This window comes from Magnolia sinica, chromosome 6 (genome assembly GCF_029962835.1).
Source record: "Magnolia sinica isolate HGM2019 chromosome 6, MsV1, whole genome shotgun sequence".
Classification (NCBI taxonomy): Eukaryota; Viridiplantae; Streptophyta; class Magnoliopsida; order Magnoliales; family Magnoliaceae; genus Magnolia; species Magnolia sinica.
Window position 1 is genome coordinate 1,659,851 of NC_080578.1, and position 72,089 is coordinate 1,731,939.

Below are 72,089 nucleotides of genomic sequence, written 5' to 3' on the forward strand. Positions count from 1 at the left end.
ATGAAAATTTTACGGTGAGGATTCAATCACCCTTGTTTCCTGTGGTGCAGTCCACGTAAGATTTGGGCATACTTCATTTTTGGTATAATGCCCTAAAATGTGCTTTGAAAATGGTTGGACAGTGTGGATTAAAGGCGCATACATCACTGTTTGCACAACCGTTGCATATATTTTTTTTGACCATCCAAATTGTGGGCCATCGTTCGCAGGCAGTGGGTCTTGCCTCGGCCCAGATCTGGCACATTTACAACATCACACTGCTAAAACCGGCAATTCCAGAGATTAGGAATTTTGTAGACTTCTGGAAAGTCAGGGCTGTTTGTTGCTTCCCGTGTCCTTTTCTTGTTGGAAAAAAAAAAATAAAATAAAAAATCCTAAAAGAAAGCATAGTACATATGGATACTAGAAGACGCAAGCTGGCAGAGTATGGGTATCCATCCATATTCACAAAGTTGGCTGTACACGTGGCATTCATGTACGTGCATCCAAACAGTGGGCCCCATTCTATGTGTGGCATAGGAATTAAGGGGATTCGATATGGACCGTTTGTTTGATAGACATTTGCATGCAAGCAAACGTGTGTTGATCACATGCTGTCCGGATTGAGGTAGACAACTTTTCCTTGGTTTGTCAAAACCAACTTATACCCAACAACTTATGAAAATGAGAAAAATGAGGTTAGTGTGCTATTTTTGTATTGTATTGTTGTATTATTTAAGTAATATGCCAAACTCTCTTTTGTGTATGGAATTAGAAAATGAGTATATTATATATTCCAATATAATTTCGAAGTAAGGATAAAATCTCTGCTCAGAAAATAAGATAGACTATACATACTAAATACATACAAAAACATAATATTCTATGTACATGTATCATATGTGTTGAACGTTTACTTGCACAAATATTTATATTTAAGTAACCACATTGGTCAGGTATGCCACCATCAATATTCAAATGTTTCTCATGCATTATTTTTGTTAATTAGTGTGCACATGCACCATTATATTAAGTGTGTCACAAATCCAAGCGGCCTCATGATTGGACGGTTTGATGGGCGTAAAGTGGCTGTGTGACACGGAGCTGACGAACTGATAATTCTGCTCTGGTTGTAGTTTCGTAATTTTGATTTCTATTAGTTATTAGAGCTTTGGCGAGCATGCCTATGGGGACCTAGAGGCACACGTGTCAATGTGACATGCGTGTGCTGCTGTATCTTAGCTTTTCATCAGGTGGGCAACACTGTTTAAGTCTTCTTAACCAAATATCTGCCCGATTCGTCAGTTGGACCGTAAAATGGCGTGTGTCGGCCTCTACGGTCCAGTGCCCACATGTAGAAATGAGTGGATCGCATCAACCGTCTATCCTCCGGGCAATGAATGGCTTATTGTAGCACGATTCCACTGCAACGATGATCATGACCACTGATTTGTGGATTGGAATGTGAGCCAGTCAAAATTTTCTCTTCAATGGTCATCGTTCAGCTGTAAACTTGGATGGTCAGAATCTAACCATCTAGCATAAGGGTTTTGTGGTGGTCCGTAAACGTGCATCCCTATTCCCATTTTCCTATGTAGTCTGACCCAGTTGAGTTCTGGATTGGACTTTTGTTTGGTTCACACCACGAGCTGACGTAAATGATGGACGAATTGGATTTCGAACATATCACGGTGGGCCCACAAAAGCTTTTCTTTTGCATGCCTACCAAAGATACCTGCGTCCATTGCGTTGCAATTTACCAAAAAAGGGTCTCGTATTCGCAAACGGATTGGCTACTCCCCCTGCCACCAGCCAATGGCTTATGGACGGTGCTCTGTGGCCTCCATCATGATGTATGTGTTTTATCCATGCCGTTCATCTATTTTTCTAGATCATTTTATGGTACGAGAGCTAAAATGAGGTATATAACGATCTCAAGTGGACCACATTACAGGAAACAGTGTTGAATGAACATCGACCATTAAAAACCTTTTGGGGGCCCATAAAAGTTTTGGATCAAGATGATCTATGTTTTTTCACTTAATCTGCGTTTGTATGACCTAATCAACAGATTGGATGTCAAATAAACATTATAGTGGGGAGGGTTTTAATGGTGGATATCCAATCATAATTGTTTTCCTGTCGTCGGGTCCACTTGAGATTTATATAAGCTCATTTTTAGAATAAATCTCTAAAATAACATGTAAACATGTATGAACAGAATGGATAAAACACATATTATGATGGAGCTCATAGAGCACCGACCACCAGCCACCCGGCTAGTGGCACGGGGAGTAGCCAATCCGATTCCCTGTATTCAAACTCGGGGAATTTTTATTCTTTCAAATGGATACTTTTTACCTTAACTTTAATACTTTTCTTTTAATGATGATTTTAAATTTTGTATTTCTCAATCAAATAATGATAGATAGAAAGAATATAAACTAAAAACTATGTGTGTCAATCTTATTGATTTGGATTTGAAATTCATTACAACTACAAATAAATAAAATAAACATTGAATAAACGAACGATAAAAATATGTTATCTTTCAGGTAAGGAGTCAGTTGATCAAAATATGTGATCTTTCAGGTAAGAAGTCAGTTGATTGGAAATCTAATGACGGTGTATTATGAATGTTTATACTACTCAATATATTCCTTATGGTATGCTAAGAGAAGATATTCTCATTTTACCGCTAAGGTCTTAGTGGATTGTGGCTAACAATGGAGTGTATGTACTAGCATACTAACAAATTTAAAAAAAATGTCACTTTTGAGTGTATTATAATTATGACATTGGATAATAGATATCTAAACTAAGCTAAACTTGAGACATTTTGCGACATAGTTTGATAGAAATAAAAAATAAAAAATTAAGATAAACAATATCATGCTATGTATATTGATTATGTTTAGCGTGGGCTTCAAACTATTCACCATGTGCTACTTATATAACTAGGGAGGTAGCAACCACTCATTGGATTTCTCTTTGGATTCAGGATCCATAATAATTAAGGTGTAGAGTCATTTTTTTAATTTTCCGAAATTAGCTAAAGAAATCTTCAAGAGTTTAGAGTAGTAAACCGTTTCAAATATCCTTGCCATCATGACTGCAATGATAAGCGGATTGAATCTAGATTCCTAGCCTTTCAATTTCCTTGGTTTCAGAGGGGAAATCCGTTTCTTGAACTTTTATAATTGCCATGAAAGAACATCTATTTAAAAAAAAAAAAAAAAAAAGTTTGCAGTTAAAATTGTGTAAGATGGCTTTGTTCAGTATATTTTAGATTTTTAAAGATAATTTTATTGACCATATTTAGATTGTGATAAGATTCTACTCTCAACAAATTTTTATAGATTTACCGATAACATTGCTTTGATCACATGGGCCACTCATGTTAGGCTAATGCGTGGTTCCTCACAGCGTCTCATTTTATACATATACAGTGTTCTTTATTAGTTCTTCATGAATGCAGACAAGTGGCCGCATTTTATTGGTCCACGTGGATCGCCTTGGCGGTGGTGAACATACTCGCATCCGGCACAGTGCAATTGAATGCGTTGGAGCTTTTGCAACTCGATCTGGATATTTTTCGACCACGTAAACCGTTTAAATGAATGGCCTGGATCACCGCACGTCTCTCAACACTCAACGGTACGGGTCCGTTCGCGTTCCCCTGCGAGGAAACATCAGCCAGCCAGCTGATATTGCAGACAGATCTTTGAGGTTGCGGATTCCGTTAGCTCGGGGTAACACCCAGTTCCGTCTGGCGTTACTTTGAGACCCTCTTTTATGCATGTGTTGTATATACACACTGTCCATCCGTTTGTCCTACTCATTTTAGCACTCAAAAATAAAGAAGAAGATCCAAAATCGCGTGGATCACACGCAAGTAAAAGTGGTGATTTACCATTAAAATTTGTTGTAGGCCATAAAAGCTTTGAATTGAGCTGATATTTGTGTTTTCCCTTCATCTATGTCTGTGCAAACTTATCAACAGTTTGGATGGAAAATAAACATTACGGTGGGCCTTACGATGTATTTAATGGTAGGCGTTCAATCACTACGGTTTCAAATAGAGTGGTCCAGTAAGATTAGATCTGCTATATTTAATATCCATGCCCTAAAATTATCTTGGTAAAAAAACGATGGACGGCGTGGATATACAAAACATACATCAATGTGGGCCCACGGTTAGGGCCTGACTGAACTCGGTTTTACCCGGAACTGACCGAATCCGCTCTAATGGCGCGTAGGTTAAAGTTGAGGCTCGCTCTTGGGTGCATGTTAGCAACTCTCCGTCCTTACTGCGCACTAGTACGCACCCGCCCACGTGGTGATGACCGTCATTCATGAATCTCCTCGCTCCACGTGTCGACATCCCAAATGCTAGCACCTTGTTCTTGTCGGCTCTGGAGATCTAGTACGTCCTGGATCTGGTGACGGGGTCGAGGTGGGCCCATGTTGGGAACCGCTGTTACACCGGGAGAGGTGTTGAAATAAATAACGGAAATCTGCTCTTAAGTACACACGCTCCAGATGCTCGATACTAGCACGTGAAGATGACTAACGCGTGCGAGATATCCATGCCACACGTCACGCAATTTCCTCTCTTTAGGTGCCACGTCCTTTGAATTAACCGATCTGATGTTCGAGCAGGCCGCCACATCAATCAGAATCTGTACTCGTGGTCAATTTTCCTCAACCGTTCCTTTTATTTTGTCCAAATATTAAAAATCTGATCTCTATAGCATCATCAATCCATGGTATGGCCGTACTATGGCATGATGAACGGTTCAGATCTTTTCCACGTATTTATTACTTACACGTGTGATGCGAGCGAGTGCACTAAACTTTTCAAACAACGAAGAAAAATGTCAGTGTCAGCCAGCGTGCGCCTAGGGAACCGGATCAGTCTGACATCATGCAGTGGGACCTACTGCAGCTGTCCATGTCAGAGGATCACATGGCTAGGAGTGCCGTAGGCGCACTCGATTCGCCACGTCACCGTCGGTGGGCCCCACGTCACAGTGGGTCGCCCGTGGCATGATTTTACTGGGCAATGGTGACATCACCATGACGAACGCTCAGGTGGAATGTGCCGCGGCCTGGTATGGAAGATCACGTGGCAGGTGCGCCCATCGTCCTTGATGAACCGGAATCGCAGCTGCATATAACACCCAGGCTATGTGGGCCCCACCAGGTCGTATATCCACTCCGTCCATCAGGTGGATAACCTTATCCAACCCGTACATATAAAAGACTATTCTGTGGAAAAAGTGCAGATGGCCATACCAACCACTGAAATATAAAATTACTTCTAGAATCTCATAGTTTACGCGGTTTAGCCTGCATGAGTTTTTGATTAGGCTTTTTTCTACGTATTCACTTAAGTACGTCTGATTAACGGGTTTGATGAAAGATACATACCCAGTCGACTTCCACAAGCAAACTAGCCTGTTTGATCCGTGTGGGAATAATCAATGGGCGGGTAGTTCCGACGGGCTTCGGGTTTGACCCGTAATGGGCTGAGTTTGGGTGGTATACCAGGCCCGAAATCAGAAGCACAATTGTAAATTAGACTCTCAGGAGTTTCAACTCCCGGTTAAGGGTTCGAGTACCCATAGGTGGTGACATTGCACCGGCGTGAGTGTGTGGGGGTGTGTGTGCGTGTGTAAAAATAAAAAATAAAAAATCGAGCCAGTTACAGACTTAGTTCCCTAGAAGCCCATACACGCAGCCCGGCCCGGTAGGTCTTTTCTTAACCTAATTTTCTCCTTTTTCTTTCATTCTTTCGTTCTTTCTCCCTCTTTTACACACCAGACACATTAAAATATTTTATCCACAAAGATATTCAGGGCTTGGGCTCAGGCGGACTTTGGTTGGGCTTTATGTAAATGTCCTGGGCTGAACTCAGGCTGGATATTTCAACAGGTCATGAGCTCAGGCTAAATTTGGGCTTAGGTACAGAGTTGCAGACCAGGGTTGGACAAGAGCACCCTAACCCAGCCCATTGACAGCCCTTATTGCGTAGGATGGAATTAGCATTGTTATTGAACAAAGATTGCATGTCCGAACTTACATTTTGAATTAAAATCTTCATGCTGCATTAACCAAAATGCATGATTGTAGATTATGAAATTGTAATTATTAGATTAGATTTATAATTGATGTCAATCACTTGTGTGTGCAGATGAGTGCTCACCTGCTCACATGTTTACAAGAGCACTCATACACACCTTTGCCCACTTGTCTTAGGTACAAAATTTGAACACTCAACGTGATGCGATACCCCTTGAAATCACGCAAGCTTAACTTTTAGCCCAATACAAAACTCTGATGAGTTATAGCAAAAGGAAATAGTTTCCTTCCTTAATTTGCATTTCTCTTTGCTATCGCCCGCTAAAGTTTTACATGCCCATGTGCACCTTTTTATGTGAGCACCTTTGCACGTGTCATGGGCATAGAATCTGAACGGTCCACGTGATGCAGCACCCCTTGAAACTTATGGACTCAATTTTCAGTGAGATCTGAAACTCTAGTGGACCATGGAAGATGGAATATATATACTTGAATGTTATGTATAAAGAGTACATATGAATGGACAGCATGGAGAAAACAAATGCATTTCCAAACACAGAATAGATTTCATATTAGACCAAATGCAATTCGGTACCACCTAAGCCCACATACAGAACAGGGCAGTATTGTTTGGCATCCCGCCATAGTGCTTTTGAGTAATTTATTCATTTTCAATTATATTAACTTTAAACATTTATGATATGTCCATAACTTTAAACATTTAAATGTTGGCCATGCCACGTAAAACAGTCGGGACACCCACCTTTGAGATCCTTTTGGACGTGAAATAGGTTGCGAGGCCTTCGCTATCCTCCGCAGTGGGATGTTGGCGGGTGCCGCTTCGGTGCATCCACTGAGGTGGGTGGGACCCTTGACTGTGGGGCTCACAGTGATGTATGTGTCTTCAATCCACACTGTCCAGCCATTTTGACAGCTCATTTTAGGGAATGATTCCAAAAATGAAGCGGACCCTAATCTTAGGTGGACTACATCACAGGCAACAGTTGTAATTGAATCCCCACCGTTAAAAAATTCATGAATTCCACTGAAATGTTTATTTGTCATCTAGCCTTTTGATAAGGTTGCAAAGACATAAATGAAGACACCACACAAATATCAACTTCATCCGAAGCTTTTGTGGCCCCCAAGAAGATTTTAATGGTTAATTACCACTGTTTCCTTACTATGGTCCATCCGAGATTTGAATCTACTTCATTTTTTGGACCATACCTGAAAATGAGCTTTCAATAACGAGGAATAACGTGGATGTAGTCACATGCATCATAGTGGGCCCCACAGTGAGGGACCCCACCCACCTCAATTGATTAAGGGATCCACCAAAATTGTGCCCCTGTGGTTAGAGTTGGGCAGAATCTAACCCAATCCAGCAAATCCGACCCGATTTGGTGGATCTGACCTGATCCGAACTGAACCAAAGGCCTGGATCGGTGCAGATCGAGTAGGACCACTCAGATTCGATCGTACATCGGATCATAGTCAATCCGAACCGATTCGATCCGAAATCCGAACGAACCCTTACCACTCTTTCTCTACCCGAAGGAGGCGCCACACCCACCCATCTCTCCTCCTTTCTCTCCCGATTTCCCTCCTCTCCTTCCCTCTCTCCTCCTTTTTCTCCTTCTCTCTCTCCCGGTTTCCCGCATCTCCTTCTTTCTCTCTTCCTTTCTCTCCCTCTCTCTCCCTGGACTCAACTTGATCCGACTTGATTCGGTTTCCCAGACTGAGTCGGACACAGTTCAGGTCAGGCCAGCAAAGATTCGAATTGGATCGACTCAGCCCTGCTGGACTCAGTCCCGGATTGGATCGAGTTCGAGTCAAGTTCTTGAAAAATCGGATCGAGTCGAGTTGGACCCAATTCGGTCCAACTCAACTCGATGCCCGCCTCTACTTGTGGTGGCATGGTCAGATTTGATTGATGGTGTTGTATGCTGTCACAAATGGGCTTGGGCCTTCTCGTAGGACTTATTTGTTTTCTAATTTATAATATAAATTCAGTATAAATAATAAATAATTATTACTTAGATTTGTATTTATCTTTAATGTAGTAAGATAACATAAGTAGGTTGTCATTGGATACCAACAGCTTAGTGTAAAACTTTATACTAATGGTATGTGTTAACTACGAGCAAACTAATCAGAGTCATAGTTCCAAAATTAGATTGATTGACCAACCCTACGTTATCTTTACATCATCTACGTACAATCTTCATTTTAAACAGGAACGGTGGTTTTTTTTTTTAATTAAACAAGTCCTCTCCTCGTAGTTAGATCATCTAATAAGCTCAACTTTTTTCACAATACATGAAAAGTTTAATTCAAATACACTTATTATATGTCACCTATGCAATTTTCAAATAAATTTTTAGTATCTGCATGTCGTCCATAACTCCTCTAGAGTATCAAAGTTCTCATTTGTCAATTTTTTGCCCGATGAGATTTAATTAGAGGGCAAGATGCTGTTAGAGATTAGGTTTACACAAGTATATAATCATTCAAATAAAAAGTATGGGCTTAGTTTTTACAAACTTGTCATCCAATCAAATCCTCTCACGGTATGCTTGTAATTTGCTAAGCACATGTCTGGAGATGACCCAATCGAAATCCATTTACGATAGTTTTATAGGAAGCTCCTTAGCCAAGCATGCCTGTTTGGTAGATGCATGAAAATGAATTTATCTCATTTTAATGAAGAATAATTTTGTATTAATCTCTAATTGATAATAAGTTTATGTTAATTGTAATTATGTTGCAGAGATACCTGTTTTTATTAGGAATTACTGACATCGTCTCCACGTGTATAACCGGTTTGCTCTCCATGCTGCCACCCTGAGAGTGTCATTAGAGCAAGAAAGTGAAGATGCCATTCTGAAAATGAGATGGAGAAAAAAGCAGGAAAAGGAAAGGAACGAAAGAGAATGGGATGAAGGGACGGTGGTGGTGGGTTCTCTCGGGATGATGGGCTGGGCCGGGCTTTAGTTCCTGAATCGACTGCTATATAAGGAGTACGACGAGAAAAGGGCTCTCGTTTAGATCCTCTTCAGCCTCATTTTTCCTTTTCCCTGCTACCTCTTCCAAATCATACCCCTTCTTTCCAAAGGGTACGTCCAAATCTCTCTCTCTCTCTCTCTCTCTCTCTCTCGTTGTAGATTTTTCTGCTGTTTTGATTTTTCTATGGTTTGGATGTTGCAAGCATTCGAAGTAGTGAGAAATCTAGGGTTTTATTAGCATTTAGGGTTTCTGTATTTGTTTTGAATCAAGGCGTTTCTGTTTATGGTTCGATCGAGAAAGTGGTTTTGGAATGCAAGCTTTCGGGAATTTGATTCGCTCTGTTAGCGTTTGTTTTTCTCACGCACACGTTAGGAATAAAAGGTCTTTGATGCTCTGGTAGCATGTCGTGGTCCATACACGTGCACTCAGAAACATACCCTTAAAATAATCTGCCAAATATCAGGCCTCAGTTTCAACATGCTGATAAAAATACAAACGAACAAACAAAAAACATGAGACTGATGTCCTATCCATATGATTGGTGGACATCCAACGGATTGTTTAATGAAGGTTGTAGTACATGCATATGAACTATCACTCCATAAGAGTGAAATAACCCCTCCATACTATTCATTCATTCACTATCCACTCGGGCTGGTCGTGCGTAATTAATTTGATATGTGTACCTTTTCAATGGCCAGGATTTCGATTGGGGCGCATGACCAAACTGAGATCAGGAGTTTACCACATTGAGTCTGACTATCCAAATTAAGTATGAGACTAGTTTGGATAGAAGTCCCTTGTGATGGACCCCATAGCCTGTAATACTACGTACTATCATCCCGACTTCACACTCGTGCATGGTCATCCGCACCGCATATTGCGTTGCATCCTCGACATCTGATATTTGGCTCCCTATGTCTCCGCATTGCATAATCGATCTGTATTGCATACTCTGATATTGTATGATTTATAGAGTTGTCAGTATTTCCGACATTGTATGATTTATGGACCTGCATTGTATACTTGACACTTACTTTGTGCACACACTTATACTACCCTCTAAGCTTTCTATAAGCTTATGTACGATAGATGTGTGCAAGTGGCGTTAGGTCGCAGCAGCGTTGAGCTTGGAGCATGCAACCATCTTCTGGAGCTTTGATTATTGATATATGTATTTCCCTTTTAGTACTGTATTCAAATGTTTATATTAGTAGATATGTGATGATGATGATGTTGCCTTTGTGATTTGGGTAAACTTGTGGTTATGCTTCTTATGAGATAAATGTACGTTAGAAAATCCTCCTTATAGGATCCTAGGATCGGAATCTGGCGTATGCACATTGGGAGCTGAGAATGGGGTACTACGGAGGTTGTCGGTGCTGGATTCGGCGATCGAAAATTTTACGAGCTCGATTTCTGAGTTTGGGGCGTGACAGTTTGAGTCAGTCTTTGAGTCAACCTGACCCAACTGAACATGGAGACAATTTAAGTTTTTGGTGTGATGGTGGGTCGAGCTAAGTTGCCCGGAATGGTAGGCTAGTAAAAGTTTAATATGGGTAATGAGTTTTGAACTAGCATCTCAATGATGATTAATTTCACTATTTTTTGTATCGTTTAACTATTATTACCCATTTTAAATAATTATAATTATTTTAAATATATCTAATTTAATTATTAAAAAACGAGTTGGCCATGTGAGGATTTCAATGGAGTCTTTGAGTCGACCTGATCTGCTGGAGATGGCGTAGAGCTTTTGGGTTGTTGGAATTTGTTATAACCATCTGATCAATGAACCTGACAATCAACACTCCATATGGATTGCACTAGGAAAGGTCTGATCATCAATCCATTTCCATGTCTCTCATTAGCCACTTTAGATAATGCCAGACCAAGAAGATATACTCTGTTCCACAATACACAGTGTTCCAAGTCATTGTTAATATCAACTGGACTGAGTTGGGACTCGCTTGAGTCAGGGATTAATCAGAGTAACTCACCCAAGTCAGGGGTGACTAGGAATTACTGAACTGGATCAAGCACTACCGGGTCTAAGTCAACTTGGACAAGTCGCATCAGATTCGTTTGGGCCCTTTTTTTTTTTTTTGTTATTATTATTATTTTTTTAACATTGGAGAATTTTATTCAACAAGGTCAAAGCCAAAGAATACAAAGAGAAAAAAGAAAAATTACAGCTCTTTCCAACTAGCAGTGAAAAGAGCAATAGCCTTTCCTGCAATTGTCCATTCCATCACATGAAATTTAGCCTGATTAAAAACCTCCAGAATTCACCCCGCCTGATTCTTAAAACAACGATTATTCCCTTCAAGCCATAGGAACCAAATCCTCTTTTCCAAAATCACCTCCATGCCACATTAAAAAGAACTGATCAATAGATCTCTACCACACCCATGCCACTCTGAACAGATTGAAGAAATATTTCCACATTCTCCTAGCAAACAAATAATGAATAAATATATAGTCCACTGATTTCTCATCCTGATAATACATTAAACAAACATTTGGAAGGATCATCTTCCTCTTAGCATCGGTAGAAATTCATTTGCAACACTATTTTTTCTAGTTTGCAATACAACAACTGATCTCACCCAAATGAGGATTTCACATACAAAGGCACACTTCCTTGAAAAAGGTATTTGAAAGAGTACTACTATACTAAGATATATGAACGCCATTCCGGCAGCTGTCAAAACTATATAAATATGAAATAAGAACACGTGTAGTGCATTTGAGCCATGTATTCGGTTGGAAGAACTTTCTGGACCATCTAGATCATCTGAGCACAACATGTTAAAACCAGGAAACCATTTCTCCTCACGCACTTTCCCACTACCATTTCCCACATATACATTTCAAGCTTCTGGTTTACTACTATAACAGAAATAAAGTGAGAGATTTCAGCATTCGTTTCACTATCATTTTCCACTCCCATTTGTCACTCTGGTAACAATGACTACAGCCCTCTGGTGAGATTATGGTGCTGTTCAAGGACTATGGAAGCTCCTCTGGTGAGATTTACAGCCTTGAGATGCTGTGAATGCTTCTTTTGGAGGGAACAGCGGGTGGAGAAATCTCTTCCAGATGAATCAACTTTGCATCATAGTTGCATCTATAGGATGGGATCTTGAAAAGCTTCCGAGTAATAGACGTTGAGATTGCAAGACAAGATTTTATAAGAGTGACACGCCCTCTGAAAGATAGAAAACTAGATTTCCATGAAACCAAATTTTTCCAAAAATTTCAACAACAGAATCACCAAAAGAATGCTGTCTCAGGAGTATATCTATTGTTCGTTTCATATTTCAAATCAGCCTTCTCTGAAAACTTCAAATTGAGACCACTGGTAGATGCCATTCCGTTCAGAGGAATTCATGAAGTCCAGGCGTACCTCCTAGAGAAGGAATTATCCTCGTTTATCAAAATTAGCAAGTACTATGATCATCCATCAAATCATAGAGCTGTCCCATCCATTTGGGGTTTGCTTGATCCATTCATAATTTACAAAATTTATCCTTCAATGCATCTTTTTTCTCCACAAGGATAGATTCAAGCATGTGTTGCAAATTACCATATATCCAACAGCACAAGCAACTAGACAAATGATTAATGTGAGGTGGAAATATTAGATTAGTAACTGAATATGAGAAGAGGTAATTACTGCAGCAATTTGGAACTAACCTGGTGCTTTCAGCAGACACAGGAAGAACAGTGAAAAGACCATTGAGCTTCTCTACAGCTTCACCACTGTTTAACGAGGCAGCCCAGCTAAATTTACGCTAGCTATGCATATGCCACTGCTTGGCTATGCAGACCAGCTAAATTTATGCTAGCTGTATATCCATCCTGGAGACGTATACATACAAAATAAAATAAATTTTAATATGCAACAAGCTTTGTATGAAAACAGAATTGATATTTCCACCCCTTAAAATTAATTGCCCCCAGTGGAACACTCAGAGAAAACACTCAAGGACCAAATTACCGCTGTTACCATGGTATCAATTTTAGAGGGTGAAAACAACATTACCCCAAAAAGAAATATGCTTTATAAATATAAAAGGCCAAGTCAAACCTTAGAGATTGTGTCTGTTGCCCGCTGGTTTCACAGTGATATTGTTTCCTATTAAAGAAAATCAGTTTAGAAATCCACAAAGTGTGTAGGCAGAAAACACTGGAGGGAAGATGGAATACTCGCAACCTGAGAAATGGATGGTTCAGCCACATAAAAATTCAGGCCGGGTGAGGTTGATCACACCATTTGTATACAATGCATGATTGGTGCCATCCATTAGCCTCCTTGTCAATGGCCCAAGATTCATGATTGATAAGCTTTGGATTTCATAGCGAATTGCTTCTAATTGTGCAATAGTGTCTTGAGGTTCTTTATGAACCTAAAACATAAAGAAGAATATGATACTGATTGTTTATGCTTCTTAGGATGAAATTGTGAAGAAATAGAGGAATCAACAGCTTTACACAGCATAGTCAGGCTTCGAGGTTTCAACTTTCAAGTTTGGACAAGTGGAGCCCATGGTCCAGTTAGCGCAGATCATTAATCCATTCTCCTCACCATGGAGGCATGGATGGACTATGAGCCAAAAATATCTTTGATTGGACAATCCTAACCTTTTTAATTTGTGGCCTACAGAAGAGAGAGAAAATAATGGTGGTTCACTTTTAACTGAAAAAAGTTTATATTGATAAATAAGAGTGCCAGTAATTGCTGCTCAGGGTATTCCAAACTGGGAGTTTTTTGGGGTCTGATCCATCTATGGTGGGACACAACAGACCAATCGTCTGCACCCCGACTACTAATTTTGATAATCCTGCATTGAACTAAAAACTGAAAACTCCAACCCGATTTTAATGGGTCCCAGTCTAATTTTTCAGACCTGTTTACATATTTTAGTCGAACATTATGTGAATCACATTTACCACAAATGATCCATGTGAAGTAATTATATGCATGTTGTCCTAACTTGAGCAGTGGGGGATTAAACCTGACTATCATCTGATACACTTTATTTTTATCTCCAAAGTAGGCGAGTTGGGCTCGAACCGAAGACATCGATGCCAAAACATGCTCCATCTGCCATTGGGCAGCAGGCTTCAACCCTTCTATCATTCTTCTAAGCTTTGAATGAAGGAAATAGGTGAAAAGGTGGGAAATTTTTAAGAAAAAATAACAAAACAGGGTTTTTTTTTATGCCTTACTAGCCAATACGACTATTCAATATTTAGTATGCCAATTTGACTCCCTATCCCATATTCGCCATGGTGGATATGGATATGATACAGCTGTATAACCATGGCCCATTTGAGTTCCACCAATTGGATAGCTAGAGTTGCACAGTTAGTGTCGGTTAGTGTGATTTTTGAGTTATGCTGAATCACAATAGAAGCATTAGATAGGATGGATTGCCATACATTTTAGCATGAGTCCACTGGATGAGTCACCATCAACTTAAAAATGGTGGTGAACTATCACCATATACTTTCCATAATTCATAGCTTCATCCCCCATTTTTTGAAGATTGTTTACCTGGATGCAGACAATATTGGAGCTGAAATGAAATACCTGGCTGGCTAGCTTGAGACTGCTGCAGAACGTTTTCCAACTGCCCCTGTGCCATCTGAACATACCCAATCACTCTCCCTTCCGTTCTAGGTATGATTGGTAGATCCTTGGGCCCTGAAAAAAAAAGGTCCAACTTAGAAAGATCCCTATAAGCAGAAATTTCTTTTCCCTTTGGAAATCTGAAAAAGAAGATTTCATGAACAACATTAAGCTTAGCAGAAGTCAATGATTTTTTTTTTTTACAAAACTCTTAATATAACTAGGCGTTATTGCTCACAATTATCATTTTTATACAAAATCAAACTCGCTTTGACAGAAGTGGGAATTGGTTTTCACAATTCAATCTTAATCCTTAATAGAATATTTGTGAAATGAGCATGCCATATACCTGCGGAACTTCCAAGTACAATAAAACAAAAACAGTCTCATATTAGTCATCTCAAACCAGCTAATCAAAACCTTCCTGACAAATTCAATTACTACAGTTGTATGAAGCGTGAAGTGAAATGTCAACAAATTCAGGTGTGGGAGCAGGAAAGCATCAGTTTCAAAATGTTAACAAGTATAACAACTAGGAAGTAGGAGAGGAAGTGCAATTGCGGAAGCAGCATCTGGTTAGAAGGATCATGCAACTGAGAATTTAACATAAAGATTGAAAACAAATCTCAATGCACCAAGCTAAAAGTGCATGCTTCAATCAATAGAAGGGGTTCTTCAAATACTCCTTATTTTCCCATCTTTTAGAAAACAGTAAATTGTTTAACATAAACTCCTTAAAGAAATATGTAATATCCATCTGATAGATTTTCTGTCTGTTCTGTATGCCAAATGATATAAAGTCTAGCTACTCATGAAAAAACTTCAAATTAATTAATAACTTTTTCTTGTACCCAACAACAATCAGTCTACCTTCCAAGTTATAAACCTTACCACTTGCCTTATGCTTGGTATGAAATCCTCACTTGGCACATTGTTTTCTTTCATTCAGGAGGAAATTAACCTCTCATGTATCGTATCTCTTGACGGAACAAATTTCTTTGGCTTTAACCCATTTCTTGTCATCAATTGCATCTATCTTTAAGTTATCAGATCACAATTAACAAACTAGACAAAAATTCACCAACTGTTGATAAGAAACATCACTAGCATTAGGAACCGCAAAGTTCTACCGACCATGCCATCATAACTAGGAATCTTTAGGATGGCATAAAGTTCACAGAATGAGTGAAAGAGAAGCAAAAGACAGGGGCAACTAGCGCTATCAACGGGTTGGGTCCTAGAGTTCGTGGAACTGGCCTAATCGGAGTTGGGTCCTTTTGGGTTTGGGTAGGGCTATCAACACGTTGGGTCCTAGAGTTCTTGGACCTGGCCTAAATGGAGTTGGGTCCTTTTGGGTCTGGGTCTTGTTTTTTAGGTCCTGGACAAGGACACAATTGGGTTTCAGGTACCACTGGGGCTTTGGACCTTGGTTTCGAGTGAGGTTCAGGTTGCACCCACTTCAAATAAGAACATCCACATGGTCAGCCCACTTGAACGGATGGAATAGACAATGCACTTGTGTGATTGTTTGAAACCTTTGAGATGATATGGCTCGGCAAACATCATTTCGTTGCTAGAATAATTTTATATATAATATTACCATTAAAATTAACTAGACCTGACCTGATTTTAATTTGGTCCAAGATGGTGGAACCAGACCTCATTAGACCCAGTTTTTCTACCAAGTCTAAATGACATAAGCCAAACCCAACCGGATTATTAAACGGGTCTAAGAACTTGGACCTGGACCCATTAACATTGGGTCAGGTCCATTGCGTACCCGCAGGTCTGGGTTCTTGTTGACAGACCTAAAGGCAAGTGACAAAAAAAAGTAAATAATAATAATAATAATAAATCAGTTAGCACAGTTTCTTCTACAAGCTCTACATCTCCAATATCGATCCCCAGTTGCTTCATTTCTTTAATTTGTATAGACAAACCAAAATATGCACATATAAAACCAACATGGACTCCTCAGGAAATGTAAAATTGTGGATTCTAGTAGTAGTTATATAACATTGAGATAGAGACAACTTTCAAAATAGCTTGTGGCCAATGATCCACATTTCCTTTAGGGCTTGTTTGGATCAAGTTACTTTACATCAGCTACTTATAACTCAAGTAGCTTATCTTGGTTTTTGCTTATTCACAATGCTTGTTAAACATACTTGTTAGTAAACAAGTAAAAAAAATATGTTTGGTTTCCAACATTACATTAATATTTATCCCTCAAGTTTGTTTGGTTCTCCCTTAACATCCACCGTCGATCATGTGAGGCCAACCTTTGATGTGGACCATTCATTATGTCGGGCCCACCTTGGCTGTATTTTCAATGTGACCTATCCATCGTGTTGGGCCTAGCTTCAGTGTGGACCATCCACCTTCAATGTGGGCTATCCATCAATCGGGGCCTACCTTGGATATGGGTAGTCCATCATGTTGGACATTGGATGTGGGTCCTCCATCATGCATGGTCCATCTTTAATGTGGACGGTCTATCATGCAAGGCCCAACTATGAAGTGGGCCATCCATTATGTGGGGCCGGCCCTGGATGTGGGTCATTCATCATTAGGGGCCAACCTTCGATGTAAATTGTCCTCATGTGGGGTCCACCTTGATATGGGTCATCTATTATGTGGGCCCTACCATCATTGTTATTGTTCATCATCCTTCAATAACCACCACCCATCATGTGGAACCAACCTTTGATGTGGACCGTCTATGGTGTGGGCCCCACCTTTGATGTAGGCCATCCATCATGTGGGTCCCACCTTGGATGTGGCCATTCATCAGTAGGAGCAGACCTATGATGTGAAATGTCCATAATGTGGGACCCACCTTGATATGCGCCATCCATCATGTGGGCCCACCATTAGTCTGAATTGTCTATCGTGTGAGGCCCACCTTCAATGTCCACTACCCATCATGTGGAGCCCATGACTGTCCATCATGTGGGCCCCACATTTGAAGTGGTTCACCCATCAGACAGTGTCCACTTTGGATGTGGACCATCTATCATTAGGGTCCCACTTTTGACATGGGTCATCTATTATGTGGGCACATTAATATTGGTCATCCATCATGCGAGGCTCACCTTTGATATGGACCATCCATTGTGTGGGCCCCACATTTCATGTGGACCGTCTATCATGTGGTCCTTTGATATGGACGAGAGAGAGAGAGAGAGAGAGAGATAGAGAGAGAGAAGTATAAAAGTTAAAAGTTACAAAGCATAATTTTTTTTTTTTTTTTTACGAAGTATCTTTCATCGTAATGGAGCTTATCAAATAAAACTTAAGTTAAAAGAAATAATTTATTGAGAGGTATCTAGTGAATTAAAAAAAGAAAAAGAAAAGGCACAGCTAAAAAAGACCTATATCGGTAATGCCGTAACTGCCGTAATGTAACGGTAATGGTGGGGTCATTACGGCCACCATTACTCTTACGACATACCTTTCATTAAACCAATCAATCCAAACCTCAAAATGACTATGGAAATTCAAGTTTAGATATGATTCCAACAAATCTTACAGAGAACAAAAGGTAAAATAATTCAACTGAAAAATGAAAACCCTATAATTGAAATAAAATATTTCATATTCCCAAAAAAATAATAAATGAAAAAAAGAGTAAATTACAAATAAACTGAAAATGTGATGATAAAAATGAAAAATAAAAATTACTGATAAGAACTGCGGTTGCTCCGAGTAAGAGGAATAGCTGGCCGTGTGAAATTCCCAGCATCGTGCCTGTAGAACAGATAAAAGCAACGGCTTCAGGACCCGTCTATTTGTGTAGTAAAAACGCAGGGTCGTTAAATACAAAAACGGCATGGGACATCAAAGACATAAAGGCCGTAAGTTCAGTGGCCCCACCTCAGATATGGTAGACAGGATCCACATCATTGACGCATTGATCCAAATACGAGGCGGTCCCTAATCAGATAGGCTACGCAGCTGTAAGGGAAACGGAGGGCCGGAAAATGGACTATCAACCATCCAAACCCATAGTGTGGTCTATCCGGTGGCGATGAGTGCACCTTGATTTTTAGGGACAGCCTATTTTCGTAGTGGCTCATCACACACATCTAAATCACAAGTGGATCATACCACAGAAACAATGGCTACTGAACACTTGCCATTAAAAACTTCTCAAAGGCTATAAAAGTTTCGGATTAAAATGGTTTGTGTTTTCGATGCACGTGACTTACTCAACAAGTTGGATGGCAAATAAACATTACATTGGATTTTAAAAGGTTTATAATAATGGGCATTCAATCACCAAGGTTTTCTGTGATATGGTCCATTTAAGATTTATATCTACAACATTTTTAGACTAATGCTTTAAAATGAGCTATCAAAATGGATGGACGGGTATACATCATGGAGGGGCCTACGGAGCCTTTCCAGCACCAATGTGGGTGCCCAAGATTCACTACTTAATCAAGTCTGTTTATTGGCCTCAAACCTCAGTGCGTTTTAATCCTGAGGTCCAGGTTTGAGCGTCCATGTGGTGTTTGAGAAAAAAAATTAAAAACAGTTCCAGCGTTTCTAAGATTGAGGATTGAGAGGAAGAGGCAGAGATTAACATTTATGTAAAATCGTGGTGGGGCCCACCCTTCTGTTTGAAAATCAAGCCAGTCTTCTGTTGCTCATAAGAAGTATTCAATGGTGGGCGTTCAATTCCCACTGTTTCCCATGGTGTGATCTACTTGATCTTTGAATATGCTTCCATTATGGGTTCGAACATGGATAATTACATACACATTGCAGTGGCCCTACATAGTTTACTCAAGTCGGGATAATTCTTATTGACGGAGTCGACTTGCGACGTCTCTTGTGTAGAGATGTATCTACCGTGCCACCAGCTCGATCGTATCATCTCACCTAACGTCTTTCCCAACTCAGTGGGCCCCACAGTTCTCCGAGTCATCCTACATGTGCTGCACGTGTGCAGTACCATGGTGAACACTCTGTCATCATCAGTGAGGCAAACTTCGATACTCTGGCAGTGTGATGTATGATACACATGCATCCAGAAATTTACAGTGACATGCGGTCGGATGATTGGCTCAACTTAAACTCAAAATGAAGCATATCCAAAGATTAAGTGGACCACACAACAAAACAGTGTGAATTGAACATTTACCTTGGAAAATTCTTGGGGGCAACAGAAGTTTTCAACCAGGCTGATATTTATGTTTTCTTTTCAATATATGTCTCTGCGATCTTATAAACAGTCTGGATCATAAATAAACATCACTGCGGGTCACACGAAGGTTTCAACAATGAAAATTATTATTCCCATTGTTTCCTGTCATAAGGTCTACTTGATTGTCATAAGGTCTACTTGATTTTTAAATATGCTTTAATTTTGGGCTCAACCCCTAAAATGAGCTAGAGAAACGGATGGACTGCCGAGATAAACCACATACATTAGTGGTGGCCCCACCCCACCAGTATTTATTCAGTACGGTAAAAGCATATTGACTTACTCAGTACCCAATCTGATTTGGTTCCCTATTCACAAATCCGGCGGTAACATGTGCCGAGGGTAGGGGTGTACACAAACTGAGTTAGCTTGGTTAGCTCGCTCGACTTAACTCAAAAAAGCTCCATTCGACTTGGTTCAAAGCTGAGTTCCAGCCGAGTTAAGCTGATTTTTTTTTTAGCTCGAAAAAATTACGAATCGAGTTCAAGCTTGCTCGAGCTTAACTTGACTCAAATTGAACCCCAACTCGACTCAAACTTGGATTGAACTAGTTCAGTGACTCAGTTACTTTGATATTGATGTTGCTTACCAAGCGTTTGATGAAATGACTCAATGAATTGTCGGCTAGTGACAAGGAAGGTACGTATATGAAACAAATATAGTTTTTTCTTAATTTTGATGTCGCCTAGAAGATGTTTGATGAAAATACTTATAAACAGCTACTGCTGTTTTACCCACAATGAGAAATTGAAAGGGCACAACATGCGTTTGTGAAAATGCCGCAAAGGCTTGATTTTGGCTTGAAGTGGCCTAAGTTGTTGACCGAACCGAACCGAACCGAGCTTGCCAGTCAGGTTTGAAGACTGAGCCGAGCTGAGCCGAGTTCAAGCTGGGTTCAGCTAGTGGCCAAGCCGAGTTCGAGCTGGGGTCAACTAGTGGCCAAGCTGAGCGGTGTACACCCCTAGATGAGGGGAGGCACATGATGGGCGGGAGCAGATTAAGTGAGACCTGGAACACACCCTAGACGGTGCAGCCCTTACCATGGGGCCTACTTTCATGTATGTATCCGGTATTAATGCATTCGTCCGTTTTTCTAGATCATTTTAGAGCATTTTGCAATAAAAAAATTGAAGCAGATCTAATTATCAGGTGGACCATTCCATAGAAAACAATGGTGATTGAACCCCTACTATTAGAAACTTCTTATGGCCCACCTCAATATTTCTATAGTGTTTATTTGCCATCCGATAAGGTCATATTAGCCTGGATCTAAAACTTTTGTGGCACGTTAATGGTCAATCACCAGTGTGTCCCATGGTATGGTCCACCCCATATTTGGATCTGCTTTATTTTTGGATAATGCCCTAAAATGATCTAGAGAAACGGATGGACCGTGTGGATACAGTCTACATACATCAAGGTGGGGCCCACCATCTTGGGTGAGTCCAGGGTCTCACCTAATCCGTTCCCCTGATGGACGGGTTGGACTTCACTCATGCATCATGTGGCCCCACAGTGGAAGGTACCACTGCAGCACGCCACAAATGTAAGTGCCTGTGTATCACCATCACGCTCTTCCAGAGTACCAAATAACTCCGGTGTCATCATCTATTCGTCGCTGGAATCGGAGACAGAAATCTGCGCCAGATAGAGGATAGTAGAACGAAAAAATCACAGGAAAAAGGGGAAATGGAGATCTCTGCAACATCTCTTTTGCTTCCAACCGCTCCATCACTTCATCATCGAGCTTCTTCCCTTTCTTCCTGCAATTCCATTTTCTTCAGCCAAGGAAGAAGAGATTTCTTCAGGAAGCACAACAGTAGCTTGGTCTTGGACAGAAGCAGAGCCCATAAGGGCCTCAACTGCCGCTGCTTGTTCGGGCTCGGCGTGCCCGAGCTCGCCGTCATCGCAGGTGTTGCCGTCCTCGTCTTTGGGCCGAAGAAATTGCCTGAAGTCGGTCGTAGTATCGGAAAAACCATCAAGGGCTTTCAACAGGTGGGGTTTTTTTTTTTTACCCTCCTTTCTTTATCTATTTTTCTTTTTCATTTTCTTGATTTTAATTTAAATGGATTACTTTCTGTTTCGGGTAAAAGGAAAATGGATTCTCGTGTCTGGATTATTTTTGTTCAATTTACGGTGAAATCTGTCTGTGATGTGATTTTCGGTTTTGTTTTTTAATTTTGTCATTTTTGTATTCATGTTGTTTTGTGGCAATCTTGGATGAAATTTGGCGGGTTCTGTTGCGTTTTGTGTGTGTGTGTGTCCAAATATCATGATATTTTGCACCAAATTAGACTAATTAATCATGAAATATCATGAATTTCAGGCTATTTGGTTCAACCAAATGCACCCTGGTTTAATTTCCAGATTGATTTTTTTGCACCTACTTTGCAACACTGGCTTGGTTCCTATTGGGTGCATGATAATGTTGATCTGGAAGAACTGGAATATGGTAGAGCCATCTCTGCACAGGACACATGGAAAAGTGATGTGTGAATCAGGTCAATCCATCTACTGGGCACTTGCCACGGATGGCCTATGTTAAAAAAGGGAAAAAAAATAAAATCCAATCTATTAGACAATCATGTCCATGAGCTTCTTCTAATTTCCCCACGTATAATTTGATGGTTTACTATTTCCGTTTTCTACCTTCACATTGAGGGCCACTGATCAGATGGGTAGGATTGTCTAACAAGTGTGATTTAGGAGTCGTTTGGATGCATGTAAATGGTTTAATTGGTAAAGGATTTACAGGTGAATGATTTTCTGTGTTTGGATTGCCTGTAAATGGAGATCCTGTAAATAATTTACAGGCAAAAAAGGTCATCCAAACGCAGAGTGTAAATGATTTCCCTGTAAATCATTCACAACTTGCCCCATTTACAGGCATCTTCCATGCTAAAACCCAGTAGATGGATGGAACCAATTGACACATCGCTTTCCCACCTACTACGAAGAGATGGCTCTAGTACATCCAGGTTCTCCGGGCTCTACAGTAATCTTGCGTTGGATCATACTGGGGGGGGGGGGGGGGTGGGTGGGGTTATTGAATGTTTAACTTTGGTTGAATTTATCATGATGCATTACCAGTAACAATAAGACATTATACCTTCAGATATTTTTCGACCTTGTTGTGTTGACTTCCATTAAAACATCTAGGTGAGAATGCAGACGATACACAATGATAATAGGTGTCCATATTGGGATGCATTGATCATGCAAACTGACACAAACAATAAATTGTTTTTTATATACATTTTCATGCTGTGATACAAATTTTTATACCGCATTGATGGATGAATTTATTGCGATACATTTCCTATAAGATACATCCTCCCCGCCGCACCCCTCCCAAAAAAAAAAAAAAATCCCTATAAGGTACAATACCTTCTGATGTTTTGAACCTTGTTGGCTCCCTAGTTTAATTGAGTGGCTGTGTTTTCAGGTGATATTATACCATGCTTGGGCTGAAGTTAATTAAGTATACTTAGGTTTTCAACCTGCACAAGTGGGGCCCATGGCCAGTGGTCCAAACTGTTGATCTTATGGGGCGGATGGCTCATACACCAAAAACCTCCTAGATGGAGAAATACTAACCCTTCAATTGGCGTTGAGCAAATAGACAATTAAGAAAGAAAAATCATAGCCGTGGTCTACTATCAACTAAAAAAAAGGCTGAATATTTGATGGCTAGGATCTTCCAATTTGTGAATGTCTGGTACTTGGGCCCGCACATCCATGGGTTAGGTTCTTGGCTGAACCCCTCCTCGTGAGCCCCAAATCCATGGGTTCTACCTCACACTCGCCACCAACCTCACATGGGCCGCCCACCTCGAGTGTGCTCTCGCATCCCATAGGCCACCTCACTCAAGCCTAGTGTGAAAATGCCCCTACATTAATCACTCTCGGTGAGGAGTCTTGAACACGAGACTTCCCGCTCTGATACCAATGTGAAGTAGGACAATTAACCACTTGCTCTAAAAGCTCGAACTGATAGACCATGACGAATTAATTCCTTTATCTCATAACTCAGGCCCCAAATCCATGGGTTAGGTCCTCAGCCAAGCCCTCCTCGTGGGCCCCAAATCCATGGATTCCACCTCACACGGGCCCCAAATCACATGGATTTCGCGGGCTGCCCACTCCGAGTGTGCCCCCGCATCCCACAGGTCACCCCACTTGAGCCCCGTGTGAAAATGCCCTTGCATTATGATGTTTTTTCGACTGATAACGCTAGGATTTGGATTTTGTAAAAGTGAAATTTACAGTGACCTCTTTATGGTAATGGTTATCTGCAACTAGGTTATTTTCTCTGGATTTGTTTTGTGCTGTTTATGTGTTTTTTTCAAGCTGATATTGATGTGAAATGGTGGGCATGCGTCATTTCTCAGTGAACATCTTTTATTAACTTTGGAATGTTTTTGTTGCACTTGTAGTTTTGGAACTATTGATGTTGATTCACCAGTAGCAATGAGGTGGTTCATGGTTGCCTCAAATTTGGTGTGTAATGCTGTTATCAATGAAAAGGGCTTTTAAAATTGGTTATTAAATAGTGAAAGGTTGTTTTGGAGAATCTTCGGATGAATTAAAAGAAGATCTAAGCTCATGAAATTAACAAAATTGGTCGCCTACCACCCATATTTAATTAGCATCATAAAGCATCTCACCTCTTATAAGAATGACATCACACGGTGCATATTGAGCATGAAACCCAAAAAGAATCTGTCTCCAAGTGTTGAGAAAAAACTTCAGTTCTTTGTTTAACTATTCATAAAAGACTTTTTTACATGTATAAATACTTAACACAAAGCAACTAATCTGTAACGTTCATTAATTCTAATCTGAACAATACATTCAATGACTAAAATACCCTTAAATTTGACCACCTTATAGCTCTCACATGAATCAGCCATAAGATACTCGATGATATCGGGATGGTGTGATCTTGGGCTTGCAAACATGACTAGTTTCATGTCATTTGGACAGCGTTTTGTACCTGAAAAGTGACCCATAAACTAAGTGAAGAAAGGGTATCAAAAGTTGGAACCTTAGCCCTTCCCAATTCCTTCTCTTTTGCCTCATCAATGCTCCTTACTAGGGATCCAAATTTTCATTTTATATGCAATTTTTTCTCATCCAGTTACCTGATATTTGCATGTTTCAGGCATTTAGCACAATGCATGTTATAGTTTCACTTCGTTGATTTTTGCTTCGCCTTGTGTACATTTCGTCTCTGTAATTATTTATAAGAAAAAGAAGTCTACATCCACCATTTTGTAATTGGAAGCATAGTGACAAATCTCGTTCTTGGAAATTTCTCGGGTGTTTTTCAGATTTTTACGTTTTTCTTGTGATATCATTGGGAAAATCTTGCTGAAATAATATTTATTATAAATTGCTAAATAATTTTACAAACTTGAAATATATTAGTATTAGCTGAACTATTTTAGCTGAAATAAATTTTCTGTTAAAATCGCAATAATTTTGCAGTAAAATACAAAACTGCCGGGATTTTGAAATTCTTGCAATATTATCACGATGTTATCGTTTAATCAAATTTCTGTGAAAATATTGCTAGATTTTCAAAATCATGGTGATGTTTGTCACAATGATTGGAAGTGGGAAGCGGAATATGACATACATAATTTTTTTCCTTTCCTTTTGTTTTATTTATTTTTACATCTTTGTTCCATAAGTTTTGAAATCTAAATGGAGCAGTGTCATGTGAATCGCTGAATTATGGACTATGGTTTTCTAAGTCCTAATCATGTGAATCATTGTCATGTAACCTGTTGATGATTGGCTACAAGTCTATGAGAGGCCGGGGTTAATAGATTATCAATTTCTTTCTTTTTTATGTGTTTAACTGATGAACTGATTGTTTATTATGAAATTTTGAAGTCGAATTTGTGATTCTCTACTGTTGTCCTATCTTTTCCAACGTCTATTTTCAGCCGTGGAAAATTTTAACTTCTATCAAAAAGTGAAAACTCTAGATTTTTTGGCTAACTTGATTTAGCACTCAACTGAGTCTCTAATGGATTCGGACCCCACCATTTGTTGACTCTGTCAAAATGTTTGTGATGTTTTTCCACATTTAATTGACTCAAGGTATTCCGTAACGGTAACGGTGGCCGTAATGGCCACCATCATTACCTTTACGATACGGGCTGTAACAGCTGTTATGGCCTACCACTCTACCTCTCCCTCTCCCTCCCTCTCTCTCTCTCTTAAAAAAAATTATTAAACCTGAAAAACCTATATCAGCCCTGTCATGGACCGTTATGGCCTTCACGAGGGGCGTAATGGGCCGTTACGGGGGCTGTAACAGCCTTTATGGGTAATTTTTTCTGTAACGGCTGTTACGGCCTTTATGACCCCGTAATGTGTAACAGCTGCCACCGTTACCTTTATGTAACGGCCTTTACGGCCCTGTAACGGCCGTTACAACACACCATGAATTGACTACAAATCTCTATCACAAAATTTGCATACTTCTTGTTCAAATGGAAAGTACTTTTATTATTTGTTTTAATAATGAATTGTTGTCTATGCCCATATTTGTTATAGATGTATATTGCTTGGATGGCAAGTGTGTTTATTGCCCTCCCTTTATGTATTATCTATGCCTATATTGAGATTGTGCATCTTCTTAGCTCTTTGTTGCAAGATCCTTCCAACATGTGCCACTCCTAATTCAAATCACGCTATAGACTTGTGCTCTGGCTCCCTAATGTAGGGGTATTTTCACATTGGGCTCAAGTGGGGTTGCCTATGCGATGTAGGGGCACACTCGGGGTGGGCGAGGCCCACGGGGGAGGTCTCGTGTTCGAAACTCCTCACCAGGGGTGATTAATGCGCATTTCACACCGGGCTCGAGTGGGGTAGCCCGTGAGATGTGGGGACACACTCGGGGTGGGCGGCCTGTGTGAGGCGGTACTCGTGTGATTTGGGGCCCACGAGGGGGGTTTGGCTGAGGTCCTAACCCATGAGATGTGGGGCTTGGGCTATGAGATAAAGCGCCATACTCTAACAGTTCGAGCTTTTAGAGCAAGTGGTTAATTGTCCTGCATCACTCCCGCTTTCTAGCTGTTTACACTTGCTAACATTTTCAAAAAAATGCTTCCCCAGTCCCTACCGACTTTGTTGCTGGTTTGCTTCACCCCTCGTGCAGCTATATTTTAGCCTCTTCCCATTTGTATGATATCCATTTGGATTCCTTCTTTTTCAATTCTAATGATTATTTTTCTTGTAAACAGAATAACTTTTTTCTGGAATTCTTACCCATCAGTTTTGCCTTTTTTGTAGATTTAAAAATTCCCACAGCTTTTACTTTCATTTTCTTTTGGTGGGTTCCATAGGATCACTTACTGAGATTGGGAGTTCGTTATATTCAAAGGGTAAATTCTAGTTTGTAAAAAAGAAAACAAAAGAAAAGAAAAAGTGACAGATGAGACTAACCTCATTACTCTCTATTTTGCTTTAGGCGACCTGTTCAGAGATGTGGAACATGCTTTGGGTTTAACCACTATCTCCTTAGCTTCTTCGATAGCCTAAATATATTTTCTCCCTCTTCTTAATTGACAAAGAGACTTCTATTATCATTGAAAAGAAAAAAGAAAAAAGACTGACATTTATTAAGATAAAAAAACTGGGCAAGATTAGAACAAGGGAAAATAATATTTCCCCTGTTTTAAAGATTCTCATCGGAGGTTTTTTTGCTTCTTTCTAGTGGGGTTCAGACCACATAGTGTTGCCGCTGTTTATGCTATATCTAAGTTGTTTGTGGCTAGCGCTGTTGGGCTTGATCGCTTCTCTCTCCTTGGCCGTTTCTTCGGTAACTTGAATCTGCATGGACACAAAAAATGGATCAAAATATCCTTAAGTCCTCATGGTTTATGATTTGAATCTTACAGTTTGAATACAATATTATGGGAAACAAATTGACTCTTATATTGAACCCTATTTTCCAAAAATCCTGGTGTTTAGAATGGCATTACTATAAATAAGAGCATTAGGTGTGTTGATGTATTACCCTCATAACCTCTCTTTCTTTCTTCTCTCTTCTCGCCTTTCCACTATTCTTTTTCTATGACTTCACTATGGATTTAAACACTAAAAAAATTAAAATCAAAAGTTACTTGGGCTTTTTTGGGACTAGTAGCATCTCTCACAATTGCATTAAGCACTTTTGAGAAGGATTTTTTAAAGATCATTTTCATAATATGCCCTACAGGGACGATTCTAGCCATGTTGAGATGGATGAGTGGCAAGATGAGAAAGGGTAGAATTAGAACTGCATGCATCCAAGGGAACATATGAGTAGCCCAAAAAGGTAATAAGATGAGGAAAAGCAGATTTCATGTGCAATGGAGACCCAAAACTGCACCATTAGGGTTGAGTTGGTTCAAGTTTAAGACTCTAAAAGGGAAAGGAGAAAGTCCAAAAAGATACAGGTGGAGGTAGTAAGAAAATATTTGATGACCTATGGTCTAACTGAGAATATGGTCGTTGATAGAATTGGATGGCAGAATAGGATTTGTAGCCAAACCCAGTTAGTTGGAATAAGGCTTAGATGACAACAATGACATGTACGAGTCGCCGTGATGGTTATTTTGGAGATAAGTGTCGACACAATCGACATTTTTTGAGATTAAGTGTCAACAAAATTGACATTGATTGACAAATTGGTTTAGATTTGGAGTGCTTATTCTAGCTTTGGCACTTGGAAGTTGAAAGTCTGAAACCACTATCTTTTTTCTTTTCTTTTCTTTCCTTTCTAAACAACAACTGACTGTGTTGTTGACTTGATTTGCCATGATGGTTATGTTGGAGATAAATGTCGACACAATCGACATTGATTGAAAAATTGGTTTAGATTTGGATTGCTTATCGTCATTTTTCGGGCTCCTAGCTTTGGCACTTGGAAGTTGAAAGTCCGAAAACACTTTTTTTTTTTTTTCTAAACAACAACTGACTGTGTTGTGGACTTGTGGTATTATGTCAACCTTTTGGACATTTCCTGAGATCCCTCCTTTTTATGTTTTTCTTATATCATTTTAGATTTTCTTATGTTTTCTGGGTCTGTGCGTCTGGGAGGAGGCTTGTGAAGCTAAGTGAAAGTACACCCTTGGAGAAGCACTTGGAATCCTCTATAAGAACCATACAAGAAAGGTGCTGGCAGAAGGAGACTTGTTGAACTTCATCTCATGGGCTAATTCGCAAAAATTCCAAGCCTTGGAAATTAGCTTTCATCTCCTGGGCTAATTCATAAAATTCCTGGCCATGGAAATTAGTTTTCATGTTCAATGAAATCTGGGCTACTTTGTCTACCGCCATTGGTAGTGGCAAATTCTCCTGCTGATGCAGTAGCAAAAGAAGCTGTTTTTCGTGAAGATCTCTGAATTGGGAATTTATTTCCTCTTTGGTTCAATCCCATGGTCCAGATGACCAAAGGCCTTGGGTACCAAATTGGGTTTCTTGTAAATATGTATGCTTCTGAAGGTTCAGTTGCCAATAATACCTTGCCGAAGCTTCGAGTATTTAGTTATGAATGAAATAGACAATATACGATCAATGAGATTTGCCAAGTGCACTCGTGTGTGCAATAAAGGTCATGTACATGGCACACGTGCCAGATTCATTCCATCTATCTGGTTGGTTTTTTGCAAAAAATGTTTCTGGTCCAGTCAGCTTGTGGGTCCCAATATTGGAAACAGGTGGATGGGTTAGAAAACTCTGGCCAAGTTTTTCAAAGCAGTACATATGTTTTGCAGAGAGCAGCCCACCTGTCCAGTGGATCAAACTGATATTTGGGCTAGGGCATCAATATAGTGGTGCGTTTCTGATGTATGGATTGGATCTCAGACCTATCGTGCATCAGCTTTATTGCGCGCCTTTGGAGCTTAGCAAAGCTCTATTATGAGTAGGATGTTAGTCAGTACTGGTTATCAATTTTGATGCCTACTGGCAGCTTGGTTTGTGGGTAGTTAGACATTTGACTGAGTCCAATATTCACCATTTGTGATTTTTGTGTCTCGACCTTTACAGGCGGCTAAGGAGTTTGAGACAGAATTGAAGAAGGAGCCTGAAGATTCAATTGGATCCACTGCAGAGAAATCCACAGCTGTCAGTGAAAGCGAGAAACAAGACCTTGGAGTCTCAGGCACGAAAGAGAGCTTATGAGATCTGACGTGTATGATTCTCGAAATGCCAAGCCTTTTGATCCATGCAATTGTGTGTTGTATTTGAGTTGCAATGTTGTAGCTAGGATTTGATTTGCATAGATGAATTTGTTCTTTCCTCATGGAAACATATGTAATCACTCTTTAAGAAATTGATTTTGGATCTTAAAATCATAGTTTTGAAACTTGGGAATATGTGTTTGCTGATCCAGACCATTATTCTGGTTAGCCTCATGCTGACCAAGGTGTGCCCTGAAAACCTTCCAGATTGGAAGATCCTGGCTATCTCTCTTAATTGTCAATATACCTAGGTCGTTAATATCTTCCAATCTGGGAGTCTGTAAATTGTAATAGGCCCATCAGATAAGCGGTATGGATGGCCAAACCACAACCTTACTAGCAAGTCTTTCTGAACTGCCCATTGTTTTCATTCAAGGGTGCAATTACCAAAAATGCAGCCACTTGCTGTTTATAACCATTCTTTTGTGGACAGTTGCTCTGAACATATCTTGACTGTCCAAAAATGGCAATGAATCAGTGCTCCACCAATTTTTTAACACACACCACATGATTTGTTGAACCCATGACCTGAGTGTTGTAATGCACAAAGTCCACAACTGAGGCATGACTAGAGACCCAGTGGACACATGGTTTACATCAAGTGTAGTAACCGTTCTTTGCACTACCGTTCTTTACCCAGTCGCACAAAAATGTGGCTCTCTGTCTGGACCAATTGGTAGACCGCTTCATGGGGCGGGCCAATGTTAGAAGTTTGCAGTGTCTTGGCTGTTAGCCTTTTTACCTTGTAAAAAGAGCTTTTACTTTTCTTTCCCTTTTCTTTTCTCTTCTGCACTATTGCTCGACAATGGGGCCCACTATTCAGGTGTCTGGACTGATGTGCGTGTATGTCACATGTATGGATGATCTCTTGCCGCCATTCTGAAAATGGTTTAAAAAAAGTGTATATGGTCATGCATATGTTGATTGCATGAGGCCTCAATTACCATTTAGTATATTTGTATCACCTCGTGTATGAGATCTGCAGCTGGACTGACCATATATATCTAGAGTGATCGGTCACATATATATTTAGATTGATCTCGACTGATCAAGACCGAGAATTGCACTGTGTAGGAGCGACGTAATTCAAGTCCAAGGCTCTAAAAGAGTAAAGGAGGCCCCAAAGGATGTGGGTGGAGATAATTAGAAAAGAATTGATGAGATATGGTTTAACTGATGATATGGTAGAGTGGAATGGCCTTAAAGAATTCGATGATGAAGATGAGATGGGACCAAACCTCAGGTCGGCTAGACCATGTGAAACATGTGAGATGGGAAGTACCCCTATTAAAATCCTCCAAATCGTGTGTGGAATCAGTCATGGTGTGTATATCCCGTCCAATCCACTCATTTGACACACGACACCACCATGAATGGATTTCCCAAGATTGAAGACATTCCAAGACTCGTGGGTGAGCTTTTAGGCATGTGTGGTCCACCTAGGCGTTTTATTTGAGATATTTCTAGAATCCATGGTAAAAATATGGTGGCCCACCTGATGAACAGAGTGGATGTGATGCATGTTTGTTCCATGTAGCCCTCAGTTAGCGCAAGTTAGGCAGACCGCATGCACATGCGAGTCATGATAGTGCTGTCTATCGGGGCTTCAAGGAAACCACCAGCTCGGTGGATCTGGGATTTTGGGGTGTACCATGATGTATGTGTTTTATATCCATGCTGTCCATCCGTTTTTCCAACACATTTTAGGTCATCATCCAAAAATTGAAGCAGATCCAAGTCTTAGATGGACCACACCACAGAAACAATGTTGATTGAATGCACACCATTAAAAACTTCCTAGGTTTCACCGTAATATTTATTTCCATCCAACCGGTTGATAAGTTCACATGTAACCGTATGAAGGGAAAACGCACATATCAACTTGATCCAAAACATTTGTGGCCCCAAGAAGTTTTTAATGGTGGGTGTTCAATTAACACTGTTTCCTGTTCGTATGGCTCACCTGATTTGGATCTGTCTCCATTTTGGGCTCAAGCCCGAGCTGGTAAAACGGATGGAGGGCTGGATATAAATCACATACATCACGGTGGCCCCACAGTGCGAGTGCGCCGGTTACTCGGATGCATCGAAGCGGGTAAGTATTACTCCCCCTTCGACCTTCCTATCGGTGGAGAAAGACTTTGATACTCGCGGAGTGTGATGGATGATGGAAATTCAAATTAAACTGTCCAAATTATGGGTCCCAGTTAGAGGTATTATGAATTTAAAATTATTCTTATTTAATCATCTGATTATCAGATTGGTGGACATTTATTAGAATCTTAAAAATGAAAAATATCCAAGGGTCCCATTTCATCAAACACGTGCCCAAGAATCAAAGGTCAGGATTGTTCTACAATTTTATTTTGAAAGAAAAAAAGATACAGTGATTTCCACAATTTAGTGGGTTTGATTTCAATGCATGTCATGTGTAGAATTTCCAAATACATGTGTATCAAGCTTTGTACGGAGCCGGACTATTAATAACTTCCCTTTTTCAAATTATAAATTGAGAGTTATATGATACTTACGCAGTGCATGACGCTTGATCCACCGGCACTTACAGACATCAACTCAAATTAAGCTGATAAAATCATAGATATAACTGTTTCCAAGTCACCATATCAAAATTAGATTGGTTGAAGAATAATAATCTCTGATTTAGGGGCCACTTTTTTGTTGTTGTTGTTGAAACACGACCCTTGGGGTTCCTAGTTAAAACCATTTAATAAATGTCCACTGATACTATAGTTAGATAATGAAATAAGCGCATTATTTTCACCATGATACATCCAAACATAAAACAATAAAATTTTCAAGTCAATTTGACTTAATTTCAATGTAATATCTAAGTGCCTGCGTATCATCCATCAAACTCTGCCGGAGTATGAAACTGAGAAGGGACGCGACACTATAAATGCACCAAAACACAAACCGAAAACCTCATTTTCCCTCGTACAGAGCGTGACAGAGGCAGATGAAGAAGAGAGCAGCAGCAGCGAAAGGCGCTTCGAGCGTTCTTGTTTCTCCCCTCCCTGTCTCATCTCCTTCTCAAACCCTACGATTTCCGTCATCCTTCTCCGACTCTCCTCTCAAACCCTACCATTTCAATGCCGGCCTCCGCCCTTCTTCTTCTTCTATGAAGAAAACCAAGCCCCCTCCTGCCTCTCCTCTCCTCAGCCACCTCTCTTCCCGGTCTCCCCCTCCTAAATCCGTAGCTTCGATCTCAGATCTCAAAGATCTCGCCTCTTCCGGCTCTGATTCCATCAAGAGGCACCTTGATCTCTGCCATTCCGAGATCCTCAAGGAAATCGACTCCTCCAAGTCCAGACTCTCCAAAAGATTCAAGGTATTTGGAAATATCTCTCCCTATTTCTGAAGAATTCCCGTTCCTTTTCGACTCTACTGTAATTTGATATTCTTTTTCTGCTTTCTATAGAGATTTCCGCGATTTCTTTTCACATGAACTGGAAAGTTTGAATAATTCCTGTTCCGTTTTTTTATTCCGCTGGAATTTGATGTTCTTTGACTGCTTTCTGTAGAAATTTCAGCGTTTTCTTTTTTACATAAACTTGGAAGTTCCTCGCACTTTCTGAAGAATTCCTGTTCTTTTTTATTCCGCTGGAATTTGATACTTTTTTGACTGCTTTATGTAGAGATTGCAAATTTTTTCCCCATACACTTGGAAGTTTCTCTTGATTTCTGAAGAATTCCAGTTTCTTTTCAATTCCCCTGGAATTTGATGTTTTTTTTTTGTGCTTTCCGTAGAGATTTCAATTTTTTTTTTCCACATAAACTTGGAAGTTTCTCTCGCTTTATGAAGAATTCATGTTCCTTCTCAATTCTTCTGGAATTTGATGTTCTTTGACTACTCTCTGTATAGATTGCAGTGTTATATATATATATATATATATATATATATATATATATAATTGGAAGTTTCTCTTGCTTTCTGAAGAATTCCCATTCCCTTATAATTCTGCTAAAATTTGATATTCTTTGACTGCTTTCTGTAGAGATTTCAGAGTTTTCTTCAAATAACTTATAAGTTTCTGTCAATTTCTGAAGAATTTATGTTCCTTTTCAATTCTGCTGGAATTTGATGTTCTTTTACTGTTTGTGTGTGTGTGTGTGTGTGTGTGTGTGTGTGTAGAGATTTCATGATTTTTTTCACATAAGCTTGGATGTGTCTCTTGCTTTCTGAAAAATTCCTGTTCCTTTTCAATTCCACTGGAATTTGATGTTCTTTGACTGCTTTCTGTAGAGATTTCAGCATTTTTTTCCCACATAACTTAGAAGTTTCCAGTTGATTGAACATCTTCTTCTTCTTCTTCTTCTTCTTCTTTTTCACCAAGATTGGATCACATAACTTAGAAGTTTTTGTTGATTTCTGAAGAATTCATGTTCCTTTTTAATTCCACTGGAATTTGATGTTCTTTTACTGCTTTCTGTAGAGATTGCAGCGTTTTTTTTTTTTTCCTACATAAACTTGGAATTTTTTCTCTCTTTCTGAAGAATTCCCATTTCTTTTCAATTCCACTGAAATTTGATTTTCTTTGACTGCTTTCTGTAGAGATTTCAGCTCTTTTTTTCGCAAATAACTTGGATGTTCATCTTGATTTCTGAAGATGTCTCCTTTCTTGTCAATTCTGGTGGACTTTGATGTTCTTGTACTGTTTTCTGAGATTGCTCTTTTATTTTATTTTATTTTATATTTTCACATAAACTGGTCTGATTAGCTTTTCTTTATTTCTATTATAGCTAGAGCTAGATCTGTCTTCCTTGATTCTGATGTGAATTGCATGCTTTGCACCTCTGCATGGATTTTCTCTCTTTATTTTTAGTTCAAGATGATGTGGAAAGGAAATGTACTTTGGGGGCTTGTAATTTCTCCTTTTCTATTGAAGTATGAAGCTTAGGTTAAGAATTACTGTCCATGGCAGTGTCGTTCTCAAGCATATTGAGTTTTGTGATACAACAAGATCTAATTCATCCAAAATTTTCTGTTAGGATCACAAGAAGGAAGAGATTGCTAGGTTGCATTATTAGGATTTTAGTGATTAGCTTTGACATATTTATATTCCATTGTTTCTGTTGGACATAATAGATGCCACTCATTTGCTCCAAGTCGTGCTACTCAATTCCATGCGTTGATTGTGTGATCATCAATCTGGAGACTGCTTGGTGTGTGGACTGCACCTTGGATTGCTCATGGCCCAACCATCACGTTTTTCAGATGTTCCTAACCATTTGATCAAAAGCCTGCACGTAGGTGATCAAACCATGAAGGGCCTTTTTGTCTTGATCATTGATTTGCAGGCCACGACTCAATTTGGATTTGCCTAATCGGTGTGACATTTGCAAGGTCCCACATACAGAGGTTGTCCCCACAGATGAATGATCCAGATCGATGATCATGTTGTCCTTGTGTCCGACGAAGGAATTGCATCATAACACAGTGGATTGATCAACCAAATAAAAAAAAAACTAAGCAACTACACCAGTGGCTTCAAAAAAAAAAAATCTTTTCAAACACTTACCAGAGAACTTTGTGCTATCTTTCACTGTTTGTTTTATTTCAGATCCAGTCACAGGCATGTCTGCAAGTAACAGAGGAAGCAGAGAAGGAATATAAGAAATTATCAGACTGCATTAGTGGAAATATGGAAGTAATGAAGGTGCTTTCATCTTCTCTGTAAGAATTAACTATGGGTTCTCTTTGAAGGTCCTTACTGGCGGGAGTATAATATGGTTATTTGTTGGTCAGGCTTCATATGCAGAATTCATTACAGAAGCACAGACTTCTGCATCCCGTGGTATATAATATTTCCTTGGTCTATTTTTCTTCCTTTTCTTCCTTTTAGTTGAGATCGGGACTCATCTCAGCGTTACTTTCTCATTGGTTTTAACATTAAATGCTCAGGCTAGGGTAATTCATTGCAGTAGCCAGTAAGGAGGTTTGACTTATAGTTTGCCTATTTTTGTAGTTTGAAATGGCTGCAGTCCCCATTGACAGCTGAAATAGGGGCTGCATAAAGCTTACCGTGCATAATTTTGAAGGTGGTGCCATGCCTTCCGACAAATGGAAGTTGTGATGGGAGGCCTGGAAGTCTTCTCTAACTATCCATGTTTCCCTCAACTGGAACTGTAGAAACAGAAAGAACCAGCACAGATAATGAGCAACTCCTCGTGTTCCAGTAGGTTCCTAGCTTCTGAGAAATCATGACTAGGGTACTAAACACATGCTATCGAGCAGGCATCCATGGAAAATGCTACCCAAGTCCAATTAAGTTTTATACAAGCTTTAAAATTAACAACTTCCTCTGTAATCGATTCGCGACAAACCTAAGCATGAGATACCAATTAAAACTCATAAACTCAACCAATAGGTAGAAAGAATTTGTGATTTTCTAAGTGTTATTATCCTTCGATTTTTCTTTAAATCTTTCACATCTTTTATTTCTAAACTGTTCAGTATGCAAGGGATCAATCCCTGAGCTGACAAGGTCCCTGGAGAAAGCCATTGAAGGCCTGCGCTGCCGCTATGGGATCCCATCCACTACAATATAACTAGTTCCAGCCATTTCATTGACATGAGCTTCTCAGTGAGTACAACTTTCCTTCATCTTTTCCTGTTCCTTTTAACGGGCAGATTCTAATTCCTGTAAAGATATCAATCAGTGAGATGCCGTATCTCTGTGAGGTTTCACATTTTCTTATTTTATTTTTAATTGAAATAATTCCAGTTAACAGTCTTAGTTTTGTGTTATTGAATAAATAAAAGCACTAACCTACACGATAGCTTTATAATTTACTGGATTCAGAGAGATTTAGTCCATAGTAAAAGGAGGATAGATTGATTTGAACTTGCCAACTTTATTATGAGGAGCGGAGTCTTCAACCAGTAAGCGATGCCATTTAATCTGTCTATTGTTAGACATTTTGTATCAGTTATATAGGTAACTGTTTTAAATATTACCCAATAATTTTCCAGTTAATTAATTTAACTATTAAATAGTCAATTTGAGTCACGTAAAAACTTGTTCAGTCTTCGAGTTGTACTGAACCTGGTGGGATATCGAGTAGAATCGAAGTTTTGGGTTTCTAACTATGATGTACACCAGTACCAACTATTGAGATTAGGGATACTCTACTGAAAAGATCTGTATCTCTCCAAGTTTATGTAAATTCTATTTTCTTGTTTCCTGAGATTTTCTTGTGCATTCCTGCCGTTTGTGGAATGTCCTATATTATATCTCTCCAGCGTTTTTGTTGGTGCTTTCCAACATATGCAAAACACCTGCTGGCATTTCCCAGCGTTTCCTTTTGGTATTAATTTCTATTTTAGGTGATATTGCAACAATGTACCCGTGTATATAGTGCCATGCAAATACTCCACTAGCTTTAGACATCTAGGGAACAAGTTCAAGGAACATGAAAGAATGTAGAAAGAGTATGCATCTCAATGCCCCAAGGATATAGCCAGGGAGCCAAATGATGAGTTAAAAGGTTAAAAATCCAATGAAGCTTTGTGTGTCCTTAGCACTATACTTGATTTGTTTGATACACTGGCAGACATGTAGATGTCTTTCAGAACTGAATAGTATTATAAGAGTATCTTTTTGGTTCGCAAAGTTGTCCACATCATCTTGCAGATGAAATTTTTAAGGGGTTCTTGTGACATTCAATTGTGTTCTTATTGAAGGCCATATGATATCCTGCTTTGCTATTTCCAAATTCTGTTCAAAATCCTACTTCTCTTTGAGAGAAAACTGTACCCATCTTTCTTTAGGTCAAGTCTCATTGATTGAAAGTTGCCTTTAGTTTGATAATCTTATGGAATGAGATATTAAACTATTGACTATCTTATCAGCCATTTCACTCATTCTAAAATAAACTCGGTGAGACCGAGGTCGAATCCCAAGGGACTGATACCTGTACGTAATCTGAAACTAAATAAAACTAGAACTAGAATGAGATGAAATCTAAATCGAGTGTAAATTGAAGAATAATGATGAAATAATTATCTAAAACTTAAAGAATTCGGGAAGGGAAACTAGGGATTCGGAGGATCCACTTGTAGAGATTAGGGAGATCTTATGCTCGTGTCAAGAACTCAACTGGACTTAGAGTCCCATCTTCATGAAAATCAAGATGAACTTCCTTTGATATAGTTTTAAGAGATGAAAGATATATGAATTAGAATGGATTCCATCACCGACCATGCTCATGAGACGAGTAAACAACAGAATTAAAATAATTATTAACCAATCAATAATGTATGAAGGTTAGGAAGGGTACCGTCATCCGATCATGTCCAGGAGACGATGGTGAACAATAGGGCTTCCCGACGTCATAAACATAAAAAGAAAAGGAACATGCTCAAAGCTATCGCATCTGTTGTAATTTTAGTCACAATGACCATTAAAAACTAAAAACATTCCTTTAAAATCAAACTAATATCCAAATTCAATAAAAAATAAATAAAAAGCACCCTAAAAATCCCCATCACGCCACAAGCTTCACCTCTTAGCCATAGCTAAGAGGTTTAGCAAATCATGACCATGATTTAACTAACCTCTAAAAACATAAAATCAAGACAAGGAGAAAAAAAAAACTTTGTTAAACAATTGCTCCATGTCCAACTCCTTCTCTCTCTGCTCCACGTCCATGCACTGGATGCCCACATGTCCTTAGATCTCCCCAGATTGGATCCCTCCCCGAGATAGCCTTCCCGTTCTCTCCCTCTTCTTTTTTATAGGCAAGGACGCCCTGAAGAAGCAGTTCCACACTCCTCTTTACGCAGCCCTTTACACAGAAAAGGTTTCCTGCATGAGCTCTGTTTCTCGCAGCAAGAAACGCACAAAAAGCTGTGTTTGGACTGAAGATCAGGACGTTGATCGTCTCGATTATTGCATCTGCCATCATGGCTAGGGTCAAGCCTGGCTGGGGCTTTAATTGGATGGTTCAGATCTCTGATCCGATCACGATCGGGGTCACACAACTCCACGGAAGATTCAGATTTTTCGAACAAGCGATCTTGGCTCCAACCTCCGCTGACGTGTTCGGTGGGGCCCACTTCGCTTTTATTTTGAAAATCCACACCATCCAGTAGATTCATCCGAAAAACCGTTTTAATATGGTTGGTTTTGGAGTGCTGCTGACATGGCCCACTTTCTTTTCCATTTTACCGTCCAACCAATAGGTAGAAAGAATTTGTGATTTTCTAAGTGTTATTATCCTTCGATTTTTCTTTAAATCTTTCACATCTTTTATTTCTAAACTGTTCAGTATGCAAGGGATCAATCCCTGAGCTGACAAGGTCCCTGGAGAAAGCCATTGAAGGCCTGCGCTGCCGCTATGGGATCCCATCCACTACAATATAACTAGTTCCAGCCATTTCATTGACATGAGCTTCTCAGTGAGTACAACTTTCCTTCATCTTTTCCTGTTCCTTTTAACGGGCAGATTCTAATTCCTGTAAAGATATCAATCAGTGAGATGCCGTATCTCTGTGAGGTTTCACATTTTCTTATTTTATTTTTAATTGAAATAATTCCAGTTAACAGTCTTAGTTTTGTGTTATTGAATAAATAAAAGCACTAACCTACACGATAGCTTTATAATTTACTGGATTCAGAGAGATTTAGTCCATAGTAAAAGGAGGATAGATTGATTTGAACTTGCCAACTTTATTATGAGGAGCGGAGTCTTCAACCAGTAAGCGATGCCATTTAATCTGTCTATTGTTAGACATTTTGTATCAGTTATATAGGTAACTGTTTTAAATATTACCCAATAATTTTCCAGTTAATTAATTTAACTATTAAATAGTCAATTTGAGTCACGTAAAAACTTGTTCAGTCTTCGAGTTGTACTGAACCTGGTGGGATATCGAGTAGAATCGAAGTTTTGGGTTTCTAACTATGATGTACACCAGTACCAACTATTGAGATTAGGGATACTCTACTGAAAAGATCTGTATCTCTCCAAGTTTATGTAAATTCTATTTTCTTGTTTCCTGAGATTTTCTTGTGCATTCCTGCCGTTTGTGGAATGTCCTATATTATATCTCTCCAGCGTTTTTGTTGGTGCTTTCCAACATATGCAAAACACCTGCTGGCATTTCCCAGCGTTTCCTTTTGGTATTAATTTCTATTTTAGGTGATATTGCAACAATGTACCCGTGTATATAGTGCCATGCAAATACTCCACTAGCTTTAGACATCTAGGGAACAAGTTCAAGGAACATGAAAGAATGTAGAAAGAGTATGCATCTCAATGCCCCAAGGATATAGCCAGGGAGCCAAATGATGAGTTAAAAGGTTAAAAATCCAATGAAGCTTTGTGTGTCCTTAGCACTATACTTGATTTGTTTGATACACTGGCAGACATGTAGATGTCTTTCAGAACTGAATAGTATTATAAGAGTATCTTTTTGGTTCGCAAAGTTGTCCACATCATCTTGCAGATGAAATTTTTAAGGGGTTCTTGTGACATTCAATTGTGTTCTTATTGAAGGCCATATGATATCCTGCTTTGCTATTTCCAAATTCTGTTCAAAATCCTACTTCTCTTTGAGAGAAAACTGTACCCATCTTTCTTTAGGTCAAGTCTCATTGATTGAAAGTTGCCTTTAGTTTGATAATCTTATGGAATGAGATATTAAACTATTGACTATCTTATCAGCCATTTCACTCATTCTAAAATCTCCTCAGGTAGCATCTGTTTTCTCTTCTTGGGCCATTGTACTTGTATTCTACACATGTTTTACATGGGTAATGGCATCCCTAGGGTAATTTTTTAACTACACCGGCTGAAAGGAATTGCCATGAAAACCCTCACGAGTCTTTATTTCATTTGCCATATATGTCGGGTATATTCTGATTATTGTCTTTTTTTTGCTAATGGCTGTGCCGACCAGGATGACATCTTGGGGAGGAGATGGACACGGTTTACCGTGAAGGCCTGCTCATAAACTCTCTAGTGGGATGTAACAAATCTAGGTATTGCACAGACGTCTTGAGAAAATTTGCAACAAACATCAAAGGATGGTGGAAAATGAAAGTAAATCTCACCTGCATCTTTTACTTTCAATTCTTAGAATGACTGAACTAGCTGGCAGTACAAGAATGTTCATGTCTTTCAATTGTTAGACACGGAGGAAGAAACGTGGTGCCTTGATAAACTCATTGAGTTCTGTGGAGTCATCACTTGCATTATTGATTCTTGGATGTTTGTACTTTCTTTCCTGCCTGGACTTTGACCGCTCACATTGATTTGGTAAAACAACATTCTGAAGTGTTTGGATGCCCTGAAAAATTTCATTCTGTGGTTTGCTATCTATAAAATGAGAATCAGAATATGGATACCCGGTCCCAGTTTGTGAAAGGTATAGATACAGACAAGGTAATTCTATAACAGTCGCTGTCCTTACCGTTATGATGCTGTAACACCCCCTCTTCCTTCGAAAAGTTCAAAAGTTGTGCGCCCCTAACAGGGCCATTATGGGCTCTCTCTCTCTCTCTACCCCCCCCCCCCCCCCGGCTCTCTCTCTCCATGGCCATTATGGCCTTGTAAAGAGTAACGGTTACCACTATTACCATTATGCAATCGTTTTGGAATACCTTGGATATAGGCTTGCTCCTCCAAAGGAAATGCATTACAAATTTAAGAGTTAATGATAGAAACCAAGAAAAGAAAAGCTGCACCTGGGACTGGCAATGAGTTGGGTCCACCTGTGGGCCAATCACCCCGACCTGATTAACAGCTGGGTTCACGCTGAGTTTATTGGGTTTTGGGTCAGGCTTGGGCTATAACAGGTGTGGCCCATTTAAGGGTAGCGGTTTAGCTGGTGATACCAAAACCAGCCAGCTAGCTCGTCTCAAAGCTCTGTGGGCTCCACCATGATGTGTGTGTTTTGTGCACAACGTTCATCCATTTTGCCAGCTCATTCTAGGACATGAGCCAAAAATGAGTCAGATCTAAGTCTTATGTGGACCTCACCACAAGAAACAGTGGGGATTGAATGCTCACGGTTGAAAACTTCTTCGGGGCCACCCAAGTTTTGAATTAAGCAGATATTTATGTTTTCCTTTCATCCAGGGTTATGTGACCTAATCAATAATGAACTGCTTGGATAGCAAATAAACATTACAGTGGGCCCTATGAAGTTTTTAACAGTGGGGAGTTCAATCACTACTGTTTCTGTGATGTGGTCCACCCGGGGTTTAGATTTGCTTCATTTTTGGGTTCATGCCCTCAAATGAGCTGGAAAAATGGATGGACAGCGTGGATAAAATACATACATCTTGGTGAGGCCCACAGAGCTTTGACACCAGCTAGCTGACTGGTGCAGGGGTCACCAGCCAAACCGTGTCCTATTTAAGAAAGCGGGCTCATGTGTTATTTATAAATAAGAGGGTGTCAACTCCAAGTCCAACTGCTTGACCTTCAGTTACCGCTCACCCAGCAGAAAACTTCCAACTTTTCTTCTCCGCGTGATATCCAATCCATCCAATAGGCTGACTGTATCATGAGGATCACCTTGTCCAAGAATCAGCAACATCCAATCATTGAACATATTACGCTTGTATTTTGTGATTTATCAAGGGCTTAGACATTAGTTTCTTTATCAGCGTGGCGCACCTGATGACTGGATGAGGCTGAATTTTGCAAGAGGTAATCCTCATAGCGGGGTCGACATGTAGGATGTCTCTGGCACATGAAAGGTTGGACATTATCAGCTGGGTTGGACTTGGGGACCTACAATGTACGGCAGTTGAGGATTACTTTAGCGGTGGAGACAATGGTTTTAAGACTCGGATGAGTGTGATGTGATGCGACTCTCCGTAGGATCCTGTCCAGTTCGTTACCATGAGACACTCTCGAGGTGTTAATACGTGCATGGTCCATCCGTGAAAGAGGCCGGCCGGTTCGGACCATCCATCAAGGTAACCAACTAATGCCCAACTAATGCATGCTGCAAATTCGAAAGCCTTGGTGGGCCTTAACGGTAAATAAAGACATGCCCTCTTAGCAACAACCAGGTCTACTCATCAGGTGGTCCATTTGTGTCCATGATCACATACCGCCCGTGAATTTCTTTCTTACCATCCATTTTTCGCATACAAGCGTAGCCCAACTGATGAGTTGGATCAACATTTGTTACCGGAGTATGTTTCTTCTTCAGCCATTCACGTAATGATTGGTTCTGATCTCGCACACACGCCTCACATGTTGGCTCCTGTCACACGATTTACTTCTTCTATCTCCCTTCTCACGAAAAAAAATCTGCAGGGTTAATCTAGTAATTTTTTACACACCACAATATCCAAATGGATAAGCCTCCAAATCTACAATCCGAAAGGAGTACGAAAAAAGAGTAGAACCATCTCCTCCTTCCTTCGAGAGAAGAAGCATGGAATCCAGCCCATTCCCACGCCCAACAACGCCCTTCACAACTCCTCTTTTTTCTTCTCGACGAAACCCCATCTCCCTCTTTCCAATTCCCCATACGAAATCCTCTCTCCATGCTCGCCTCTTCCCGCCACAACCCGTCTCCGCTCTGAAGAGCCCAAAGGGCTTCGGGCCTTCTCCTAATAAGACGAGCAAAAAGCAGAAGAAAAGGGGAAATGATGGAGGAGGAGGAGAAGATGAAGAAGAAGAAGGCAATGACGACTATGTGAGAAGTGACGGTGGTGATGATACGATACCGGAGGTAGTAACGAACAGGATGATGAAGAGAATGGGGTTTTCGGTGGGGATTCCATTGGTGATCGGGCTCATGTTCTTCCCTTTCTTTTATTATCTGAAGGTGGTGGCAAAGGTGGACATACCAACGTGGCTCCCAGTCATAGTGTCGTTCGTCTTCTTTGGGACTGCTCTTTTGGGAGTGAGTTATGGGATAGTGTCGTCGAGCTGGGATCCGTTGAGGGAAGGCTCCATCTTAGGCTGGAACGAGGCTCAGAAGAATTGGCCTGTCTTTTGGCAGTCTCTCTGGGGCAGAAAGGGTAACAACTAGTACAGTTCTTCTCTCTCTCTCTTTCTCCATCTCTCTGTAATGATTGTGAAATATAATGAAGTTTTGCTAAGCGATTCTCTATCTATCTTTTTTTCTTTTTCTTTCTTTTTTCTTTTCCAGCTGTAGTGATTCTTTTTTCCTGATTAAAAAAGATTGTAGTAATTTTTATAGTATGACTCAGAGATTAGTATTGTTTAATTAAACAACTGACCATAAAAAAATATCACAATTAAAAGCTTAGGATTTTTTTATTTTTTATTTTCGATATTCTCTGAAAATCAGAGGTTAGGCCATCTTCCTATTGTAATGTTTGGGTAACATCCATGCTGCATATCGCTTGAAAACCCTCATGTTTGGGGACCTGAGCACTCAAATGATAACCTTAAGAGTTAGGACCTGGATACAATAATAAGGGTGATCCAAAACTTAGGTGGGCCACACCACTGCAAACAGTTAAATGCAATAACCCACCAAAGAAACCTTCCCAGTGTCATGATTTTAGGCCGCGTTTGGATGCTTGTAAGTTGTTTTTTTTTTTTTTTTTTAATTTTTTTTTAATTTTTAAATGTTATAAATAAGTTACTTTCTTACATGTGAAAGATGTGAAAGAAAGTTACAGGTAAAGGTAAATTCTGTTTGTATGTAAGTTGTAACTTACTTACAGGTAACTTAGTTTTTGTATTTGGACAACTTATAAGTTAGTTGCTTATGATTTTACATTGTTCCTTTTAAAAAAAAATTATATATATATATATATATATAACGCAAGTGTCACATAAAGTGGTAAAACTAATGAATGAAATGGATGTGATACAAACACCAAGGTGACCATACAAAGCCCGCCAATTGTATGTGCCTCACTTCCCTTGGGGGTTTGGAATAATTGCTGGAGTCGACAAGGGACTCCTTGTCATAGATACAATAGGGTACATTGTGAATATGCCATGAACCAAAAATATTGTTGGTCAGCTAATCAGAAAGGTCAACTTATACTAGTAAAATAGTTAATCAGATGGAAGTCCAAATAGTCAAGATTCAACATGCATGTATAGCTAACTTGATAAGTGTGCTCCAAGACTCCACAAGATCAAAGTTAGGACCTTGCAACTCAGGCAGCAATCTGGCTTTCATGTTGCAGATGGGATGTTTAAGGTGCGCTCTACCTGATGAATGGTTGGCATGGATCTGTAATGTGTTCCACCATCTCAAATGCCCTTGATGAACATAGTTTTTGTTTTTGTTTTTTTTTTTTCCATTAATTGAGTAGGCAATTACGGAGAGGTGTTACTGAAAGGCATTATTCACTTAATTAAGCCATTTTGAGAATAGAAACTCTAAAAAATGTTTTAAACAGGCAAACACCAAAAGAACCCTTGGAAAAAAAAAAGAGAAAAGATTTTGTGAAGTGATTTTAGATGCCACCTGCAGTGTGCTGCCCTACCTTATTCGGGTTCAACCAACGCTACCGATTCTTGATGCTCCTAAGCTAGTTTTGCACATGACATAGTTGTTTGGCGATTCCGACCATCCAAATTGCTAAATCAAATGTTGACAGGGCATAACCGAAAATTTATACTGAGGAAACTTGAAGAAGTACATTGCCGGAAGTGGAATGCTTAAGACTTCAAGGCTCTGGAAGAGGGAAATTAAAAACGGATTGTAGCTACAACACAATGGCAATAAAAACCCTACATTTATATTCTTGGCCAGAAGTCGACTTGCAAATTTCAGGAAAAAAGAGTCACTTTCTTGTTTTTATATATATTTATATATTTTTTATAAATAGACCGGCACGACTGCCTTCTTTCTAAGTATCCAAACACGGTTTTCAGATTACACAAAAGTTACATTCCCATTGCCCCAACATGACAGAATCGCTTAGAAAATTTGTTTCCTGAAAACAAATTCTTAGTTGAGTTTTAAATCCCATGTTGCCTAAAAACCTCTGATACTATCTATTGATTTTTCTTTTTGAATTTAGATCTGTTATTATGTTACTTTACAACATCCATTGATAGCCCATTCATTCAATGGTTAGATCTGTGTGATTTTAAAGATGTAATCTATCTACGATGGGCCCCACAATTTGGACGTAGCTATGCATCAGTGCCAGGTCTGAGGAGGATGAGCCACCACCATCTTTTAAAGATTGGAAAGTTAACACAGGAGTCCAGCAGCCCTTTCATTCGGAAATGAAATGTTTTAGTCCCAACAATGTTGGTCTTTTAATATAGGAGAAACGTTCACATTCAAATGCAACGATTTTATTTTTCGTTGATGTGTTACTTCAATGCAGCTTGCTAGCCGTGAAAAAGGTAGGCCATACCAGGAAGATTACCTCCAGAGAAAATTGGAAACATTCATTTCTTGTGAGCCAGATGATTCAACTCGTTGATCTGAAAGGGAAGCAACTTGGGCTGTTTTGGGCCCAATTCAACTCCAAGCTTGGTCAATCAGATTTGAGACCTAACCTGGGCCCAATCTGGTATTACCATATCCTTAACCCTAACCCATTTTGAGTTCAGTCGGTCTGAGTCGTGTTGGGTCGGGCCCACAAGACTCAAATAGCACACTAATAGTAAATTTCTATTTATGTAATATATAATCAGGTTCATTGGGTTAGGTTGCCTGAGCCTAACCTGACCCTGGTTGTGTTTGAGAATTTTCAACCCGACCCCAACCCCATCTCAATCCAAACCAGTCCAACCTGACCAAAATTTCAGATTGGGTCATTTAGCACCCTATATTTTAATGAGGATCTTTAAAACTGTAAATCTTAAATTTAAAATTTGAAAACTTCTACATTATATGGCTTTTCAAAAATTCCAATACATCATTCCTGGGAAACTCAGATTTCAAGAACGCTTGATACATGGGCACTCAGAAACTGTACATGTTATATTCACATTAACTCAAGTTAAACAACCAAAATGCAGGATCTATAGTTGGCAATCCATCGTATTAAAATCGTGTGGACCGTTTATTCAATGATCATTAGGTGGGTCACTGATTCGATCTGCTGTTTCACTTCTCAAGTGAGCCATGATTTTCAAGACAAAGGGACGGTTAAATTAGTTTAGTTCTAACTGTCACTAAACCATGGCCACCTGAGGAGTGGAGAAGCCTGAATTGTGGGCCAGAACATCTAAATAGTTAGTGGACCCCTGATGGAAGGATTGGATCATGCATACGTGCGAGTTGCACTATCATGTGAATGGCAGGCTTACAAGATGGATCGACTATTAAGAGGAACTGACCACCTGTCCGACTTCAACCTATATATATGCCCTATCTGATGATCAGATCAGCCTGATTTCTAGGACAAGACATCCACCCAATTGGATCTGCATGATGGATGGTTCAGATCTTGCACACACATCTCACATTGCCATTCCTGAGAGGTGACATTGTTCATAGCACACTTACTATTCACATTGAGACCATAACACATGAAACGAAATTAGTCTCGAAATCCAAACTAAAAACACAAATCAACTAAAACATATTAAAGTCCCATACATCTCCATCAAGAAACGAAAAATGATAATCCCCTTCAATTCCACGGCCTGGATTAATCCTTCTCATGTAACTTTCTTCACTCAAGGGTGAGATTTCACCTTCATTTTCATCCACACCAGCGTGATTAGCCATGCAATAATCACCCCTAGATACTCCGTGCATTGAGGGCCAATCCCATTTTCCAGTAATCTCACCCATACGCAATTCATCTCTATCTAAGTTCAACAGTAGAGGTCGCTCGTGCTCATTGTAATTGGGAAGGGGAGAATCCGAAAACCCAGTTGTTGGGTAGGGGAATGTGAATCGGGTGCATCGAACTGCCTCGGTTCGGATCACATTGGTTTCAGACCTTACAGCCTTCTCTTTAAGTGGGCCACGAGGGGCCGGTTTCTTGTTCTTCCATCCAGTCCGTTGCTGTTCTGAGCTATCGCTTGAGAGCTTTTTCCTGAGATAAGTGTTCCAGTAGTTCTTGATTTCATTGTCTGTACGCCCTGGCAATCGTCCTGCAATCAATGACCATCTGTGCCGTAGGGTAATTAAAAAGGAGATTAGTAGAATGTGGTGATTAGAAGAAGATATTAATGATGGGTGGTTAGAGATTAATCTACCTATTTCCAAGTAGCTTATGTAACCTAATGATCAGATCCTCTTCTTCATTAGTAATGTTTCCTCTCTTGATATCTGGTCTTAGGTAATTCAACCATCTCAACCTGCAGCTTTTTCCACACCTCTTCAACCCTTACAAAATACAAAGGCATTAAAAACTTCAATTTCTAATGTTAGAACCCCATGCTTAAAACATACCTCTAAAACTGCTGATTGGAAAGATTTTGAGCTGAGTCTCTTGGAAAATGAATTGGGTATTTGTGAGGTATGAGTTGACTCAGTTGAGTCGCATTACACTCGTTCCAGTCTTAAAACAATGGCCATAACCTTATCCCAAGCTTACATGGGGTAGTGCGGGTAAAAATAAAAAATATTGGACAAGCCAAGCCTAAGTAGTTCAAAAGCCAGCCCCTAGACTAGCCTTTTGACAGCCCACTGCTCAGACTAGATGAATTCATCTTTGGTAAATGTGCCATTCATGCATTCCAATTCAGACAGTGGATGGATGATAGCCAAAAATTCACACCAATCAGATAAGCCGTCTGATGGACAGTTAAAAGGGAAGCAATCAGCTGTCCAATTTCAATGTGCGAAATTGGATGGTTAAGATTGTTGGATTAGTGTACTTTAGAAAAAAAAAAATAAAAAAATAATTTAATGGCGACGTAATTGGATGGTGTCGATGGGCGACATATAATGATCGGAACTTTGGTGTGCCCCTTCATCCCGGTGGGGCACACCTGGTGAATGGGTTGGATGTCATATGTACAACATGGTAGATCCCATACTCCATCTGAAAAGTGTCTATGGTCCTCTACTGTTCCTTTGGTGTGGACCACCTGGATATAACTGGATTTTAGCATTTAGGACTAACATGAGGAAGCACACATAATGGACGGTTTGGATGTAGGTGGATCTTAGCCTAACATGGGAAGAAGTACTTGCACATGAACTTACCAGCTTTGTTAGGCAAGGTTCTCCATCTCCCATGACCATGAGCTGCAATGTAATCTGACAGCAGCTTGTCTTCATGGCTTGTCCATGCTCCTCTATTCAGTCCTTCCTTGCTGCAGCATGGCTTCCTTCCCATCTCTCTCTCTCTCTCTCTCTCTCTCTCTCAAACACACATGACAAGGCCAAGTGGAGTTAAATAGATGGTGTTTGGGAAAATTACAACTCCGCATTAAATGCCTTAGGTACGGCCCACCTTCTGGACGGTTCACGTGTTCCACACAGGTTACACATTGGTGGGAAAGGATGCACTGGTATGAAATTCCACATCAAATGTATGTGAATCATTCTCATTCTTATATGAAGGTCACCTATTTCATTACAACGTTTGAGAGAATATCCAACTACCATATTGTATTTGTAAAATCTACTCCGTTCATCAGGTGAAAAGGCTTATTTAAACCGTACATAAAAAATAAAAGCTTTATAAAAGAATTGAATGGGTCACACCAATGGGAATAATGTAATATTTCTCCTAAAATCACTAAGTTCAACCGGTGTGGCCCGTCTGAGTTTGGTTCAGTCTCAATTTTGCATATTCTCTTCATCCTTCTGGTTGACACCTGATTAACGGCTTTGATGAAAGATTCACACCATGATGGCTCCACATACAAACCTGTGGGTGGCATCCCATCCAGGTTGTTCCCTGCGGTGTTTGGCCCACCTGAATTATAGATCTTACTGATTTTGTTCCCAGGGCTCAGAATCGAGCATAGAACGTGATGGACGGAGTCGATTTTACATTGACAACATGGTTGGGCCAGAGCATGGTTGTTTTACGCGCTTGGTAGAAGTACACGTGGCAGATACGTATAACAATCTGAACCGTTGAATTTGATGGACATTTTGGATCGGTGGCTATCTTATTTTAACCACCCATTTGACATCCGCTGAGGTGCTTAAGATGGTTCATTAATAATGAATTTTGCGATCCTACGGCTCCGCAATGGGCCATGCAATTGGACACCCAATTTACGGCTGGATGTATGTCGTGTCTACGGAGCATGTGCACCATAACTTTAAAAAATGGTGGTGAAATATTACGGAGACTGTAGATATATAAAGAGATCGTGTTTAACGTCTTTATGCAAATGTGTTGAAGTGGTTGGGTGAATTTAGTAATCTCCGTAGGGGTAAATTCGATCTCTGACTATTTCAATGTATTGCCATATTTAGAAATTTAACCATCTCTCTAAGTAGACCAAAAACATGTAAAAATATCAAAGGATGGATTTAATTAAGTGGTGAGATTTGATTCGGTCATATGCTAATGTCAAAAAAGTATTAATAAAATTTTAATGAAGTTGGTCAATTTCTCACAGCCGCTTGTAGTCCAATCAAATCCTGACATGTTTGCTACTCTAAATCTACTAAATTTATGTATCTACATCAAAAAGATCATTAAAGAGCTGAGGTTACTCATTGTTGAAAGACTCAACTACTCAAACCCATCCAAGTAGAGTAAGGTTCACTTGACCCAAGTTAGGGTTGAATTGGCCGCCTCACCCGAGTCTTCCACAGAGTTCTATTCAACTCAAACAAGTTATGATGTAGAGCGGGTTGCAGACACTTTCATGGCAAAGATGAACTAGAGAAGGCTCCATTTGAAGTGGAAATGATTTGGACATTTAGAACCTTAAAATAGTTGTATCTTGCAAATTAGAATTAGTTTTTAGACATATTATATGTGATTTTGGGATTGGAAAAGCTACTTTATCTAACCGACCCCACTATGCCAGGTTACCCACACCAAATTTGTGAGATTCCATAGATTGACGGTCAAAAGTTTATTTTATTTTGTTTTTACTAAAAATAATAAGTAGGGGTGTACACCGAGTTAAGGTGAGCTGGCCTCACATTGACTCAGCTTGGCCATTAGCCGACCTCAGCTCGAACTCGGCTTGGCTCGGTCCTCGAACCTGATTGGCCAGCTCGGCTTGGTTTGGTTAGCAGCTTGGGCTGAATTCGCCACTGAGGCATTTTCAAAAACACCTATACCTTCAAAATCTCACTATATATGAGATAGTAGCAATGGTTTTACAGGTATTTTATAAACACCTTTTAAGCAACATAAAAATCAAGAAAAAAAGGGTATTAGTTTCATATACATGCCTTCCTTGCCATCAGCCACACTTCTTTGAGTAATTTCATCAAACACTTGGTGAGCAACATCAATATCAAAGTAACCGAGTCACCAAACTGGTTTGATCCGAGTTTGATTCGAGCTGAGTACGATTTGAGTCGAGTCGAGCTGGGGCGAGCTCGAACTCGACTTGAACTCATTTTCGAGCTCAAAAAATCAGCTCAACTCGGCTCGAAGTCAACTTCGAATCGAGTCGAATCGAGCTTTTTCAAGTCGAGTCGAGCGAGCTAACCGAGCTAGCTCAGTTCGTGTACACCCCTAATAGTAAGTTTTAGCTGGCATATAACTTTTAATCATTTGAGTTGTAGGAGTTGTACCCAACATGAAAAAGTCTTAAAAAAGTTAGGAGAACAATGTGGTTAGGCTAAATTGGACATTATTTTTGGCCAAAAACCATCAAGTCTAGAAGGAATGGTGATTGTTTATAAATAGTAAGTTTACTATAGCAAGTTACATTTTTAGGTAATTTGAGTTTAAAACTTCATCCTAAGTTTGAGATCATTATTTAAAGGGTTGCAATTTCATTTTTATTCATCAATTAATTTATTTTGAATTTATTAAAAATTATTTCTAATAAATTTTTTTTTTATCCCTCATGGATTTGAGGAAACTCTGTGAAGAAGAGTCCATAGAGTTCCGTAGATTCGGAGTAGTTATTCCCTCCCTACATCAAGTTTAGTCTTAAAACCATGTTCCACACGGGCACATGCGGATGTGGAATGGAACACGTGAGAGATTTGATCTTTACATTTAGTCATCCTACTCAAATGGCCACGATCTATAAGTTTTAAAATCATGTTCCACATGCGCACATGTTAATATGGAACACGTGAAAGACCCAAGCTTTGCATCCGGTCATCATACTCCAATGGCTACAATATTGTATATATTAAGTAGTTGAAGAAGACAATTTTTCTAACTTGTCAATGGGAGTTTTGCACTCCCTTATCAGTCCCAGTTAAGAAGGAGAAACGAGGGTTATGTCAGGTGGACTGTAGGCATCTCCGCTATAACTTTTTATCATGAATCTTAACAACCTAACATTTTAAGATTGGGTGAAATGGCAGAACATATTCATGGTCCACCTCATGAAAAGCTTGTCTACGCTAGTTGTATGAGCATGTTTATGGATGGACAGGGCTGGTACGTGTAGAATTAGCCAGCTTATAAGTAGATATGAGGATGCACCTGCACCTGGTGACCTTCTTTTCTAGCATTGTTTACAGATGCTTGAAACAAATACATAAAACACTTGAATATTATGTGATGGAATCGATCTTCTGTTGTGAAAAATCTAAAAAGCAAGTGAAAGCAGACACTTTACCTCAGGTCAATATGCTTTGCCAAGGAAGTTGAAAATTCATGTGAGAGTAGCCCCCACATACTTAACAGCATTTAGAGTAGCTCCGTATTAATCACTTCCATTCCTATCATGGTACCATTATTTTGGGAGGAGGTACTCTCTATTTCCCAAACGTGGGAACTCCTGCATGTGATGTGGGCCCACCTGCATTTGAAGTGTGGTCCCTCCTACTGAAGAGGCTTCATTGCCTTGGGTCCATTGGATCATGAAAGGATTCAGTAGCCTAATTTCTAGCAAGTTGCAGAGAGGTGGATGATACAGACCGGCCATATAGTCTTCTATTCTTGTATGTTCCTCTGTTGAAAAATGCATCGTATGTACTATCGTAGCCTAGTCAAGCTAGAAATATTGAATAAGTAGGACCCATAATTAATGCAAGAGAGTGCTACATATGCAATGCTCCATTCACAAATATTGAATAAGTCAGGTTGGTCATCGTACTTGTTGGGTCTTCAGGCAGTTGGAATCCCATTTCTAGTTCAACCATTTGTTGGATCTAGTTACGGGCCTGCAACCAATACATGGGCCGTTGGAAGCCAGGTTTCCACCTTCATATAGAGAGAGAGAGAGAGAGAGAGAGAGAGATGGCAAATGGTTGGGCTTCAATGTCTGGAATTTAGTTGGGATGTGACCCAACCCAGATGAGATTGAAAATTGATCCAGCTGGGCTGGGCCTAAAATGACTTGAGGCCAAGCTTGGATCGAAAATTGATATAGCCATGCATGCCATGTTGTATATTTTCAAATTTTCAAAAAAATAAAATAAAATAAAAATTAAATTAAAAATCCTATCCTGGTGAGCATAACTGTTTGTGAATTTGGGGACTTAGTTTTTGTTTTTTTTTTTCGAGCGACTTTCATTTCAAATTATGGTGGGAAGTTGTAATTAATGAACAAATATTATGAAAGAGTATGTTGTTGTTGTTGTTGTTTTTTTTTTTTTTTTTAAAAAAAAAATTTCTATGAAAGTGATTCAATTCTTTTATGCCTATAAAATTTTTATCTTGTGTCAATCTTAAAAGTTACAATCTGCTCCCTCATTGTTTTCTTGTTTTGAATTATTTTGAAAAATCTGTAGAAATTATAGAAATCAGGTATGTAAAAGGGAGGGGGTGCAAATTGAAAAAAGTAAAAAAGTCAAGGTACGTGCTATAAGTTTTGCAAACTGAAGATAATATTATGAATTTGTTGTAATTCTCTTACAAAATGGCTTAAATATATAGGTAGAGTGTCAATGTTACCTCAAGGACAACATTATTATAATGCAACTCAATTCTATTTTAAAGTGTACTTGTTTTTATTTCCACTTCTTCTACATGCTTTATCCTTTTCATTCGATGTCTAAGCTAATAGGTCTTCACTAGGCCTAAAGCCTACTCGGGCTTATCAGGCCTTGAAGAGAGAGTACATGATCATTAAAAAGGGAAGTGGATTGCGACCTATCACAGGCCATTATGATGTATGTGTTATATACTTTGTCTATCCATTTTCTATATCATTTTAGGGTATGAAAACAAAAATGAGGCACATCCAAAACTCAAGTGGACCACACTAAAGAATGTAGTGGTGATCATGACACCCACCATTGAAACCTTTCCAGGGGCCTCCTTAGTGTATATTTGCCATCTAACATTTTCATAAGGTTATGTAGACCTTGATCCAAATATCACCTTGGTCCAAAGCTTTTACACCTCCCAAGAAGTTTTTTAATCACGAGTGTTCAATCCCCACTAAGTGGTCCACTTAAGCCTTACATCTGCCTCAATTTTGGGTTCATACCATAAAATAATCTCGAAAAAATGGATGAATGATGTGGATAAAACCCATAGATCATGGTGGGCCCCACAGAGCCCTGCCTTGACGGATTAGGATGGAAACATGGCCAGGCTGGCATTAGTGCCGAAAAGAGAAGGAGAAGGTGTACTTTCTGTGCTGAGGGGTTGCCTAAAAGGGAAGAGGAGGGTGTACTTTCTATATTGAAGGGCTGCAGCTGCACATTACCCTTGTACAGCAATGGTAAATCTGACGGAGCAAGAAAAGCAAGGCTCTCCCACGTTTGAAAAACCGTTTAATATTAAAGTTTCCGGTATCTGAGTGCCCTTCTTTACTACAATCGGAATTAAGGCCCATAATTTTGGAATACAAAGCTCTGTGGACCCCACCACAATGCCTGCTCCAATATCCACTCCGTCGACCATCAGTGTTCCCAGCTTATGTTAGAATATAAGTCCCAAAATGACGCACATCCAAAACTCTAAATGGGACACGCCATAGAAAATAGTGGGGATGGAAACACCTACCATTGAAACCTTCGTGGGGCTCATGTTGTTGTTTATATACCATCTAAGCCGTTCATTAGGTTATTCTCACAAGGATGATGAAGGAGATTAAAAAAGGCATCCTCATCCGAAACTTCCATGGCGCACAAGGTCACTTGAATTTTGGATTAGCTTCACTTTTAGGCTCAAAACAGAATTGTGGTGGGCCCCACAGTGCTTTGGGTTACAGGCGTCCCTATACCAGGGATTAGAGGAAACTAACGTCTAGTTGTGAGACTTGGTTGGTAACCATCAAGTATCCACCGTTAATATAAAACAGGATCCTATCAGGGATTGCCGGCAGGTCCCATTTAATTCCCCTGGGCCTCACTTGAGACTGATCAGGACCTGACATGAAAAAAGAGCTGTATTGGGAAAATGTGAAGTGTGCGTTTGGTTGCACCAAATATTGCGAAGTTTCACTATTAGTCAGTCTAATATCATAAATTTTATTATATTTGTGGCAACCAAACGCAACAGAAGCAAGAGGCCAATGGATTTTTTTAATTTTTATTTTGTTTTGTTTTTTAGAGAGTGACATTGCTCTAGAAATTGACCATTGACTTCCCTCCTCGAGTAAGTAGCTCCAGTAGTGTTTCATACCGTTGATTCCACCTCTAGCATGGTAGCATCACCCATAGCCATGGATCAAAGATTGGTTTGACCGCATGAGAGGAATCAGAACCATTCGTGTCGTGGTCTAAGATTTGTCGTTGGATGCATGGACAGATGGTTGGAGGAGTAAACTGCCATTGGTCTCCATGTCAGCTATACCTATCTGTATGGCCAGGATCAACGAGAGGTGTGATTTTTTTACCATGCCCATCAAAGGTGAAGTCCAGCTAACTTGTAGATAGATAGATAGATAGATACACATCAGGTGGGCCATAAGCTGGAAAACAAACAGATGGCCAAGGAGCAGTCCACATTAAGGCAGGTATTTTCACACAGAATTAGTAGCCGCCTGATGGTTGGCCATGTCATCCACGCAGGCACGTGTTGAAGCGTGTAGGGGGCTGGTCAATTGATGTAGAGCAGGTTGCAGATACTTTCATGTCGAAGATGGAGAAGGCCCGATCAGATGTGTAAGTGATCCAAACCGTTAGAACCTTAAAACAAGCATATCGTGTAACCTTTAAAATGCTGAATTTGCGAGATTATATCCAACAGTCGAAAATCCATTTTATTTTCATTTTTACTATTTATAATAAGTTTTAATTTGATTATATATCCTTTAAACTTTAGAAGTTTTGTTTAACATGAAAAGTGCTTAGAAAAATTAGAAAAATAACATGGTTAAGTCAAATAGGACACTTATTATTATTTCACGAAAACCACAAAGTCTAGTGGAAATCATGAACGTTTTATAAATAATTAGTTTACTATTTATAATCATGAATTTTAGGGAGTTAAAGTGGAGTTTGATAATGAAACTTCAATTTCAAGGGGTTGTAAATTCGTTTTCATCACCTTTTTAATATCTCTACGATGAGTACAGGTAAACTCGGTGGATTCTGAGTAATTATCCCTTCGAGGAAGAAGTTGATTGACCTCATTATGTTCATCCCTGCATCATCAATCAAACTAGGGGAAAAACCACAATTAAGATGTGATTGGATCTACTTCAAAGACCATCAATCAAACCATTGTTTTAAGTTCAAGCCAAACATGTGGCCGATCTACTTCGATCTACTTCCATCAATAGAGGCCGGATCCACTACAAAGCTTTGCAGGTTAAGCTTAACCTACAACTGGATGCGTGAGTCCCCTATGATGTGTGCATTACATCCAAGCCGCCCATCATCTGTGCCCCCTCAGTTTCTCCTTGGTGCCCAAAAATCGAGTTGATCTAAAACTCAAGTGGGACACACCGTACGGAACAATTGGGATGCGGTGGGCCACCATTAAAAACCTTCAAAATTGTAAATGGACCCCACCAATTTCCTCACATGAAAGGTTTTAGGAACGATTTTAATTTACATGGCTTGGCCCATATGACTTTTGGATCGGCCCAGCTTTTGGGCGTAAAGGAGAATATGGAGCGCACGTATTGGACGGATTAGATGCAATATTTAAAAACTAAAAAAAAAAAAAATACCATCACAGCGGGCCCTACACTTCAGGCTATAGGTTAAGCTTTTCCGCCATGATCACACATCTGGTACAACCGAGTTGTAGTGCTCCCGAAGTCCAAACGGGTGCATATGATATGATAGCATGATAGTCGGGCCCGAAGAACTGCTTCCACCTTCCGATCTGTAAACCTTCCCTATCTCCAGATCATGAAAATTCCCCGAAAAAAGCACAATGTGTCTTCTCAGACAGTTCGAAAGAGCGCCAAGTTCAAGCTGTCCTCCCCAAGCGTCCCCCGACTCCACCTTCATGCAGTACTCTTCAAATCTCTCCGAGCTTGATTGGAAGAAGGGAAGAAAATCCGACATGTGTTTTCTCATATACGTAGCGGTCATCTCTCTAAGCTCTCTGTAGCAGTACTGAGAAGCTCTAACTGAGTAGAGTGCCAGCTGGTCTTCGAGTGCTCTGAAGAGGCAGTGCCTGTCCTGTTTTATTTGATTCACCTTCAATCCGAGCCGCTCCAGCTTTCTCTCCAACTTCTTGTCTTCGATTCTACATTCTTCCAGATGATGATGATGATGATGATGGTGATGATGATGAGATCTCTTTATTACAATATTTTTGGGATCCGACGGTTCACAGAGTCCGGTAATGGAATAAACAATGTCTGCTTCCATGATCGAATCATCAAGATTCATGTTCTTGTTCTTATTCTTCTTATTCTCGTTTTCTTGTGTGAGCTCGTCTTTGAGTTTAGATGGCGGAAGGTGAGACATCACATCTTCTTTCAGCTCCATCTCTATGGCATTCTCTTTTGCTATGATTTCCTTGTTATGAAGCTCTTCTGTTTCAGGCCTGCACACAACCTCAATTGGTGTTTTGGCATGAAAGAGATTGTTTGGGTGGGGATGGTATTACATGGTGGCAAACTGGTTTTACACGTGTGGATTGTTGGGCCTCACGTTCTGATGATCAAAACCATTAATCTAGAATGTCCCATCACTGTCAATGTGTCGGGTCCTAGGTACCTTTACCAAGCTAACCGGGTCGGGTTCAGGTCTTAACGTATCAGGGCCCTTCTTGTATGGGGTCTTCGGATGTAAGTTTCAGAGTTGGTTTGGGACAAATAAGAGCATGACTGGGTCCACCCGATGGATGGATTAGATCATACACATGTGCCACCATATACCCAAATCTGAAGTGGGCCACACCATAGGAAAATGTGGGTAGGGAGATGCCTACTGTTGAAACATCCAATGTTTATATGCCATCCATACCATTCATAAGGTCATTTACACTGAGATGAACTGAAAATAGAAAAATATTAGCCTGATGCAAAATTTCTGTGGCCCATCGAATGTTTCAACGTTGGACGTTCAATTCTATTTCCTGTCGTAAGGCCCACTTGAGTTTTGGATTTGCCTTGAGCCCATGCCCAAACATGATCTGAAAAAACAGATGGAAGGCCTAGCTTTCCGTCACAAAAGTTCCTTTGAAAGGTTTTTGCGGGCAATCCTCATCACCAAACATAACAAACAAACGGATTCAACATGGACGGTTCTGATCAGTGGAACACTCGGCATGTGGACCCAGTAGGCGTGATAAACGCAGGAACATGAGTCGCGACTAGGCAAAATAAACTCGGATTATAAACAAAAACGCTTGCGTGATTTTCGTATGCGGAAGAGGGCCCGTGACTCGTGGATGGAACGATCTAACGTGATTGAGATCCACACCGTCCATCAGGTGAGCCAATATTTATTTGGACATATGCCCAAAAAACAGTCCGATTCATATCTGACTGAGATACACCATGGGGAACAGTTTAGATGGGAATTCCCACCATAAAAAAAGGCCGACTTATGAATGGGGTCTACCATGCTATATACATGCCATCCAATCTATTCATCCTGCGTATCCCACAGGATGTAGAGAATTCCTGAAAATGAAAAAATTTCAAGACTTATGTGAGCCACACCATCTTAACTTAGAAGTTTATCCATAGTTTAACACCGTTCCCTATGGAATGCTCCATTCAAGTATTATATTCGAGAATATTTTAGGATCCATGGTCGAAATGTTTCCACGCTCCTGATATACGGTGTAGATCTGATCCATATCCCTCCAAAGAAGCGCTGCTAATGCGGTCCGGAAATAAACACAAAGTAGAATAGAAACGATACATACCGCTGCCATTGATCGTTGCAGAAAGCAATGACCTCTTTCCGCTTCTTCTCACGTTCCTCTTCAGCCATCTCGCTGTAGTAAACTCCATGACGTGTCCTTGTCCACTGCATTGCATCACTGGCGCTGTCTCTCAAAGCCACGTGTGCTTCCTCCAACGGCATTAGCGGTGGATTCGAGCAACACGTCGAGAACCGTGCGACCGCTCCCTTGATCGACCTCCAACGCCTCTTGAAGAAAGAAGTGTGGGCCCCACCAGCTACAGAATTGCTTGACATCTCAACCCCATTTCTCCAATCGGGATGAGGAGGAGTTGTACTGCTGCTACTGCCAATGCTACTATTGCTTGGGGTGGTGTAGCAAAAAAAAGGGCCCTTTAGTTCTAACACCCAACTATCCGTTCCTACATCGTATTTCGGCTCGAAGATCTCCATTTTTACTTTTTAAGTTCCAAAAGAAGAGAGGGAGTTTTTATCGGTTTTGCAAACTATTTCAGGAAAGACAGGCCGTTGATTGCTAATTAAACGTATTAAGTTTGCTTCCTTTCGTATGTATGTTTGTTACCGTCCGTTCGAGTTGTCTGGGGCCCACCCGTGATCTGTATTACGAATCTAAACCCTTAATCTGGTGGGACTCCTCATGGGAACTGTACATCCCACCAATGTTCACTTTCAACAACTGGGGTTCTACATACCACTAGAAGAAATGTACGATTATGGCTAAAACTTACAGATTCACTTGTTGTGGACTATTTAAATTTTAGAATTGATTTATTGTCAGTTTTTTTCCTTCAAAATGTGTATTTTCATTTGATGAATGGGTTGGATGAGATATAAACAACATGGCAGACCCCACATTTATAAGAAAGTTTCTATTGTGGGCGTACACCGCCCACATGCTCCCTATTGATCCCATTGGTGTGGTCCTTCTGAGTTATAGATCGAGCTAGATTTTAGGATCGAGTTCTAACATTGGGATTCTAATAAAATGGATGGAATGGATTTCAATCAAATATAAAGGCGGACCCCACACAGCTCGTACCTATGGTGATCACAATACATTCGGACATACGAGGCCTGCATCTTTTCAATGTCTACGTGGTCCACGTAAATCCAGACCCTTGATCTGTTTAGACCCACCGTGACAGATAATCGCTCAAAATTATTTTAGATTAAAACATTCACAACACTAACATTGTGGACGGTTTCATTTCTCTTTTTAACCGTCTATATATAGTACATAATCAAGAGGTTAAAAATGTGCTTAGGAGGAAAATTTTAGAGAAATGAGCCATTTAGGATGGCATACAAAAGATTATTGGTCTGGATTAACGGCCATGGACCCTACACTTTCGAAAATTAAAAACCCGTGAAGACGTAGGCCATGTACTATATGTCTTCCTCTCCTCCACCAATTTAGAAATGAAAATACTAGACTAAGATTTCTCTCATTCAATTGCTTGTTCATAGGAGAAATGGTCCAATGCTCTCAAAGCTTCATAATTTACAGTGCACCTAGTTGCATCGGCTCACTTGCACGATACAATCGAGTGATCTGAACTGTACATTAATTTCAGAACACAATTCGTGGGCTACCATTCAAAAATCAAACTGATCGGATGATTGAATCACGGGAAGTTCAATGAATTGTACAGACCAAGTGTCTAATGCAACTAGGAGCACTTATGACTTATAGCTGAAAGCATTGGAGTATTTCTCTATTAGCGTATCACGCGTGTATCCGAGCCATCCAACTAATGGACTTCTCCTACTTAAGTGCCAACCCCACAATACACTCCACATGTATTTATCACTAAAACTCTCTAGTGGTTCGAACCTTACATCTATCTTTGGGCATGCATGAGTGTAAAGATACATAGGATGTATATAGTGTACAGAGGCCGAGTATCTATGTTAGCTAGGTTTATCTAATCCATTGATCTGATTGCCACCATCATGGTTAAATCATTCCAAAAAAATAAATAAATCTTAATTTAGTTAACTCTTAACCCTTTCATTTTGGCATGTAAATATCTTAATTTGCAAATATCTTGCATCTTTTTTCCATTTCTACCGCAACCTTTCCATTACACACGTTTCATTAGGATCAGACGGTCCATAATCAAACCACTCATGACTTGAGTGGATTGATCTAACAACCAAAATCCTTGTAGTTCAAGGGCAATGATTACGTGTTGGAAACGTATGGTAATTACTTCACATTAGTGCTGTTTTAGGTCCACTTTCATGTGTTATTCCAATCCAACCTGTCCACTAGATGCAGCCCTTAATATTAGGTCTATATACCAAAATCCAGCACAATCCATACAATAAAAGACATTGGGGAGCTGCACACCATAGAAACTTCCAAATGAAATGTGTGTTCCACCATAAATGTATATGATATCCAACCCATTAATGATGAGGTGCAGTCTGAAAGGACTAATGGACATGCTGAAACTCAAGTCATTTCAAGATTTAGGTGGGCCACAACAAGTGAATGTACAAGCTGTAGGCATGATTGTACAATGCTCGCTGTTGTGTGTTCCACTTGTGTGGGGTCGTTGAAGATTCTCACCAGATTCACTGTTTGAATTCCACATACACATCATGGGTGGACCCACACAGTTTGATTGTATTGTAACTATGGTAATTGCCATGTGTTTCAACGGATGTGATCATTCCTCAATAGTGAATAAGATATTGAGGAATACATCCCATCACCATTAGATTTATGATCAAGAGGTGATTAGCACACCCACAACGACAGCTCTTGGCCGTTGGCACTAACATTTCACTCTAAACTCAAATTCTCATTACTGGCATTATACATTGGTGGGTTGGAAAGCCTGTATAGTATACCATTTAGTTTCTAGTTTGTGGAGATGATAGCCACAGGTCCAAGATCAAACCTGTTGGCATGATTGCCCTTCCCATGGATGGCCCACCAGCGTGTATTAAACATATTGTAAACTCATAATGTAGAATATTTATTTGGCCTTCCTTTGATTGCATCCAGAGTCTTAAGAGATTTTTGGTCTAAAGAACCATAGTAATGTCAATAAGGTTTGATAAATAACCAATTTCCCTAAAAGCTCGAACGGAATACAAGGGCTTTTGCTTTGATCTCATGTCAAAACAACCACTTGATATAAAAGGTCCAGCGGTTAAAGGATAGTGTATATCTTTAATGTATATAAAGGGACTTAACACTCCAACAAGGTTAACATCTAGGATGACTGGGCCATGGGTACTTTTGCACGGACCAATAACTCAATTTGTAATGTACAAAATTTCATCCTGAATACTGTATGATATACCGTCTTAAAATGCATGAGGATTTTCAATTCCGAATATTGCATGATATACCATATTCTTAAAAGCATTACCACAGATCAGTAAAATGAAACAAACAGTAAAAATTACAGATAGAGAGAAAAATACTTTCGTAAGCTTAAAGATATCTGAAATGAAAGAAGCTTTAGAAAAGATTAAAGATAGGAATCGACCATATCAGTAGATATGAGTGACTGCAGATAAAGTTCGCCAGAGGAATCCATACCAATCATCATCCGCATTGGTCCTACAATTTCTGTCGTCCATTTCGTCCCTTCTCCTTCTGCTTCTTGTTTGGAAGAATGTCCAAAGCCATATATATGCAGGCATTGTGTCTTAGAGTGCGGCTAGTATGATGAGATGATTTCATTGATCATCATCGAATTCGTTTTCTTCTTCCTCTCGCCATTGTCATTTTCACTGAAATTGTTGTTCATGTAACCGCTCTTCTTGGGCTTCCTCCATTTCGAATTTTAACGTCGAAAGCTGAGATATCCAGGCTTCCATGTCAGTCTCTTCGGCCTGGATTTCCTTGTTCCGAAGCTCCAACGTTTCTGGGACATGATGCTCCTCAGTTTCAGGGACGGTATTAAATGGTGGCAAACTGGTTTCACACGTTGGATGTTAGTCTGAGCATTTGAATCAGGTGGCCACATTGTAGATGGGCCATGTCACAAACATCACATTGATCGAGTGATCAATCTTAATTCTTGATTTGATCAAACAGGTCCCATCATCATATGAACCATGCCCCAAATCTTCCCAATCAAATGATCATAGCCAACTAACAAAATTGGACAATTACAACCGACGGTCCACATCTAGCAGTATCCGATCCAAAGGTTATGATCATTTGATGGGGATATTTTTGGGCTATATCCATCCACTATAGGACCCACCATATGAACAGCATGGATCTTAAAAATGTGCGGCCTACATGAAAAAACATGTTTTGCTGGCCGAATGCTCCAATACAACACTGAATACCTAAATCTTACTCTGCTGAGGTTTGTTGGCTCACACACCTTTATATGCAGCAACGAATACCAACCATGCAAGTGTGTAGGATGTCTTACAAGTGCATCAAGTGGGCCATTGTTGCATTGAGGGCTTTTAATTGACCATTGGCACCGCTAATTATTAATCTAGACCGTTCATTCATTGGTATAATTTGAAGCAAGCCAAAACATCATTGTCACCAGCATTCAAGCCTTCTATCTAGCCCCTTTCTAGGCTCATGCCCTGGAATGATTTTCAAAATGAATGGACACTATGGATAAAGTACATACATCAATGTGTGCCCCACAGAGCCCCTGCCATGACTCTGTCTCTAGCTAGGTCCTAGTGAGTGTAGTACCCCAATCCATGTCTATCTTCCCAAAAATCAGGCCATTTTAGAACTTATGTAAGCCATACCACACTATTTTATATATTTTAGACATGAATTTATGTGGTGACTTGATCTTTTTTAATGGTAAACTTTATTAATATACAAATGTTGTGGCAATGGTGCTAATATGTATAAGCAAAATAGTCAAATATCAAAACATTAGTAGAACTTTATCAAACCATCCTTGCTAATGATCATTAATTAGTGGATGCAACCACAATATCCGCGGACTTTTTTCCCACATATAAGCCTTTAATCAGCTTAATTTTCATTTCCAATTGAAGAAGAGGACAGGAAGCATGATGGAGGATTAAACTACTGTGTTGGTTTTGTATCATTAAAAAAAATGGTCGTGACTCATCCGCTCACATGTGGCACTGACATACAGCCATCCCAAACATCTAAATTATGGGTCTATTTCATTGTGGATGAAGCATTCATCTAAAATTGCTTTGACTTATCTAATGTAAGCATTCATCTAAAATTGCATCAAAGATTTGGATGGTTGATTTAGAGCGGATTGCAGACACTTTCATGGCCAAGATGGACTAGTGAAGGCCTGATTGAAGGCGGAAGTGATGATGATCATCATAACACTAATGTAGGCCTATCTTGCAAATCGAAATGAGTTATTCAACATGCAATATATGATTTTGGGTAGAAGAAGCTACTTTATCTAACCAACCTGCCATGCTGGGTTGCCCACACCTGATTTGCAAGATTATATAAATCAACAGTCAAAAGTTCATTTTAATTTTATTTTTACAATTTATAATAAGTTTTAGTTCAATCATAACTCATCATCCCTAAAGCTTTAGAGTCATGCCCAACATGAAAAGGGCTTATAAAATTTATGAGAGTAACATGGTTATGCCAAATTGGACACTTAGTATTTTTAGCTGAAAACCATGAAGTCTAATAAGAATCATGGCTGTCTATAAATAGTACATTTAATATTTATATTAATTCACGTTTTTAGGGAGTTTGAGTTGAGTTTGATTCTGAGACTGCTTTATACATTTGATATCACTATTTAAAGGGGTGTAATTTTGTTTTTATCATCAATCAATTAAATTTTAAATTTCTTAAAATTTATTTCTATTTCTTCTCATGGATTTAAGAATTCTTTGTGAGTAGTCTAGAAAACTCCACAGATTCAGAGTAATTATCCCCTGAGGAATATGGTGCTCGACCTCATTACATCCATCCATACATCAACGGTCCACCCCACAACTAAGTTATTTATAGGTTTGAAGAGTCACTCCTGTGAAAGTTATCCTGCCTTGGTACTTAACGCAAGTTCCTTTAGTGTTTTCAGTTTTATGAATACTGCAGAGTAACCGACCTCATCTTTGGCCGCAACACTGCTAGTACTGTTATTACTATGGTTGTTTTTGGTGCTATGTTTTTATTTTGAGCTTTGTCACGTGTGCACGTGTATAATAAAGCTCATGTATGCACCACATGTGCCATGCGTGCAAGATCTAATCCGACCATCAGGTTGGTTTGACTATTTTTCTAAAAATAAAATCTGGTCCAAACACCATGTGGTCCCTAGTAATGGAAATAGGTGGGATGGGTAAGCCCAATTTTTTCAAAACTTAGATTTAAAAAAAAAAATTTTTTTTTTGCAAACTGTGGCCCACTTAACTAGTGGGTCAATCTGATTCTTGGGCAGGGCATCAATGTAGCGGTTTTGTTGTGACTGATGGATTGGATCTTGGACCTATCTTGCCATTTTGGCACATCCATGGCATGTATGTGAGCTGTATTTCATGTGTGTGGGCTTAGCAAAACTTCATTGTTTTTTCAAAGAACGAGAGGTGTTGTTATCTCTCCAGCTGAGAGATGCACAACATGTTCGGCATTCAATTTATACAAGTGGGGCCATGTTTCAGCGATCCAAACCATTGGCATGATGAGCATAAGTATACATGGATGGCCCGCATTAAAAAAAATCCTTCGTATTTGAAGATCTTAGTGGCTATAGAATTTTTAGCCTTCTATTTTCGTCATTTCATTGTTGGCCACCTATGAAAGGCTTAAAACATGTTTGCTAGATGCCAAGGAATGAGCTAATCTCATATTAGCTTATGCATTTATGCATTTGAGATAAGATAGTTTACTGTAATGATGTATTAAATATATCTCATTTTAGTTAACCCTAATTATGTTGGGAAAAAGGTAATTTGAGGTCTAGGTCTAGCTTTGTATCCTTATGGGATGTCTAAAATATTAGCTATATCCAAAAATTTGGTGGACCACATCATCGTGAAAAACATTTAAAAGATCTTGGCAAGGGTGCCTAATTTATGAGATGGCCTGAAATTTAGTGTGACCCTCATCCAAATGGGATACACAATGGATAAGTTGAATGTCTAAAAAACATATCAGTGGGCCAATAAACATTTAAATAGGTTTTAATGAGTGGGCATCCACTCTCAACTTTTGTTTGTGGTGCAGCCCACCTAAGTCATGGATTTGCCTAATTTTGAGGCACATGGCCCACCACGAAAGGGTGCATTAATTGATGGTGCAAATGACTGAAATAGATCACGGTGGGGCCCATGGATATCTTTTCTCATTTATGTATTAGGGATCATAACTCTTATTTTATTTTATTTACATGTAAACTTGATAGCCAACAATCGTAACTTGTAAGGCATGAATGTGATCAACTAAAAATGAGATGAACTTATTTTTAAGAGCCTACCAACATGCCCGGTTTCTTTGCCATTTATTGAATAGTAATGGCAATTGAAAATCTTATATTCATTAATCAACAGTCATTGTATGCTTTATGCCGCTATGAATAAATCTAATAATTATTTTGATTGTGATTAAAAAAGAAAAAGAAAAAAAAGAAGCTCCCATCAAAAGAAATCGAACTCTTTTCATATGGATTCCTTGTATCCATCAAACAGGCCCTAGTTCTTGATGTGCTTTCATTCTTAACCATTTAAATGCTAGCCAAGGAAACTTTTGGCATAGGAGGGCCCTTCATATCAACGGTTCTGATGACTGTATTAGGCGGGTCCCAACTGTACAAACCGAAAAAGGAACGGTAACTGTACAATCTCCCGGCCCCCTTCAACTGCACGATAGCTATGGAAAAGGATACATACCGTAGCCTTTGATCGTTGCAAAAGGCAGCTACTTCTTTTAGCTTCTTATCACGTTCCTCTGCAGACACATCCGTGTGGTAAACTCCATTGTCTGGCATTGGTGAATCCATTCCACTGCTACTGCTACTGGTGGTGGTGGTGGATGATTTCTCGGGCACTTCTGGTTCTTCTGATTCCAGTACGGGAGGAAGGCAACACCTCAATGAAGGGTGGGCCCATCCCTTGAACGGCTTCCAATGCCTCTTCATAAAAGAAGGCTGGGCCCCACCAACAGATTTGCATAACATCTCAACCTCATTTCTCTCTTATTCCCTAACTATCTCTTTCAACTTTGTATAAGCTGTCGCAATCTTTACTTCCCATTCAAGTCTAAAGTATAGAACGGAAAGCTGGTAGCTTCTGCGGAAGCGGATTGCCTGGTGACCCGGTCACCCCATTCTGTGGGGCCACCGTCGTGTATGTGTTTTATCCACGCCGTTCATCCCTTTTGCCAGCTCATTTTTATGGAGTCAGATTCAAAGCTCAAGTGGACCACACCACACGAAACAGTGGGGATAGTGACTATAAAGACTTCTTAAGGCCCATCAGGATATTTATTTGCCATCCAACCTATTCATAAGGTTACACAGACCTTCATGAAGGGAAAAATACAAATATCAGCTTGATCCATGACTTTTGTGGCCCCCAGAAAGTTTTCAACGGTCGGGATTCAATCCCCACCGTTTCCTGTGGTGCAGTCCACTTGAGCCTTCGTTCCGCATCATTTTTGGGCTCATGCCTAAAATGAGCTGGCGAAATGGATGTATAGGATGGATAAGATTTTTTAAAAAATCACGGTGGGCCCCACAGAATCGCGGGTTACTGGGCAATCCGCGTCTGCGGCCCATTTATTGGGAAAGATAGGCCGTTGATTTCGCTTTTAATGGCTTATATAAGGGTGTTTATCTGACAGAATCCTCTGCAACAGCTGTTTTAAGCAGCGGGTATAACAGACGCTTGTGGAGTCCAGTATCTTGTATACATAAAATCCACTCCGTCCATCAGAGTCTATCCTCGATTCCAGAACTGGTACTGAAATCGTTAAGATCCAAAACTCAGGTGGGCCACACCACAGGGAACAATGTGGATGGAAAGCCAACCACAGGTTTGTTTGTGGGGCCATCATCAAATCATGGTGTGTATCTTCCATCAAACCCGTGAATCGGTGGTGAAAATAATGGTTCTGACCTGATTATGGAGTGGATTCAAGTGTAGAATATGGTGGACCCCACAGGGCTTGGGTATTTTACGCAGCTGCCTACAACAGGCGTCGCAGACTATTCCGGTCGCGGAATTACATAATACATGGTGCGCATCTACATGATGGGATAGATTAGTGAATGGAGAATTCCGAAAAAATCTCGATTTGAAGATCCAATATCAGGACTATTCTAAGTTGAACGTGTACTGTTGTTACGTTTCTCTCATCAACCGTCTTTCATTAGGTCACATATCGAAAGGTCAGGAATGACTTACAAAATATATTTTTTGAAAATAGTCTATCTTCAGTGGGACGCAAAAGATCAACGGTTTAGATCACCGAATCATGGGCGTCATGTATCATAATTACAAAAGATGGGGGCCACGTACGGTACATTCCTCTCCTATTTTCTTTTTTGTGAATGATTTTATTTTTTATTAATTCTAGAAAATACGCGTTTAACTATTTATAGATTAAACAGCTTTGCAAGAGTTGTAATTGTACTCACATGTTTGATGTTTCCTTGCAAGAGAGCGGAGGTTTGCTTAGAATACATCCACATGTACTGGTATGTCATACGTGATGACTTTTGTCTTTGGATCTGGGGTTACGTTTCAATGATCTGAACCGTTTATATGATGGTCTTCACCTTGGATGGGGGATAGCTCTTACATTGGAATAATTCAACCGTTTGATATTTTTTATTTTTTGTTGAATATCAATGGCATCCTTAAATTTTGATAATCAAAATGATGAAATGTTTCAATCTTAGATTTTATGTATTTATTTAATTTTTTTTTTTTTTTTATTCGTTATCCCCCGTCCACGGTGCGGCCCATTGCATGAATGGTTTTGTATCATTGGAAAAGATCACGATCTATGCCGAGGCGCATTATATTTTGGTGCGGCAGTGTTAAGGTGCAAAAGTGGTTATATTGAAGGCCTTGGCTGACCAATCATCAATCTGGACCATCCATGTGTCAAAACCAACTATCCATGGGCTGCCATGCTAAAATCACAATAACTAGACTATCCAAGCCATTGGATTAATGGCCTATAACATTGGACGGTGGACCTTAGCTAGGAATTACTTGTATCTCTCAACAATTCTAATTAACTGTTCTACAGCTTGAAAAATTGACAGCTATAAACAAAGACGGTCGATGTTGGATGGTTTTTCCTTCTGAAATGTCTGATTGTCGCGTGTTGTCGATGATGGGTGGCCTTGTATTTTCAACGACGGTCTATTTTAGAATAGTTGCATGCATGAATATTGTACGTTGCTCGTAATTTGTTTTTGGACTCGTGCATCTAAGGGAAAATAACAGAAGAAAAAATAACGATTAGGGGTGTATATGAGCTTTATTGCACCCGCTCAACACATCCGTTATAGGATTTTTATATGGATGGATTATCAATATAGCTAGCTCGTGGTGCCATTTTGAGAGGTGGATTGGATCCCAGACCTATCATTTGATGTTGGCACGTCTGGCCTGCCCTGTACACGAGCTTTATTGCACACGCATGTGGGCTTAGCAAGGCTCAAGCTTGAAAACGTGGGATTTTCACCACTGAATTCTTCAGGAATTTTTAGATTTACCGAGCAAAATGCAACGGCCTTATGAGGTCCCATCATGAATGAAATGACAAAATTGACCTTGTGTATATTTTCCCCCAATGTTGCAGAGTTGAGCATTGTGGGGCCCACGTGACGAATCTATGACTTCTAACCCATCCAAAAAGGTGCCCTCCACTATGATGACTAGATGTACTAAAAATGGATGTATCAACTCAATCCAATCACCAATTGGGCATATATGAATTTGGGAGTTGTTGGCCGTACATTTTTATAGGGCATGACCCACCTAATGATTGAATGGCTTTATTTTTTGTTAGTTTGATCACCATAATTCATCTTTTGGAAGGGTTGGATGTCATGTACACAAATTGTGGGCTCCACAATGCCTTAATCAACCCATCATTAGGAAAAAGAAAAAAAAAAAAACTTCTCAGATTAGACAGAAGTCGATCGAGCCTTAATTAGTAAAATAAACCTCACAATAAGTAGTTATGGTCTAAACTTTTTAACCATGTGTCAGATTTGGGTCCAAAATTTTGACCTGCATTAGTAAATGCGTCGGGTTAGAGTCCTTTGGAGCGGATTAGCTGTTACCCGGGTGACGCGTAACACCTTCCTCGATGAGTTTGTTTTATATCCATGGTTCTCATCCATTTTTTCAGCTTGGTTAAGTATGTTATCCCAAAACTTAGGTATATCCAAATCGCTGGTAGATCACACCACTGAAAAAAGTAGTGAATGACCGTTAAAAGATTTTTGTAGTACCCAAAAGTTTTGTATCAAGCTAATATTTGTATTTAACTTCCATCAGCCCTAAGTAGGCTACAGGGAAGTTGAACCTGATAGGTGCAAGCATACATGGAGCCTAGGCAACAACAAGATCCATGGTGTGCACCTGATGTCTGTGTGACATCCCCTCCGTCTATCAGTTATGTCAGCGCCTGTTACGATGCTGTTACGATGTTAGCTAAAAAAAGAGGCAGATTTTAAAAAGTCGAGTGGCTCATGCCACAGGAAATAGTTAGAATGGGTACACCATTCATTTTGACCTTCTGGAGCTTACTGTAATGTTTACAGGCAATCCAAGCCGTTTATATGATGATTGCCACCAGGATTAAGGGCACAGAAAAAGTATAGGCTGATCTGAAACTTCTGTAGCATCTAAACAGGATTATTGAAATAATTCAATTTAAGAGCTTTCATTCATCGTCTGCTAACCTAAAAAGTGGGAACCACCGGATCAACGGTTTGAATTGTTTGAAGATGTCCCAGATTCAAAGGCTCAAGTCGTGTGGTATGGTATACAATACCTATTGATATATTATAGAATACCTCAATTTGAAATCTGTGAATTTTACAATCCCTAGCCGCCCTTCTTTATTTGGTGGGCCCAGCTCGGCATTGTCATTTTTACAAGTGCTTCGTCAGGAACATCCCACAGTGCATGTGCAATGACTTGACTAGCCTGTCAGTATTCAAGTGGACTACACTGTATGTTGGATGTGGACCGTTGGCAATTCTTTAGCCGTAGATTTTAGTTCGGCCCACCTGATTTTTAGACGTGCATGTTTCACGGCCACATCACATTCGTTGTGGGGTCCGCCCAATGAATATCTGCGGAAGCGGATTGCGTCCTGCCCCTGCCTGTACAGACTCGGTCCAAGGCCTCTGCCGTATGCGTTTTATCCATGCCTTCCATTCATTTTTACACATCATTTTAAGACATGAGTTCAAAAATGAGGCAAATGCAAGGTTCAAGTGGACCACACTATGGGAAGCATTGGTGATAATGACATCCCTATTAACCGTGATGAATGGAAAATGCAAATATCAGCTTGATGGAACCTTCTGCTGCTCCCAATAAGTTTTTAATGGCAAAGTGTTCAGTCCCCACCTTAGTATGCAAGTGCCTTGAATTGTCTCATTTTCGGGCCCATACCCGTGGCAGTAGTTGGGATGGAATTGGGTCATATTCCATCAGACATTTGGGGCCCGTTTGGCCGGGCGAATCCCA

The 72,089-nt window shown here is 39.8% G+C and overlaps 4 protein-coding genes and 2 long non-coding RNA genes across 9 annotated transcripts; 4 read left to right on the forward strand and 2 right to left on the reverse strand.

The window, feature by feature from the left end:
• Window positions 1-8,717: 8,717 nt before the first annotated feature.
• On the forward strand, window positions 8,718-14,900 carry LOC131247908 (uncharacterized). The gene is made up of 2 exons (XR_009172081.1): window positions 8,718-9,182; window positions 13,531-14,900. It is a non-coding gene; the product is annotated as an uncharacterized LOC131247908 (long non-coding RNA).
• A 6,294-nt stretch (window positions 14,901-21,194) lies between these two features.
• On the forward strand, window positions 21,195-36,924 carry LOC131247909 (sec-independent protein translocase protein TATA, chloroplastic-like). Of its 4 annotated transcripts, none has more exons than XR_009172082.1 (5): window positions 33,078-33,515; window positions 35,749-35,844; window positions 35,934-35,982; window positions 36,154-36,367; window positions 36,642-36,924. XR_009172082.1 is itself a non-coding variant. In XM_058247866.1 (4 exons), the coding sequence occupies exons 1-4, from the start codon at window positions 21,612-21,614 to the stop codon at window positions 36,734-36,736; spliced, it is 546 nt and encodes a 181-aa protein (XP_058103849.1). In that variant the 5' UTR covers window positions 21,195-21,611; the 3' UTR covers window positions 36,737-36,924. The 4 variants fall into 4 exon arrangements, 2 of the variants coding, with proteins under 2 accessions (XP_058103849.1, XP_058103848.1); XR_009172083.1 differs by having other exon boundaries at window positions 36,154-36,363; XM_058247866.1 differs by lacking the exons at window positions 33,078-33,515; window positions 36,154-36,367 and adding an exon at window positions 21,195-21,917.
• Window positions 36,925-39,367: 2,443 nt separating this feature from the next.
• Window positions 39,368-41,412, forward strand: LOC131247910 (uncharacterized). The gene is made up of 2 exons (XR_009172084.1): window positions 39,368-39,587; window positions 41,091-41,412. It is a non-coding gene; the product is annotated as an uncharacterized LOC131247910 (long non-coding RNA).
• A 2,111-nt stretch (window positions 41,413-43,523) lies between these two features.
• On the forward strand, window positions 43,524-44,270 carry LOC131247911 (protein PAM68, chloroplastic). Its single transcript, XM_058247867.1, has one exon. The coding sequence runs from the start codon at window positions 43,587-43,589 to the stop codon at window positions 44,187-44,189; it is 603 nt and encodes a 200-aa protein (XP_058103850.1). The 5' UTR covers window positions 43,524-43,586; the 3' UTR covers window positions 44,190-44,270.
• Window positions 44,271-47,684: 3,414 nt separating this feature from the next.
• On the reverse strand, window positions 47,685-49,404 carry LOC131249451 (transcription factor MYB1-like). The gene is made up of 3 exons (XM_058250262.1): window positions 49,272-49,404; window positions 48,317-48,446; window positions 47,685-48,228 (listed from the first exon to the last, which is right to left on the reverse strand). The coding sequence occupies exons 1-3, from the start codon at window positions 49,402-49,404 to the stop codon at window positions 47,685-47,687; spliced, it is 807 nt and encodes a 268-aa protein (XP_058106245.1).
• A 13,731-nt stretch (window positions 49,405-63,135) lies between these two features.
• Window positions 63,136-67,512, reverse strand: LOC131249823 (uncharacterized). The gene is made up of 2 exons (XM_058250575.1): window positions 67,257-67,512; window positions 63,136-63,345 (listed from the first exon to the last, which is right to left on the reverse strand). The coding sequence occupies exons 1-2, from the start codon at window positions 67,502-67,504 to the stop codon at window positions 63,159-63,161; spliced, it is 435 nt and encodes a 144-aa protein (XP_058106558.1). The 5' UTR covers window positions 67,505-67,512; the 3' UTR covers window positions 63,136-63,158.
• Window positions 67,513-72,089: the final 4,577 nt, after the last annotated feature.

Coding starts and splice junctions, on each gene's coding strand:
- LOC131247909 (XM_058247865.1), top strand. CDS start 33,144: ATGAAGAAGAGAGCAGCAGCAGCGAAAGGCGCTTCGAGCGTTCTTGTT. Junction 33,516..35,748: donor GACTCTCCAAAAGATTCAAG/GTATTTGGAAAT, acceptor GTTTTATTTCAG/ATCCAGTCACAGGCATGTCT. Junction 35,983..36,641: donor ACAGACTTCTGCATCCCGTG/GTATATAATATT, acceptor TAAACTGTTCAG/TATGCAAGGGATCAATCCCT.
- LOC131247911 (XM_058247867.1), top strand. CDS start 43,587: ATGGAATCCAGCCCATTCCCACGCCCAACAACGCCCTTCACAACTCCT.
- LOC131249451 (XM_058250262.1), bottom strand. CDS start 49,404: ATGGGAAGGAAGCCATGCTGCAGCAAGGAAGGACTGAATAGAGGAGCA. Junction 48,447..49,271: donor AACCTTGCCTAACAAAGCTG/GTAAGTTCATGT, acceptor GTATTTTGTAAG/GGTTGAAGAGGTGTGGAAAA. Junction 48,229..48,316: donor CATAAGCTACTTGGAAATAG/GTAGATTAATCT, acceptor CCTACGGCACAG/ATGGTCATTGATTGCAGGAC.
- LOC131249823 (XM_058250575.1), bottom strand. CDS start 67,504: ATGAAGAGGCATTGGAAGCCGTTCAAGGGATGGGCCCACCCTTCATTG. Junction 63,346..67,256: donor TGCAACGATCAAAGGCTACG/GTATGTATCCTT, acceptor GTGTGAAACCAG/TTTGCCACCATTTAATACCG.